Source organism: Juglans microcarpa x Juglans regia, chromosome 4D (genome assembly GCF_004785595.1).
Source record: "Juglans microcarpa x Juglans regia isolate MS1-56 chromosome 4D, Jm3101_v1.0, whole genome shotgun sequence".
Classification (NCBI taxonomy): Eukaryota; Viridiplantae; Streptophyta; class Magnoliopsida; order Fagales; family Juglandaceae; genus Juglans; species Juglans microcarpa x Juglans regia.
In genome coordinates, this window is record NC_054600.1 from 18958033 (window position 1) to 19030121 (window position 72089).

Consider the following 72089-nt stretch of genomic DNA (forward strand, 5'->3'; position numbering starts at 1 on the left):
CTAATTAAGGTGCCACGTCCAGGCTGATAAAAAAAAAAAAAAAAAACGTTTGAAATCATCTTTGCAATTGCTTGACTAAATTAGTGATTGGTTGATTTAATGCAGAAAAATAAATGAAGTATTAAATATTTATGTGGGGGTGAATATTATCTAAAAATCAAACATGGCCGATAACATTAAATGCAAAGCCAAGATAATATGCTTATTTCTTTTTAAAAGAAAAATTATATTCTGAAGCCGGTATATAGAGCACACTTAGTAAAATGTTTATATGATATAATTTGATTTGACAGATAAATTTTAAATTTTAAATTTTACAAATCAAATCTTATTATTTAAGTGATATGAATGGTGTGCTTTACTCACAGAATTGAAAATAGATTAACTCTTTCTAAAATTAATTTTTTTAATTTCGTCAGGCAATAAGATCAGATCATGATCTTTACTCGAAAACCAATATCAGAATATCATGGCTTGGTTCTAGAGGTATCCCATTTACAGTTGTATTAATTAAGTACTTTATGCTTTAGGTTTAGACAAAGTATTGATGGAATATTGGTTTTTGGAAAATATCACTTTACAATTAGCTTACAATTATTTTATAACTTAGCATAAAATGAAGGTAGTTTTGTAGTATTAAAATCTATTTTTAATGGAATGGTATGATTTCATTGGTGTTTGAAAGTAAGTTGTATAATAGTTGTAAAAAAGTTATAGGTGTATCATTACTCGTCTTTAAATAGGGAGGACTTCCTTCCATGCTACAATGCATGATCTTTTATTGAAGAGTAATGCTAGATATAGTCTTAGGATGTGCAAATCTCATGCACTTCATTTTTAAAAAAAGTAGGGTCCACAATTAAAAAATAATTTTTTCATGTGAGTTCCATATTTATCCAAGTTTTTTAAAGGGAGTGCGCGAGACTTTCACACCATAGGACTATAAATATAATCTCTCATTGAGAAATTCTATATGAAAGCTTTACACCACATACTTCCACCTAATCGACATGTGATTTATTATTTTTGTTCTTCTATTTAAACATTAAGATAGAATGACAAAAATAACAATATGTACATATTGATTAGATAGAAATGTGTAGTATAATGCTTCTTTGTAGTATTTTTCTTTCTCATTATTTATATCCCTATATATGGAGCTCGGTCAATATCATTGCAAGTCAATATCAATGTATGTCATTATATGTAATTTTGAGCTCCTTGTAAACAGTAAATTGTGGGTTTCATTGCATGCAACTTCCATTGTTTGGTTGTTGAGTGATCTCAATCCATCTCAAGCCAATCATTAATGGAACTCATTACTTTTTCAACTTTCTATAAAAAAAAGTTAAACTCATCTCAACCTACTTTATATATTTGCACACATATCTCAATTATATACATTCAAACACATCTCAATGAGACCCACAAACACTACTATTGACAAATCATCTAGGATCATTTCAGTATCAAAATGCAACTAAATCAATTATCTTATTTCTAAATCAATGTTAGTCTTAAAGCAAACCTACGCATGATATTTTATTTTATTTTTTGAAAAAAGAGCGGAGAATCACATGTCTAATAGTGACTCCCTCCCATATTTATTATTAAAACTACCCTCACTTATGGCTGAGGAATACCGTAGAACAAAACAAGGTTTATAGGTGATCCCGAAAGATCACAACCTGAAAAAAGAAAAACCAACTATAAAAGCCTATAGTTCAATCAAGGAAAAGAAAACCACCACAATAAATCAGACCTAACATCTCAAAGATGGAAGTCCCAAAGAATCCAAACGAAACAAGCCTTTAAGAACCCAAGGCAAATCATAATTATTAAAAAAGACCCATTCAGAATCTGAAGCCCCTTCCTTAGCTAACCAATCCGCCACCATATTACCTTCACAACCTACACATGATACTTAATTTAAGTTGCTTACTATTAAATGTGTGCGTGTGCGTGTGCGTGTGCGCGTGTGTGTGTATATATATATATATATATATATATAATAATAATGCTACATAAAGTCATAAAATGCGCAAACGCCATGCAGTCGTTTTGAAAAAAAGTGAGATCTAATATTATGTGGATTTCATATTTATTCGCTTTTTTCAAAGTGATTGTACGACACTTACACATTCACGAGTGCAAATATAATTTCTCATTATATATATATAGATATTGATTAACAAAGTTATCAATGAATTCGTATGAGATAATATCCATAATACATAGAATTTCTAAATTTGCAAACTATAAATGGCAATGAAGTAGGAATAGCTACCTGAAATAACCAAGAAAATTGATGAATATATACTTTATTTCTATAAACTAACCTATTCTTAAATTAACAAATTTCAATTTAATGGTAAATTCAAATCTTGTGTGGGAGAATATATATTTATATATATATATATGTTGCAACGTACAATATGCAAGAACATAGCAAATAATCTAAATAAGAGTACTAGTAGTAAATCTGAGAGTTAAATTTTTGTCTTAGGCCTCAATTCACATTGAGATGCCCTTGGATCTACACAATCTGCACATGCATCATCTAAGACAACTACTACGACGAAACCGTATGTACGTATGTATACTTTTAAGCATTCAACATTAATAGTGAGCCGGAAAAGAATCTTTTAAAGCAACTAATAAATATCATTTATTGGAGTTTTAAGCTTCAAAAATTAGTGAGATGGAAGATCAGGATGCATAAATGCAACTAATTAAGAAGACGAATAAATATGTAAAGTTTTTAAACTTTCTAAATTTATGAGTACTTTAGATGGAAGATAATGATGTGCATGCCCTGTTTGGATCCAAGAAATGTTTCATTTCATCTCTTTATTACAATTTTGTTAAATTCTCACACAAAATATAATAAACAATTCAACTTTTTTAAATTTCAAAACAATAATAATATTAAAAAATAATATTTTAACAATATTTTATTCAATTTTCAACTTTCATCTCAACTCATCTCATCTCGACTCAACTCAAACTCACTATCCCAAAGACACCTAATTTATTCATGCTTACAAAATTACGTGTTTTGAGTGTAATTTTAAAGGAAAGTCCTGTTGTAACGGTTCTACATATGGAAGAGGATGTCAAGACTATATATATATATATATATATATATATGATACACACACACGCACACATGCATGCCACACAGTTAGAGGCTTTCTTTTGATCCAACTGTTCACAAATAACACTCAATGAGTTAATAGGCACATAAAAGTTTCTTCCTAGGCCTCCATATATTCACCATTCTGATCATGAGCGTGCGGGTCATGTAATTAGCTCACACTGCCGCCCAGAAATCTGTTGCCACTACACAGTACATAGACAGACATTCAGCACACAACCAGTGATCTCAGAACGCTAGAACAAGTTCAATCCAAAGCTCTCACTTTCAATTCCAAGTTTTCACTCCAAGGTCTCTCGTTTTCATTTCAGAAATGGATTGATTCAGATCTCTCGGTAGTTCTTGCCCAATTTGGCATGTCATTAACTGCCCAAAATATCGACAAAAACAGGACTAATATATGGTACAAGACTCAGTACTTCTAATAAAAGCAATATTATAATTCTTTTTTTTTTTTTTTTTTTTAAATTTTCGCCCCCTCTTTTGAATAAGGTTACCAGGCTATTTTCTCGTGAAGAATCTGAATCTACGATATCTGCAGCAAAAAGTCTAATATGTTATTCATACAACTGCAGGCAAATATGCTGCGTTGTTGTATGAGAGGCAGGGCAGTGCATTGTAGAAAGAATCATAATGTACAAAGAGAACACTTTCAAGTTACCACTTCTGACTCTGAGGCCACAGCTAATGATAGTGACTGAGGAGAACCAAATTGCCACGACTCGAAAAGATCTACACTGTAGAAAGGTAACATCATGAAAATCACCACAGGCTGTTTTCCTCTCTGTCTCTCTTTGAAAGACAGAGAGCAACCTAACAGCATAGAAAGATTTAAACCGACAAACATAACTACAAACACCCACTTGTATTCAGAAGCAACATTTAGTTGTGATTCTTGAAGCTTCCAGCTACATCTTTTCCAGTTTCAACAGTCTCCGAACCATCTACGCTGAATATTTAAGGCCAAAAATACATTACAGGAGGCAGATATAACAAATGAAATGGATGATGCATTAGACTGAGACATTGAACGTTTGATTCTTAGGGGTTGTGAAAAAACAAAAACCTTTATACAAACATTATAGGAGAACTAGCAGACTCTGTCCAAGCACTGCCTGCAACCTAATTGAGACACAAAATCATAAGTTTTAGGAATGTACATCAGGGAATTTTTTTTTTTTTTTTTTTAATGAAATACAAGGTTAGAAACACCAATTATTTCAATGGAACAACTGCTTAATTTTGTTCTTCTTCTCCTGTCCTGCCAATAGCAATAAATCCGATCAATATTATGGCATGTTGACATGTGCAAAGACCAAAACTACACAAAATGAGAGGTTAACCAAGCTATCAAGAAAATGTTCATTGAGGCCGTGAATGGAAGAGGAAGGAGTTCCAATGCACAAGAAGTCCAGCTGTTCTACTTTGGGCTTGAGCCTAAGTGACCTAAGCGATCAGTCAAGACATTAACATCTTCATCCTCATCTCCTTCATCACCCGCTATGCCTATTTCTTCCTCAAAAGCCTCGCTGAACAATTCTTCCCAAAATCCCTCGTCAAGTTCTCTATCCCCACCATCCAGTGGTTCTAGCTCCTCCTTCCCATCCTTTTGCTCCTTTCTCGCCTTACCCAGACCTTGCATTTCCAATGCAAGTGCTTCAAGCTCCGATACTTCAAACACATATTCCCCCAATTCAAGTGGCTCAAGTTTAATGGGTTTTGATCTTTCACGGTCACTCTGCCATAATTGCCTGCCACCATTACAAGTAGGTCCTTGATCGATTGGCCTCCTCCTTTTCTTGGTCATGGCTTCTTCTAGCTCCTTTCTCTTCTCCTTCTGTTGGACTAATTGCTGGATAAAGATTGGGTTTTGCATTGCTCTAGCTAAAAAGGACATCATTTGCTGTTGCTTCATTTCTGTCCCCTGTAACCTTTGTTCCATTACTTGAAGGCAAGCTCTAGTATTCTGTTGCTGCTGCCTAAGCTTCACTAGTTCCATCAGTAGTACGTGCTTGTCACGCTTCAGAAGGTCGATTTCTCCGTCCACTCCAAACCGGCCGACCTCAACACAGGGACCCAGAGCTTGCTGAAGAGGGAAAGGTTGAGAAGTTGCCTTTCGTCTCTTGATGTTCCTTAGAAGCTGTTTCTGGCCCCTCAGAAAACCTCCGTTGGCAAACTCCCATCTATCTGGATCAATCTTTCTAAAGCCCTGGAAATATTAAATCCCGTATTCAGTATTGCCAAAAACAGAAAAATATTAATAATAAATTTCCAATCATATTCAGAATTCCATTTTCTATTGGGACAGCCTTCCTATTTTCTGCTAGTGGTAGGTAAGATTAATTTTTTATGTGCCGCACATGGTAAAACAGTAGAGACAGACCAAAGTGGAATTGAAAAAATTTCACATCCGAATCCCCAAAAAAAAAAAAAAAAAAAAGAAGAGAGAGAAAGAAAGCCACCAAGATAAGAAAGTAAAGCATAAGTGGGAAGAAAATTGCGGCTTGTAATGCGAAGCTACTAAGCAAAACAGGACAACTGAACGAGGGTACCGATTGAACATTCTCGCGTGCGCACAGAGAGAGAGAGAGAGAGAGAGAGAGAGAGAGATCCTTGAAAAGAATACTCTTGAAGAGAATACCGTCGTTTACCTCAGCCGTTGAAGAGGATACTTACATAAGTATTGAGCTGCCTGACAAAGCTTGAGAAATTGTTGTGCTTGAAGTATCTTGGGAGGAGATGTGTAGAGAATGAATGAGGATCCCACACAACAAAGCTGCTGCCTCCCCTGCTCCAGGAAACTATGTGATTATTGGTTAGGTCATCCACCATGTCAAAGGTCTTCGTGAGAAATGGCGGAGGTCCTATGTCATAAAGCCCCTCCTTCGGCTGTGGTGGAGGCGTCCCTGGCGGGTCTCCACCGGGCTGTGATGAACTCGATCCCGGAGTAACTTCCTTCAATGGGTAAAACGAATTCATTGCTAAAACTATTTCACTGCCCTCTTCTTCTTTCTGGGTCAGTAATATTAACTTGCTTCCGATTGAGTTATCACGAAAAAAATTTGAAACTAGCAGCGACTAAGCTAGAAAAGAAGTCAAAAGAAAGATAGTAGAAATGGGTTAGTGTTGAAAAGCAAGAAGAGTAAAGAGCTAAAACAGTAATGCCCAGTTGCCGAAACAGAGTAGACCTGAAAAAAAGTTAACAAGTTAAAAAGAAACTGAAGAAACAGGAATTTGGAGCAGAACCCAACCGAGAATCATTCGCAGACATGAATACAAGATAGGGGGATCACGAAGAGAGCGTTGAAATTTCTCTTTTTTTTTTTTATCAGAGCCGAGCCAGATACTCTGTTATTCTTCTTGAGAAGAAAGTTGTCCAGAAAGATAGTTACATGATGAAAGGAGGAAGCTTTGTGACACATGCGATGCGCAAAAAAGGATCTAAATTAAAAGTGTTTTATGGGTATAAATAGAGGAAAATGCAATAAGAAACTTCTAGACCTATTGGGCAACTTGCAATTTGTTTTATATGATTTAGGTAGGCCTGTCTTGGTTTGGCAAAGCCTTGCTAAGAAAGTTCTAGACCTCTTGGCCAAGCAACTTGCCATTTGTTTTCATATTATAATCATTTTTTTATAATTTATTTCAGGTAGGCCTATCTTTCTCTTTTTGGGACGGAGAAGGTGGTCCTTGGGAAGGTTCTGGAAGTTATGCAAGGGTATGGGATAGTGATGGTAACAGTATTAGAGACGTCATGGGTTACCATACAACCCTTACAAAAAAAAAAAAAAAAATAGATTTTTATAATTATTTTACTATTTATTTTCAATCAATCAATTCAATCATATTATTTTATTTAGAATAAATTTTTAAGTAATTCTAAATTAAATTTACAGTGTAAAAGTTGGTATAATCTTTTTAAATTTTAAATAACTTTTTAAAAAGTTATAAAAATTATAAAGGTGCAAAAAATGCTAAGATAAACCACGTGGACAAGTTTGTTTTCCCACATTCCTAAATCAAATCAAAATAAGGCACAGGGAGTCATCAATTTTAGCAAAATATCTCAAGTGGGCACATGTGGCAACCAATCCACATGACATGTGTGCCAAAGGTGATCTTCCCACTTTTCAAGTCCACTTTCTCTCGATTAAGGTGGCGCTCAACTAAATTGACACGTGTATATATAAAAAAATAAACTGAATAGCTCTTACCCCAAAAAATTAGAGCACAAAAAAAATAAATTTAGAATATATATACTTTCATACGAGGCATACATACATGTATAAATAAATGTGTGACACGTCAGCTTTCTCGTTGTACGATAAAAGTGGATAACCTTTTTTATATTGCCTGTTGCGACTGGAATTATACCAGTAAAATAATGAATGATGATAGAGTTATTATTATTATTTTATTTATTTGTTTATTTTTTTAAAATTTTAAATTTATTTAATAATTAAAGAATTAATTACTAATAAAATTATATATATATTTTTAATTTTTTTTAATGATTAAAGATGTTAAAAAATACTTGAAATGAAATGTTAAAAAAATAAAAAACTTCAAATATACTATAAATAATAAATGGATAATAAGAAAATAGTAACCCTACCACTACTCAAGAAATAATATATATAAGCTACAATTCTTTTATAAAAAAAATTGAATTCTATTAAAAAATACCACATCAATTAATTTTTTTTCATGTTTCGAAAAAGATGGGTCAACTATTAAAAAATAATTTTTTTCATGTAAATCTTGTATTTATTCATTTTTTTTAAAAGGATTGAACAGAGTTTGTGCACTGCACCACTGCAAATATCATTTCTCTTAATTTATATGTCATCTTAACCGGAAGAGGAACTGAATAATTTCCTTTAATGAAAATATCTTAAAAATTAAATTTTTATAATTTTTGAAAATCTTGAGGCTTAAGTAGTTTTGTTCATAATATTAATAAGAGAAGTGCTACAACTATAAATAAATTGTATAAAAATAAATCTACAAATTGACATAACTTTATATGATATGTTAAATCTACTTAATAAGTATAACGTACCACATCAATCCATGTCAATTCGTAAGTTTGTTAAGATTTCTTTATGATTAAAATATTTTTCTATTAACAAAGGACTATTAATATTGTATCTGAAAAAGAAAATTATTAAGATTATTAAGATTTTCATTCATTTTAATGGTCCGATATTTACTAAAATGAAAATTATTCATTGTTTAATTTGTAAACTGAAACTATTACTTATTCAGCATGTAGATTACGTATAGATTAGAGTTACAAAGTGTATTTAAAAAAAAAAAAAAAAAAAAAAGTTGAATCTGAAAAATCTGACAATTAAAGTGAGGCTATTTCACTTTCCTACGGGATTCTCACCCTGTAATCCATACTTACATAACCGCGCCAATTCTCAGAGAAAGTGATTTTCGCGATGGAAATTTGTTTTAAAATATGAGAAAATAGTTTATTAGGAGTATAACTGATCTAGTTCGATTTTGGATAAAATTTAAGATTAAGTAGACTTGCATCGATTTTGTATTTTTCAAAACGGATTACTCTCCTAAATTGGTACTTCCAATTTTATCCATTTCCAGTCCGGTCCGGTCCGGTCTCATTTTTTAAAAATGTAAAAAACATATAATAAAATATTATTTCTTATGATAAAATATTATTAATAATTTAATATATATATATTATGTTTAAAACATATAATCAATTAAATTTTCATCTTTAAGATTAAAATTTTATTTTATAAATTATAATAAAATTATCTTATATATAATTATATTAATAACATATGATCAAATAAATTACAAATGCTCATATTTAAGATTAACATTTTATGTTATAATTTATAAATTATAATATGAAATTATTTCATATATAATATATAATTATATATTATATATAAAAATTTAATATATAATTAAAACTTATATATATATAAATATTTTGTATAATATATAAAATTAATTTATATATATATTTTTCCAACCGGTTTGGACTGTTTTCCAGTTTCTAAGTTTAAATTTACACTCCTATTAGTTATAAATGAATTATACAAAATTAATATCATAAATTGATGTAGTTTGATGTAGGGCTGTACAAGAAACTGAGAAACTGACCTAGATCGACTCAGACCGGCCGTCGGAGCTCAGAACCGGCCGAAATCTGTGGAGAACCGGTCGACGTGCGGCAAAAAATAGTGTAAACCGATATCGGCCGGTTCGGCGTCGGTTCGAACCTACTTCAAATCGATAAATTGGCCGATTAAAAAAATGTTATTTTTTTTATATATTTTGTACTTAAAACGACGCAATTCCGTTAAGTAGAACGACATCGTTTTAAGTCTGTAGTTGTGTTTTTAACACAACTGAAACGGCGTCGTTTTATTCATAACGTATTAAAAAAAAATTAAGTAGAACGACGCCGTTTGGTTTAGACCAAACATCGTTGTTTTGAAATTAGGTCGTCTTCTTCCCAATGACGCGATCTCATTTCTCATCCACTCTCTCTCTCTCCTCTGCGACACTCTCTCTCTACTCTCTCAGACGAAACTCGCTGATGAACCGACCGTGAACCGCCAGAGAACTACCAGTGTCGAGACGGCCGGTGTTTCTTCTTCCCATCGATCAGTTTCGGCCGGTTTCCTCTCTCAAAAATGAAGTATTGGTTGGCGTCGATTTTACCCCAAAATTGCGTCTATGGAGTCGGTTTTCACCCCTAGTTTGATGTGATACGCCAAATTATAAAGTTACTTTTATTATAAAATAGATCTAACAAATCACATGATACATCGTCAATTTATAAAATTATTTTTATATAATTTTTTTATAACTAGAATATTTCTCACATTTAAAAATATAAATAGAGGAGATATCTCTCGAGTCTTTCCACTTAAAATATTAGTTCTCTACTACTACAAAACTTTTGCCAATTTTGGACCTTTGTAGGATAAGTCTTTTTCGCAAGAGGAATTACATTTTGTCATTGCAATCAAAAGATTTAACTAATTTAAAATAAATAAATAAAATGTCAGTATTGGACGAGCCATTACTCGAACATTTTGATTATTAGTTATAGTAACTCAACAATACGTCTTCAACTGTAGTTTTAGGCATCATTTTTTAAATCTTATTTCCTCTCTCTCTATCTTCAAGATTTTTTATTAAAATTATGAAAAAAAAATGATATATTAATAGTATAGATAAAATAATGACCCAACCAATGTGGGGTGTATTTCATATAGATTAAGCAAAGTAATAAAAGTGAGTATTTTATCTAGATTTGACTATAACTCTGCTCAAATCCAATACCAATGTCCGAATACTAGTATTGGTTTAACTAAATTTTAGTTCAAGAGGCAACTTTAGCTATTTTATCTGATCAATTTTGGGTATGTTTAGTAGGGGTGCTACCCATACCATATGGTGTGGGGCCACCCCCTCCTTGCATGGGCTGGGGGTGGGGTTGACGGGGGTGGAGTTTTAGCCCATGGCACCTGCCCCCATGGTGGGGGTGCGGGGTACCCCTATCCGTCTGCCCCCCACCCCCAAATGGGCCATGAGTCTAGAAGCTGTTTCTAGGCCATTTTGGGCCCATCAATAAATAAATAAAAAATGTATAATAATTAAATAATAATAAACAATGCATTAAATTTACAATTAAAAATAATAAAAATTAAGAGAAAATGAAATACTAATAATACTCCTAAGTCCTAACTCCTAAGCTATTACAATTTACAATAATATAATTTATAATAAAAATATAATAACTAAACTATTACAATAATACAAATTAAGAGAAAACAATTACAAAATTACAAATATAAAAAGGACATTGTATCAATATTACAAAGAACTGAATATGTAAAATCTAAATACAATTGAACATAAATCATAAAAGTGAGCTATTTGAACTTTGACTTTGATATTTGGGGTGGGTGGCCAAGGGTGAAAATAGAATTTAGTACTGCCTACTGTGAATCGTGCGATCATAAAGTCTGAAATATTAACAATTGAATAGGAAGATAAATTAGAATTATGAACAATAAACAAAAGTTAAAATTATAAAGAACCATTGGAATAAAAAAATTACAAATTAAAATTTGACTAACAAAGATAAGATGGGATCAAGATACGACATTGAGAATATATCATTTGGATTTCAACTTGGAATTAGGATTAAGGTTTGAGGTGCACATATGACAATAAGGTTATAAAAATAATTAGATACCAAAAATTATATAAATAAAAAAAATTAAGGGACAATACAAACTCTACAAGCCTATGGCAAATGGCAATGGTGAGTTGGGATTCAATATGGTGAAGTCATACTACAATGGAGGTAGACGTCGTATCATGCATGGCTACAACAATTAAATTTAAAATTAATATTGATGAAATGAATATAAATAATGAATCAACGATTACCATATCCAGGCTGATCACCACCCTCCTTCTCGTTGGCCTTATTAAAGTCAAGAATATTCGAAACATGAATTTGAGTCATTTTGTTCCAATTCTGCGTGCAAATCAATGCCTCTATAGTGGTAGGAGACAAAGAACTCCGGAATGGATCCAATATGCGCCATTCGGTATTAAATGTCGACTTTGAGGCTGCGGTGCTAATAGGAATGACCAAAATACTGCAGACTATCTCTCCAAGAACGTGATACTTCACGTCATTGGTCTTCTATCAAGCTAATATATCAAACTCTTCCGTATATAAGAGAAGATCCCTTGCCAAATATCGGTCTACTTTTGACTTCGCCTTTGTAGATTGACATACTAGTTGGGGGTTCTATGAAAGACTTTGTGCCCACACCAACCTAAACTTTTTCCCCGCCCTAGCTTCTGGAGGAAGCAATGGGGTAGGTGCAAGTGTAGGTGCGCTACCACCCCTGATCACGATAAACTTATCAAACAATCTACCAAGGTTGTCTCTAACTATTTCCCTAATAAGCTCAGCCCATGCAGCCTCGTGCACAAGTTTCAAACCATATATCATGCCATTAATCTTTAGCTGGGGTCAAGAACAACAACCAAATAACGCAAAAGATTTTGCCTACTCAAATCTCTCCAATATTTGTCATATTTGATCCTCATCATCAATGTCATCTCCCGCATCCTAGTATGGTCACTCATACACATCTCATCCAATTATTCTTTCACCCTAAATATTTTGTTGAGTGAACTTATTAGATGCATGGTACAAAGAATTAGATATTTTCAATGTCACATCGTAGAAAAGCCTTAAAAAATCTACAAGGATAACAATCAGCTCCCAATCATCATCAATAAGCTTTCCTAAGCCTCCGTGCTCATCAAAATATCTGACATATTGAATTTCTTGGTCACCCACTAATTCAAAAGCTGGCTTATATTCTTGGGCTACCTCCAACATCAAGAAGGTTGAGTTCTATCTTGTAGAAACATCAGTACAAAGGGACTTCTTGGATGTTATGCCCACATTCCTTACAACAACTTTGAATTTCTCCAATCTAGCAGGAGAATATCTCACAAATCTCACAGTCATTTTGACGTTTGCAACCAAGTCATCAACATCTTTCAAGCCCTTAGACACAATTAAATTCAAAATGTGTGCAGCACATTTAATATGCAAACAATCACCACCCAAGATTGTCTTATTTTCCTCTATAAGATAGGTCTTAAGATATCACAATGCAACATCGTTAGATAAGACATTATCAACTATAACTGTCAAAACCCGTGCCAACCCGTACTCATTTATTGCTGCTTCCAAGACCTTCCCAATCGTCTCACCCTTGTGATTAGAAATTTGATAAAACTTCACAATTTTTTTTATGTAATGTCCAATCACAATAAATGAAATGCACAGTCAAAGACATGTAATTAAACTTTTGGATGGATGTCCAAATATCGGTAGTGAGGCAAACAACTTGACCTGTCAATTGGTCCCTCAACAAATCCTTCTCCTTTTGGTAATGTTTTTAAATATCATTTGACACAATGTGGCGAGAAGAAATATTAAACCTAGGTTCTAAGCAACTGGAATATTCTTAGAACTATCTCCCTTCCACAAATTAAAAAAGTAGGTTGTCCATGATAACCGTATGAGCTAACTTTCTTCTATACTTATTGGGGTCATACTTAGTATATCCCTTCATCGTAAAACTCCACTACTCCCATCCGCTATTTTTTTTTAATCCAATCTCTAGTCTAAATTGACTATTCTCTTGTAAGGATCTCAATATTGGGATCACCACCCTCTAATTTGATAAATTGAGATCAAATTATGAAAACATGTTTTTTGCTTTGCGTGGGGCCAAGCTTGGGGCAGGGAAAGGTTCCGTGGAGTTAGGACTAGGGTCTGTAGGGTTAGTGCCAAGTGTAGGGTTTGGTGTTGGGGCAAGCCCAGTAGAGGTAGGACAACTATCACTAAAATCTGAGGGAGTAGAAGAATACATTCTCCAAAACAAGCAATAAATGTGAAATTAGAACAAAAACATGCCACTAACACCAACAATCAATATATATGGATCAACAATCAAAACATGCCAGTAACATCAACAATCTCGTGAATTAATTAGATTAATGGTCTAAAAACAAACTGCATTCTACTACTTATAGAAATCTTTTCTTGATTGGAATAGCTTTTTGATCTTCATTGTGTATATATATGCATTGTTTTTAGTACTATTGCAACTTTTTTTACAACTATTCTAAAGAGCCATTATCTTCAACTTGTTTATTTGTATATCATTATAAGTGTTGTGTATGTATTTGCACACAAAAATCAGAAATAATCAACAGACATAATTAGTATTCATAATTAAACATCACATATCATTTATATTATTCTCTTTAGGAGTGTGCATCCGGATCAATTTTTTTCCAGTCCGGTCCAGAACCTGGAAATCCGGGCAGTTATCCGCTGGATTACACCCGAGTTGGTGAGAAGAATCTGGATCCGGTTCTGTGACCCGATTATCCGTAACTGGGTCATTTAAAAAAAAAAATCCCCCCACACTACACTGCAAAATCCCTAACTTTCGAATCCCTTCTGCCTTTCCGAATCCCTTCTGCCTACTCTCTTCGACGTAGGCGTCTCTTCTCCTTTCCGAATCCATTTTGTCATCTGTCTTTGACGCAGACGTCTCTTCTGCTAAATCCATTTGTCTTTCGAAGTCCTTTACAGTTTGAGCATTTGGGAGAGAGACACAGAGGCTACCATCCAACATTTCTGAAGTCTAAGCTCGTAAGGTATATTTCTCAAGCCCTTCTCTACTCTGTTAGTTTTTGTATGACATGGTCATCTCTCTTTCTCTACTTTGTTGGTTTCTATAAATGATGGGTTTTGGGATTTTTTATTATGAGTGTTGGGGTTTTTTTTTGTAAACGATGGGTGTTTTGGAATTTTTGTGTTTTAGGATTTTATTGTATTTTTGGGTGTTTTAGGGTTTGGTTGTAAATGATGGGACAGTCCCATTGGGACCAAGTTATGAAGGAGAGAATAAGAGGGGCTTTTTTTTCTTATGTATGATATGAGTGGTTGTTTCAGATGGGGAGGGTTTGTTTATGGTTTTGGGGAATTAACCAAGGATTTTGTTTCATGTTCTCCCATTTTCAGACTTTCAGTAGACTTGTATCAATTAAAATGAATTTTTCAATGGGTATAACTCTATTTCTGCTATAGAACACTCTACTAGTTGTTTTATTAATTTATACATTATTATAAGGGGTATTGCTAGTGTACATGAGATTGATGTAATTATTAAATTACATCAATTATTTAGTCTTAATTTCGAAGTAGAAGAAGTGTCTTTCCCATATTGATACTCATTGTTGTAGATATTTGGTTGGTAATTAAAACATTTATATGGTCCATTAATAGTTCAGTGGCAAGCTTGACAGTTTAGATTATGATTGGTATTTTGCTCTTAAACATATTCTTGTAGATCTCTCGATTTGGTATCCTTCTTGTATTAAATTCTTGTTTAGATTATGATTGGTTTTTTTTTCCTTTTTCTCTTCTGCGTTTTCTTCTTTGCTTTCCTCTTTCTTTTCCCACTCATTGTTTTCCTTTAGCATAAAGTAAATGGAATAACTAATGTCTTTACATCGAGTACTTTGGTCCTAGCTTACATGACTACATTGGTTCTGGTTTTTGTACAATTTTAGATCACAAAAAGTATAAAATGTGAAGAAAATTATAGTACAAAAGATTTGTTTAATTGGCCAAGCTTGTTTGATATTTGCTGTCATTGTTGGTTCTTATTATATTTGTTGAAGCATGTGCCTTATTTTTTATGTTTAAAACAGATGGAAGATAGTTTTAGTGGTAGCGTTGGTGGATCAGAGCCTATTTCATTGGACATGGAGAAAAATACTAGTCCTTTAGTACCTTCCTATATGAATACCCAAAACCCTACACCATCTCTCCCTCCAAAGTCAAAAGAGCCAAGAAGGCTACGAATCAATCTCATGTATGAGATCATTTTACAAGGGTTGAACCTGTTGATCCCATTGCACCTAAAGCTCAATGCAATTATTGCTTTAAGATTTATGGATGTCATTATAAAAATGATACTTTATCAATGTTACACCACTTAAGATATGCTTGTCCGAACTCTCCGATTAGAGAGAATAAAAATCTTGGGAAGGATAAATCACCATCACACACTGGAATTAGAATGGATGGTAAATGATCTAGTCCTTAAGTGTTAAGACAATATGATCGTGAAAAATTAAAAGCAATGATTTCCAATTTGTTTATCCAGTGTGAATTGCCATTCAAGTTTATAGAGCATTCGACATTTGTTAAACTTTTGGGTTATTTAGAGTCTAGACACACCTTGCCATCCCGAACCACCTTCCAAAAAGAGTGTATTAGTTTATATAAGGAGGAGAAGCAAAGGTTGAAGGCATTGTTGAGTAGTCAAAGAGTTTGTTTGACCACCGATATATGGACATCGGTGCAAAACAAGAATTATATTTGTGTTACATGCCATTATATTGATCAAAGTTGAGTATTACACAAGAAAATTATAATATTTTTCAAGATTCCTAATCGTAGGGATGAGACCATTGCTTAGATGTTAGAGTCTTGCTTGGTAGATTGGGAGATTAACCGCCTTTGTACGATCACCATGGATAATGCCTCATCTAATGATGTTGCTATTGATCATGTGAGGAAGAACATAAGAGATAATGAGTTCACAATTTTGGGAGGCGAGTTCATATATGTGCGATGTGCTGTACATATTTTAAACCTCATTGTATGTGATGGTTTAAAAATTATTCATGATGCTGTAAATAAGATTAGAGAAGCAATAAGATTTGTGAGGTCCTTACAGGCAAGGCTTGATATGTTTAACACATGTGCAAATGAGCTGAATATTGTGTGTGAAAAAATAGTGTGTCTAGATATTCCTACTAGATGAAACTCAACATATCTAATGCTTAGTATTGCTAAAAAATACGAAAGAGCTTTTGTGCTAATAAGAGTGAAGGAGTCACAGCTTTTGGCACCTCCGTTTGAAAATTGGCAAATAGCTCGTATTTTTATTAAGTTTCTAAAAGTTTTTTATGATGCCCCTTTGAAAATCTCTAGCTCATTGTATGTGACCTCTAATATGTTATTTCAACAAATTTGTATAATTGAGAACACTTTGAACAACATGGGTCAGAGTGAGGATGATATATTGATGAGGATGACTTCTACTATGAAACTTAAGTTTGATAAATGTTGGGAGAATACGGATAGGATAAACATGATTTTTTATTAGCTTTTGTCCTTGATCCTTGATATAAGATTACAACCTTATCATATTGGTTAAAAAGATGCAAAGGGGATGAATGTGGAGATAGAAATGAGGCCAAAGTAAGATTGCTCATGAATCGTTTGATTGGGCAATACCACAAGTTTTATGGGCTAGGTAGTGGAAGATCAAATATGACCCATAGAAGTTCCTCAAGTATTATTGGTGATGACTTGGATTGTAAAGATTTTGATACAGTTATAGAGCAATATCTTGAGAAGCAAAACAATTCAGTACTTAGCTCGGATATGGATAGGTATTTGTTGGATGTGATTGAACCAAAAATACCCGAGTTTAATAAATTGGATTGGTGGAAGAAGAACTCATTTAGATATTCCATCCTTGAGGAGATCGCACGTGATGTATTGGGCATCCCTATTTCCACCGTCGCATCCGAGTCTGCATTTAGCACCGATGGACGTGTAATAGACCCATACCCAAGCTCATTAGTTCCAGAGACTGTCCAAGCCCTAATTTTTACGCAAAATTGGTTGACTTGTGAACCACTTAATTCTTGGGAGGTCGATGAGCATGTAGAACGCGTTGACATTGACGGTAAACACTTTTATTTGTTAAGTTTGATTTGTTTATTATTAATTTATCCATTTGATTTAACCTCTACATTTTTTTCTCTTAAGGTAACTCTCTTCCTTCAACTTCAGCAACTTAAGCAACTTCAATTTCAACTTCAACTTAACCCTCTTCTTAAGGTTCTCTTTATTTTGGTAATAATTCATTGGAATTGATATTGTGCTTAAGAATTTTCATTCTTGTTTTGTTACTTAAATTGTTGGTTTTACTGGTTCCTAATTGTTTGTACTTCCAGGCTGCTCTAATTGCTTTGTCTGCCCATGCTGTTGACCCTAGTGAAGCAAAGAGGCTTAAGTTCTTGTCATCCCCTCAGGGGAATTTTCACATACATGCCCCACCTTTTTTAGTAACTGAAGGGCTTGAAATCCAAGTTAGAAGGATCTTGCATCCTTTTTTATCCCCATCTTCTCAAATATAATTCAATGATTAGTTTATCAAAATTCCCTTATCTTGCAGATTCTCTAGGATGAGCAAGAAGAAGCAGCAATTAATGCAGAGAGTAATGCTGGTTTGTTCAGATTTATGCTATATTTGCCATATAATGATGAGTTTATCGTGTTTCTATTATTTGTGCACTTTTCTAGTGGTCACATGATGTACATCACATGGCTCTACCAAACTCTATCCATGGTGGGTTAGAACAACTTTTCTTGGAGCTGATTGAATTTATCTTTTCATATCTGTTGTTCTCAGCTTGCAGAATCAATGTACGAGTACAAGGTATGATGTTCCTGATCTTAGAGGGTTCCCTTCAATGCAGGCCTTGGGAATGAGGCTGTTGAAGAAGGTTGATAGACCTGAATACAAGTTATGTTTTCTCACATGATTTCACACAAAAATCATAGTAGATGCACACTAATCATCTTTAAGCCACAAAAAGGACTCATAGAATTCATTTTAATATTTGTTGTATGTATGTGACAGTACACATAGTCATGTTGGGGTATGCAGAAGAACATGAGACAACTGTTCTGAAGCTGACTTACAAATATGGTGTGACTGAATATACCAAGGGAAATGCATATGCTCAGGTCAATTTATTAGAGAACTGTTTTCCATATTGGACTATTTTTTTTTCATTATGGAAACTTTGGCCACCCATTTTTTCTTCTAAATTCTTGTGGTTTCCATTCCAGATTGCTATCAGCACTGATGGAATAGGTTGACCCTATTTCATATTCAAGATGTGAAGACTAATGCATTTTGATTTTTGTAAATTTATGTTTTAGTTTAATTAATTGTGATGTATTATTATTATTATTTTGTTCTTTGTAAATTTATGTTTTAGTTAATTAGTTGTGATGTATTATTATTTATTTTATTTTTTGTAAATTTATGTTTTGCATTGTGATGTAACAGCAATATTATTTATTTTTCATTTTTATTTATTTTGTTTGTTAATTTCTTTTATAAAAATCTTCTATTAAAAGTGTTTAAATTATTTTTAAAAAAAAATCTGGGCAATTTAAGCATATCAGATTTTTTTTTAAAGAAAACAAGTGCTATAAAAACATTTTTTTAAGTTTAAAGTCCTTTTTTAAAAAAATAAAACATTAAAACCGGATTTAATCTGGGTTCTATCCGGTTATAACCCAGAATTTAATCTGGGTTACAACCCGGATCCGGATTAAATCCGGATATCCGGTTACAATCCAAATTGAAGCTGGTTATCTGCCTGTCCAGATTTTAGCATCCGGATCCAGATCCGGTTGAACATCCCTAATTCTCTTATCTCTCTTAATCAACAGAGATCCCAGCAAGCTTAATCTTCAAACAAAGTTTGATAACAAAAGTCAAAGTTTTAGCTTTTAGCATTACCATACCTGCAGGTATTCGGATGCATGACAATAAAAAGATTCAAATATTGAGACTCTTGGACCTAAAATTCTTCCTTAGTTGTGGCTAATGTTTGGTAATTCATAGATAAGACTTGTAGTTTTTCTTCTTTTTCTTTATCTTTGGCTGCTTTGCAAATTGGTTTGGCAGTTGGTGTGTTAGGTTTTAACTTTTGAATTTGCAAATTCCAAGGTCAATCAAGCCCATGGCTTATTTGGGTTTTGCCAAGTGTGGTTGGATCTATACTCCTAATTTAATGCTAATTATTTTGCTGTAAAGAATTGGAGGGATACTTATAAAAAAAAAAAAAAAAAAAACTAAAAGAAAAAAGAAACAATTTTAAAATAAATAAATAAATAAAGATGTTGAAATAAGGTAAAGTTAATAAATTTATCCGTAAAAGAAAATAATTGAGATCATAAGTATCTTCTTAATATTTTATTTTAACCTTGGATGGATTTAGGTTATTTCTCTAAAGTTTTATGCTTAAAATTTAGAAAAAAAAACACATAAAATAAATCATACAATATTTTTCTGAGCTGAATCCTATAGATTTATTAAACTGTGTTTTCATAGTTCATCTTAGTAAGAGATGTTTCTCTTTAGTAGGACCAGAGCAGAACAATAGTAAACCAACTGTCTTAAATTTGTCTTCAACTTAAAATTGGGGTCAAAGACATGTTAGGTGCTCCGCAAACTGTAAGCAGTGATTTATGGTTATATTTATTGTGAAGTGACCAAACATTTATTTAAAAAAAAATGTATGCTACATTCAAGAATGTGCTCAATACTCTAATAAATAAGGGACAGGTAACATTTAAAAGTTAAAAAATCAAACATTATTTTTATTATATTTAGATGAATGAGGTTAGTAAATATATATATAAATATAGCATGGATTTTCACTTCATGTCTGTGGACTGAGTAAATGTTGTTCAGAATAATGATTAGGCCAAAATTGTCCTACCTAGTTATCAAATTGGATGATTTAATTTTAGAGAAAGAGACATTATGTGAATTTTATAATATTTAATGTTGTCCTTATAATATTTCTATTGAAATCTTTAAATTAATTTAGTTTAGTGTTTCAATCCGAAACTTTAAAGGATTGGAACTCTAAATTAATTTAGGGTTCGGATTAAAATTAAAATACACAAAAAAATTTAAAATCACAACATCAAACACATGCACAATCAAATCTCGATTTTCCATAGCACACATTTCACAAATCACATCCTCAATTTTTATTTAATCTCAACCTTCCTCTAATCTCCATAACTAAAAAAAAAAAAAAAAAAAAAAAAAAAACATAAAATGCTAAAGGGCTTTCGGATTTAGGGCTTACCTTTGGCGACGATGATGCAAACAACTACAATGACGATTGCAACAGACATAGAAAGTGACGGAGATGGGTGACACCTGATACAGTGAGAGAGAGCGACGGAGAGAGAACTGAGAGAGAGAATGATTTGAGAAAGGGAGGGGGGAGGGGAGTCGGGAAAGGGGGGACTTACCATGCTAAACCAAACGTTATTGTTTTGTCTACAATGACAAAACGACGTTGTTTGTCTATGGGTTTTTTTTTTATATAATTATATATATATACATGGGGGCGGGTGGCCCTGCTCGCATCTGCAGCGCGGATCCCCGTCCCGCCTGGGCGGGGGCGAGGCCCTACTGCCCACCCCTAATGTTTGAGAATACAATTGTTCTCAAACTATTTTACTATTATTTACAAACAGTTCATTACTATTCACAAATGTTCTGAGATACTTTTAGCATCCAAATGCCTTCAAATGACCTCAATTAGCCATTCCTTTATGTTAACTATTAAAATATTAATTTTTAATATTTCTTTATCATTTCTTAATTTATTTATTCAACGATCTTATTTTTTTAATTTAACGGTCACATTTGTTTTTTTATTTAGCAGATTATAATTCTTATGGATTATATTTCTATTTGAAAAATTAAAAAATGAAATAAAAGCTACATATATTTTTTTTCACATATAACATATCAACAAATTCAAATTGTTAAGATGATAAAAAAAATAGACTACGTAAAACAAGTTTAATTGTTAAATCTTAGCTAGCTGGTGGTGCATCTTATAAGATTTTGATAGTTTGAAATAGAGATAAAAGAGCGCAACTGAACCCTTGGTTAAGAATATAAATAATTAATCTTCAACTTTTGAAATAAATGATGATTTCACATAGTATTAAAGCAGAGGTCTTGAGATCGAATACAGAATCTACACATAATTTTAACTAAATATTTTTAAGTGTTGATCTCACTTATTGAGATTTGGAGGGTAGTTGACCCTTACATGAGTGGAGTGCTAAGGACATAAATAAGTAAATATATCTACTGCCACCAGTTTAATCTTTTAGGATGTAGTTTCACCCCATACCTAATTAATTGCCCAACTTTGTCCAAAAACAAATTCTCGTTGAAATCGGCAACTTTCATCTTGCGAAGGGAAAGAAAACTCTCCTTCTGTGCCTCTTTAAGCCAAAATCCAACAAATTCCCCCCTTTTTATGTTTGAGAGAGTGGAGTCGTCTACCTTCCTCCCAGTCCTACCACTCCCACCAAGATATCCATATGCTTTTTCTCTCATGTTATTTGTCTCCTAGCTCAGTTAAGGTCTAATCTACTACCCTCCAATTAAGGTTATAATCGGTCCAATCTTGTTGATCCAAAGGAAAATTTTTGGACCGGATCGAAACTTTCGGTCCATCCATTTTTCACCTTGAGACCGGACCAATGATACTTATAGACTAGATCGGATCGCTTCCTATCGGTCCATTTCGATCATGGCCTGTGCAAAATGGGTCACTTTTTGTTAAAGGCCCAACTTATATTTTCTTGTTTATTTCAGCCTAACATTGAAAAAAAAACCCAAAATAACTATGGTTTTGAATATTATCCAAACTCTAAATAGAAGAAAAGAAAAAAAAATATACATAAAAATTACCCATATCCATTCATGAAGGTTAGCAATCATCATAATAAAATTAAAAATAAAAAATAGAGAAAAATAAATGAAAAAAGTACAATATCACCCAAACTCCAAATAAAAAGATAAACATAAGATGAAAGGAAAAAACATACATAACCTATACAACTATTATATAAAATAATGTATAACAAATATTTTAAAAACACTATATATACTATTCAGTTGATCCGGTCCGGGACAAAAAAACCATATCCCGGGACCGGATTGAGAACCAAAGCTCCCAAAATATAGGGACTGAAACTAACCATACCTTATCAGTTTGGTTTGGACCAACCAGAACCATTCAGTCCAGTCGAGTTTTTCGGTCTGGAGCGATATACTTACAGCCCTACCTCCGATGACCAAATAGCCAAACGCACCCTGCCATACCGTTCCCTAGTTTTCGATCTACCGGTACCCAATGTACATGCCACCGGGATAGCCTAGTGCATGAGTCACATGGGTAGCCTAGCTCGCACGTGAGGCCTACAAGCCATTGCACTATTTCTTTGAATCATGTGTGCTGCATCGGGGGATTTGAGATTTCGACTTCCACAAATCGTTTATATTTGACCTAAGTCCACTTCAATGCCCTCGACGCAAGCCCCTGATTAGGTATCTTCATCCTTTAGATTGAAGAAATGTGTGTATAGATTTAAGAAAAAAAAAGGGCACAAAAATTGCAAAACCAATCCGAATTCATCTACTTAAGCTGCAACAGTGGCAAACTAATCCTTCCCAAGCGAAACCTGACTTCCACCCATAAAGCATAACATAAAACCAAAGTTCAGCAAGTGCATGGATCTTGGATCCACCAGCCCCTCCATTTTGCATCGAGTAGATGAAGCTTCAGGCCCTTTTCAAGTTTTCCTCAACATTCCACTCTTTGCTGGCTTTGTATCCCCATTGCTCTACTACAATCTCTCCATAAGTTGGGCTTTAAGTTCATTTTTTCTTAAAAACTTCTACCCTTTATATTTATGTCTGTTTGGTTACTGAGAAATTGCCTAGGAGAGGAAGACTCTGAATTCTAAATGTCATAATTTGTGGCCGAAATCAATCTTAAACTCTCTTCTTGGTTGGATTGATTAATCCATTTTAAGTTTGAGTATCCTTGTGAATGGAGAATTTTTACTTGTATTTGCTGGTATGTTTTTAGGTAATTCAAGTGCGGAATGTCTCATCTAGAGCATGGAATGAGAGGAGAAAGCGAAGGAGAGGGGGAGAGAAATGTTAAGAGAGGGAGAGAAAATGAGGCAGTTGTACTCCTGCTTGGCGGTGTCATTGTCAGTTAAGATGGTGCCGTGGTTGGTTGTGGCAAAAGAGGGAGAGAGCTGGGTGAGTAGAGAAGAAGAGAAGAAATAGGTTTAGCTACGCAAGGAACAAAAAGTGAAAGGAGAGAGATGCAACTAAGAGAGAAAAAATAATGTCATTATAATGTTTAGCTATGCCATTGTGTCCAATATATATTTCCCGACACAGTGTAGCTCAAAACCATTTTAGCTAAGATGTAGCTAATCCGATGCAGGTGAAAATAGTATAAATTCTTTTTTCATGAGTATAGAATTGTTCTTTGTGGATATTTATGTATGTACATATGCATTTGGAACTACACTCCCCAGAAAAAAACTACTCATAAAAATTTCCAAAAGGTAAGTTTTCTCAACATTCCCGTGTAGTGTCTTCAAGAATTATGATCAATCACAGATCATGGAAGCAAAGGTAATTGAAGTTCAGATCTGTCATGTTCCATTTGATAAAATGGAGGAAACGTGCACCTGATACTACAAAACTAGTATAAAATAATGACTGTACATAGGTATGACTACAATTTTACTAAAGCCAACTATTGAATTCTCATATCTTTCTCCTTAAAGGTTCATAGAAAATCAAAATAGTGGAACTACAATAACTGACAAGTTATCCATGCTACCTTTCTCGAATGCTGTCTCGACTATGCATTCGGCCAATGAGGATGAAGCCAAGCAAGAACCTGAATCATGTATAAGATCACATAGTTCTTCCGGTGTCAAGCTTTCAAAAGTTCCGTCAGATGATACCACCAAATATCTATTATTGACATTTAGAGGTTGCCAGCCAGTCACCTCAGGCACAGCTGTAACACCATATCTGACCACCCAAACAAAAAAAAAAAAAGACAAAAAGAGAGAGAGAATGAAGCTCTCTCATAAATAATTGGACGACAATGGCTAAACGTAACATGTAAAATATATTCCATAAGTCACAGTGAGCTCTAAACAAGGTAAAAGTTTGGACTTCTTCTATTTTGGTCATACAAATTCATGCTGGAATGCAAAATGGATCAACGAACAAAAGATTGACTAGAGAGAGAGCAGGGGAAAATTCAGCTGTCATTTGAGATTTCAAAACTCACCTCTTTAGATACACATCACCAATGGATCGGGACACAGCGAGTATACCATTGACTCGAGGAACACCCAACCCAATAATCGAACCACCAGCTGCCTGAATTCGAGCTCGTTCATCATCTCTATCTGGATGATTATCTTCTGTCAGTTCAATAGCTGAAAGATTGGCTGTCAAATTACCTGTCATTTTCATTTAAACAATCAGACAATCAGCTACTAGGTAAAGCACAGTAAAGTTAGTGGTGAAATTTGTATATTAATATGTTTAACATACAAACGACTGCTTAATGAAGTCATACTTCATGTAGAAGCATCGAACAACAAGCATTCTTTATTATTTTAGCACATATCTAATGGATACAACTAAACCCAAGTCATCTAAAACTTAATCCGCACTAACTGGGTCATTTATCTTTAGAATGCCCCTAATAAAAGGATTCATATTATTAAAAAAAAATATATCAGGAGCTAGTTCGCTGACCAGACTCAATATTCGCTGTGCATAGAAGGGCCTTTGAGTCACCAACATTGGCAATTAAAATCTTCCCATCAACAAGAAGAGCTACAGTAGCTGTGGATCCTGAGAAAAGCTTCTTTTCAAAAGCATCCTGAATGTATACAATGGAAAATAGATTAATAGATGAAGAAAAATAGTTTAAAGAACACAGAACTAAAAGTAGTTAACTTTTACTTGCCTGAGAAAATTTAAAGTCGACTTCATGGATTGTGTTTAATAATGCTTCTCTTAGTATTTCCAACTGCATAACATCATCCTCAGTTACAGGTAGAACTCCCCTGTACCGTGTCATTAGCTTGTATGAGTTGAACACAGCATGCATGTAAAAGTAATCCAAAAGAAGTTTAGAAGCCATGTCACTAGCTTCATTACCGCCATGACCATCAAATACTGCCACAAGACCAATTGTAAATTCCTCAAGCCCAGTTTTTCCTGCAACCAAGTCAAGCTTCAACTGTATATTGCGTGTAACTATCACAATTTGTTTTTGATAGTTTGAAAATTGGTGCACCTACAACAGAGTTTCTTGAAGAAATGAAATCTTACTTAGATAAACAAAGGAACAGTAAATGAAAATTAATGAAAATTTAGGGAACCTACTATTGCATTTATTATACAAATTTTCACTCTCTCGCTATTGTTTTGTTTTTCCCCATCTTTCTTTTTTTTTTCCCCAAACTTCAGTAGACAATACAATTTCATGTCACACATTTAAGATTTGTAAGTAAAATCCACAATACCAGTCCTAAAATATGGAAACTTGAGAGAGAGAGAGAGAGAGAGAGAGAGAGAGAGTTCTTCCTCTATTACAGTACTTGCTGTATCAGTAAAATCCATAATACCAGTCCTAAAACACCAGTCCTTGACTGGCACTCCCCTCCCGAGATTCTTTTTTGCCACACTATTTTCCTGGGCTTCTGTCATTGTTTGTAATGAGGACAGCTTCCATAATTTGCTTGTATCCATCTCTAGTGGTTAGTGGTTATTAGGTGTATTCTGTGTACACTTCCTACATACTTGGGCTATGCCTATTACTATCAATAAAGCCTTACATTTACTTATAGAGAGAGAGAGAGAGTACCGAGAAGCGGTATTTTCATATGAAGATCACATAATAAACGATCCTCTTGGTATTCTCTACTTCCCTGAAATGTGGCAGCCTGGCAGTTCACAGTCTGATTTCGAGGGTAACCAGAAGAGAGAACCCACCTAGAACATTCGGGAGACTGTAACACGGCAGAAACACCACCTTCATCATACACCATCATACATGACACAGATACTCCATATGAAAGTGCAATAGTGACAACAAAAGCTCCTAAAAAGAGTACTGCAATTTTCAACACCTCCATCATGAGGTGGATGTCATAAATTTACTCCTGAGAAAAAAGAAGTAAAAAAGTCACAAAGAAGTGACTCTGGAAAAATCAAGTACAGTACGAAATAATTCACAGATATGGCAGTTCGTTTGGCTACACAATGGGTAGAAAATGCATAGAAATAAAACAAATCGTTCTATAACAAACTAATAGAAAAGTCTTATTAAACAGGTGTCATAAAAGTTCATTTCTGGAAACACGTAATCATGAGAACTTGGCATCATATCTTCTCAGTTTATCATTAACAGATTACATCATGCAAGTAGTGAATCAGACTTCAGATTTCTCAAGATTCATATGATTTGTCAAGTTCGAATTTTTAATATATGAATAAAGTTTTGGCAAGCAGAGCTACTAAACATAGTGTACAGAGAAGTCGTGAACAATTATAAGAAACCTACTCGATAGTTACTTCCCCTCTGATTGCTGTTTTTTCAAGGTATTTGCAACAATAGACAAACTAAAGTATGCAATCCATCTTCTCAGCAGCTCTCACACCACATATACACAAATGAGCTAACCACAACCATTATCAGCATATAATAGGAGCTTTCAATTCAGGCATTTTATTGTAATTATGGAATTTTTTATGTTTATTTACAAGATTTTGGTTTGGCATGTAAGTAGAGGGTGAAAATGTTATCATGGATAGTTCCTGAACGAAACCCCTTATTAAGCACAATAGCACAATGGACCATTACAAAAAGCAATAACCCACCGTACCTGAGCAAAAAGTCTAGGTTTTTTTCTCAGATTTTTTTTTTTTTTTTTAATCTTTACTCATCAAAACAGTATAAAGCATAGAATTAAACCATTATTCTCTTTTTCATTTCCTTTCCATCAGGTTTCTCAGCCTCCAAACAGAGGTTAAAAGAATTAATTCAGAAGTCCCAGAAAATATGCGCAATTAATTGCACAGAAATTGGCAGCAGCAAAAGACAAAGCTAAACCCATTACAAATATCCCAACCAAAATTCCTGCAAAGACCGAAAAAGCATTTACGTTCGTAAATTTTCCTTCGCTTTCCTAGCAACCCATTGCATAAGCTAGAAAGAAGGTCAAAGGAGAGGGATCGAAACCTTATTAATGAGCGTCGTAGGAAAAGCAGAGTTGGAGACGAACGATTTCATTGAGACGGTGACACAGCGAGTGAAAAGACTTTTCAAAATTGCTAATTAGGCCTTGATACAAAATTCTTCCGTTTTATCTTATCTAATTATTATTATTTTTTCAAATTTTCGTATATATAATAAATAATTTAATTTTTTAAAATTATAAAATAATAATAATATTAAAAAATAATATTTTAATAGTATTTTATTTAATTTTAACTCTCATCTCATTTCATCTCAATTGTTTATTCTCTACGATTTTTTATTAAGGCAAATTTGTATTATGAGAAGCGTTATAGCTACAAAAAATTACACAAAAATAATCCTACAAATTGACATGATTTTATATGATTTTTTAAATTTATTTTATAATAAAAATAATTTTAGAATTTGATAAATTACATTAAATTACATAAATTTATGAGATTATTTTTATATAATCTATTTGTGATTTGAGAATTTTTCTTACATTATTATAAAGGTCGAGGGTGGGGAGTCTCTATGGTAATTTCATTACAATACCGTACGCAATGAAAAAAAAAGTGATTGGCCAAAGTAATGGTCCGGTCTTGATACATGGATGATAAAGTACCAAGAAAATAATATCTTAGTTTTTTTTTTTTCTTTTTAAAAGGAAACTTTATTATCTCTTCCTCTATAACAAGGATGAAATACATGGAGATACTCTTCCATGGTTACAAGTACATCAGAGATAGCTAAAGAGTCTTTTGCCAATACATGGGCTATTAGATTGGAATTCCTTTTAACATGATGAACCTCTCACTTGGTAAAATTCCTCAAGTTTTCTTTAGCATCTGTCACAAACATCCATGTACTGGTCCGTGCATTTTCTTCATTCTTCAAAACCTTAATAATATGTAGAGTCACCTTCAATAATAACCTTTCTAAGTCTCAGCTCTAAACCAAAGATTGTGGCTTGAAGTGCCCATATGATTCAACCAATAGAGGATTTAGGAAGAGGCTCTTGTTCATTCTCAATGTAGCAATGACCTTCCCTTCATAGTCTCAAGCAATAACACCTATTCCAATCTTAAAGTAAGCCCTATCTACTGCGGCATCCCAATTTAGTTTATAAGTATTTAATAGTGGAGGTTTCCATTTATCTGCTGTACTACTTCCTGGACTAGTGGTCATAGATTGCTGTTCTTGCATCTCAAATAATTACTGTAGAGTTTGTTGTGCATCCCTCACCACTCTATTGGGATGTTTAAATTCCGTGTTGAAGATGAGTTCATTCATTCTCAGCCAAATTTTCCTAGCCACCATTGCAAATTCCTGCATCAATTCAATTTTCGATATGGTTCTATCAGCTCCAAAAAATTCCTGTTGGAGAAGTGACTCTTCTGGATCCTCTTTGAGCACTGACCCCATACATCCTTTACTAATTCACACTCCCAAATTGCATGAACAATTGTCTCATCTGCATTGGAGCAAATAGGACACTTTAGATGCTCCACTATCTTCTTTTTAAAAAGATTAGCTTGAGTAGGTAAAGCATCAAGGCAAGCTCTGCAAATGAATACCTTATCACTTGGGGGTACCTGCAATTTCCATATAAGTTTCCACACTGAAAATTATAGCTGCTTGAGGCCAGACCCTTTGTTGTCAATTGAATTTTCTTGTGCATGTGATAGACACTTTTAGCAGTGAAATAACCATTTGAAGTGCCCTTCCAAATTAGTTTATCTGAGCTATTGGAAGAACTAATAGGAATATGTGCTATTACCTCAACTTCTTCCTTTAGAAAATTTTCTCCACAAGAACAGCTCTCCAAGTCTTTGCACCTACATCAATCAGCTCCTAGACTTTGGCCTTACTATCCAATATTTTAATAGAACTTTTGAGTCTTAGTTGGTGCTAGCTTGAGGATCCATTTGTCTTCCCATATATTAACCTGATCACCATTGCCTATCCTCTAATATGAGCCTGATTCAATTAATGGTCTAGTAGCAAGTATGCTCCCCCATATATAAGAATGCTTATTACCCAATTTAGCTCACAAGAAAGAAGACCCGTGATAGTACTTTACTTTTAATACTTGAGAGGCTAGAGATCAAGGGTTTTGAGGCAATCTCTACCCTTGTTTGGCAAGCATAGCAAGATTGAAACTCTCCAAGCCTCTAAACCCCATACCTCCTTCTGATTAAGCCTTCCCTAGGGTGCTCCATGATACCCAATGAATCTTCTTCTCATTCTCTAGTTGGCCCCATCAAAAATTTTGCCTCACATTATTTATGCTTCTGAGCAATCTACTTGGCAGCTTAAAAACACTCATGTTATATGTTGGAGAGCCTGCACCACTGCTTTAATGAATATCTCCTTTCCAACTTGGGATAGTGTTTTCACCCTATGACTGCTAAACCTCATTCGCTCTAATATACTTCTAAAGGATTGTTCTCAAGCTCTTCCTACCACAGTTGGCAACCCAAGGTATTTCTCATAAGGTATTGTAGATCATACCCCAACTATGCTTAAGATATATTCTTAAGTTTCGTGGGCTGTGTTTTTGCTGAATTGGATTGAGGTCTTCTCTAAATTCAATTTTTGTCCTGAGGCTTCTTCATAAATTCTAAGGAGACTGAACATTATGCTCCATTCAATTGGATTTGCTTTGCAAAATAAGAGGCTATCATCTGCAAAAAATAGGTGAGTGTTAAGGTGGTTGATTTAAGTATTTAGAATGTTATGATAATCTGTTGTTTTGTCTACTATAAAGAAGATTGTAGTAAAAAGAGGTGCACTATTGTAGATTGTAGTTTGGAAAACGTTGGAGATCTTCGTTGCCTTATTTTTGGTAGGAGTACAAGGACTTCGATTTTTAGAATAGTAACATAGTATGCAGATCAAAAGGACTAAGTGTCTGTTTGAGATTGTGTTAAGATTCTTAAAAAGAATTTAAATAATTTTAAAAATATTTAATGAAAAAAATTAAATTATTTGGGTGTTATATATTAAAGTATATTTCAATCTCAAATAAGAACTTCGATTTTGATGCTTTTCCTCAAACGTGTTTTTCCAGATAATGTGAAACGTAATTCGAATTTTAAAAAAACTGTCAATGGGCGAAAATACTTATACAACTTTCACATAATTACAACTTTCAAACTTTCAAAGATATGATGATAATCTTTGAAAAAAAATCAAATAATTTTCATTTCTACTTCAGAAAACACTTTTATTTGTTTCCAAACAAATATAACATGTTTGAAATTGCTTTAAACATATAGTTTTTTTTCTAATCAATTTAAACATATAGTTACCTAACAGTAAATACATTTTTAATAGTATAACTTATTACTTAAACTATAAGGTATAAGAGCATTGACAATGATCATTGCCAAGTCCAAATTTTAGCTAGAATTTTAAGTTTTGGCTATAACATTAATCTTTGCCTAGGTGAATCCACATTGGACTAGTCATTAGATTAGTCAAAATAATAATATAATATAATTTTTTAATAATAATTTTTTTAATTAATTTTTTTTTTCATATTTGGCAATTACACTAACTATATATTAATTAATAATTTAATTTGATACTTAAATTATTGTTTCCCAACTAATATTTTTCCTAAACCTATTATTTTTCATCTACAAAAAATATAGAAGTTCCAAAGTACAATATAGAAGAAGAACCTAAAAACTAAGGACAGAAATGTGAAGTAAAAAAAAAAAAACAACCAACAAGGTTGTCATGGCAGACCAGATATGAGGAACTCTCTGCTACCACCACTTCAGTCCATTAATCCTAAGTTATCCATGCTTAGAACCAACCCAAAGCAACCACACACTAATGAAATGGAGAAAATAAGGATCCCAAACATGTGCTAAATGCTCCATTTATTTGTTTTCTGCTATGCATCTCCATAGTACTGCATCAATGGAGTATGTGTGTCCTTCTATGCTAAAACATAGCCATACACAAACCATATACAAACCAGAGTCCAAACTTAGTGTAAATACAAAACATTTTGGAACTTAAATCCAACCCACCATAGTTTCTCCTCTCTTCTACACACGCCACCAATTTACTAGGAGCAACCTCAGACATATCATCAAGTAGAAGATACTACTTCTACACATGACACCACCATAGTTGCCTACCTTCTACACACGGCACCACCATAGTTTCCTACATCCTTCCAAGTAGAAGATACTAAAACAGCTATACCATCTGATATATCATCAATGTGGGGTTAACATCCTCTCCTTACCACCAAAAAGCATTCCATGAAGGGTAGATAACTTGATGCTCTTTAATTGAAGTCATAGGCAATACCATTAAAGAATACAAATGAAATTTGTGCTTGCAACTAGTCACCTTTTTAAAGGACAAACATTAGTATTCTCAACATCAGTATCTTCAATACAGTCCATAGTCCAACATATATAAAATGAATTAGTTGTATTGAGCAACACAGTCCATAAATAAATACCAACATAGTCCAGAGTCTAACATTAGCATCCTCAACACAGTCCACATGCTTTGTTTAGTTGCATAATATACATAAAAAGTAATCTAAACACACAAATCACAATGGAACACAAAAATAGTACAAGATCCACCAACTTAATTAGCAAGACACAACAACACCATAGGAATACAAGATTCCAAATTCAAGTCCAGCAACAAAGTTCACTATTCAAGTCCAGCAATACAAGGCACCAACAGTCCATATAAATATCTCTTTACATACCAAAAGAGTCAGAAAAGTTACCAAAACAATCCACAAATTACTAACAGAGTTCAGTTTTCAGTACAAAGATAATATCCATAGTTCACACATTTAGTTGCTACCCAGCCACATATTTATCCAGCCCACATGTGGCTGGACAGTCACTAAATTCTCAAAAAATTTAGTTCTATCAATAGTAAAAGTTAGACATCTACATAATAAGGTGTCGAATGAGAGCTAGATCTACCTCCGGAATGAGATTTCGATTCCTAAAAAATTGCTAGTTGAATATTACGGAAATATTCTTGTTGCATGTCATTCATGCCACGTAAATCTAGCATCATCATCTTGCCTTCAAATTTCTTATTCTCTAGTTCAAACTTCTTCTTCTTTTGGTTCAAATACTTTCTCGCTTTTTTGGTTTGCCTTCAATGCAGCATTTCTTCGCTCTTCCATGGTCGTGACTCTATCCTCGATCATTTTAGCTAAGGAAATGCTGATCTCAAACTCTTTGCCTTCCATCGACTTCCGTCTCCTCTCCTTTTCTTTCTCAGCTTTTTTGCCTAGAGGTCTCTCAGCAAAAACCTCCATGTTCTCCTCCACCGTGTCAATAGCAACTTCACTTTATGGTTTTTCTTGTGGCCTTCTCCTCGTCCCAAGGGTGGAGATGTGTTGCTGCCATTTTGGTAAGACACCAACAGTGCTCCATTGTGAAGTTACTCTTCTCCATCTCTTTATACAAAATTTTTGCCTTCTCAATCTACAAATCGATAGGAATATTGATAGTTCATAAATTAGTCATACATAATTGTGATAATTAAAAGAAAATGTTATATACCTTGTCTTCCTCTGTTGCACCACTTGGATACAATGACTCTCATTGTGCTAAAAATGCACAAAACGTATTTGTGCATTTCTGAATTGAGGACCACCGATTCATCAAAGAAACTACAGAATGGTTCACATTGTTCGATTTTTTATATTCATGATAAAATTCTGAAATTATGTCCCACATTTGAGTGGACTTTTGATCAGTACCCTTTATTGCATCGATACTAATGTTGAGCCAAGCTGAGACGAGTATGTTATCCTTTTCTATAGTGAAAGATGCACTCCTTTGAACTTTTTTTGGAGGATACATCTTTTCACCGTCATTGAATGTTGCTTGGAACACAATATTAGAATGTTGCGTTGGGGTGCTATTACAACCCTATCCTCCACTTTGTAATAGAGTGGTGAAGAATGGGTCATTATCAATTTGTGTGTCCATCCTTGAAAAATATTACATTTTCAAGGAGTTAGAAAAGTTTAAAAATTTTCAAATCCCACAAAACAGCAAATAATGTTACCGCAAATTAAACAAACGACATGCAAACAGTCCACAAATATGCAGAAAATCAGAGTTAGAAATAACAGTCATTTGTTGATCTGGTATACAAAGAAATATGTAGAAAAACACAAAGAAAAACAGCAAAGAAATATGCAGAAAAACAGTAAAGAAAAACAACAAAGAAATAAACTTCTTGTTCTGTTTTGCAAAGAAGAACAAAAAAGACATTTTATTCCTGATCTGGTATGCAAAGATAAATTGGGGTTATGCTGTGCCAGTACATGAAGATGTTAAGATTTTATGTGAAATCTTTGTTTTTGGTTGGATGTGTTGATGCTGTGCCAGTCTATAGAGAAGTTAAGATTTTTGGTATTCCTTTAGCTTCAAAGTATTACTGCAAAAAGAGTAATGCAAGTATTGGTATTCCTTTATTTTTGGCTTTTCTCTCCATTTTGGGATTGGCACTAATAACTTCACAGAGTTGTTGGCTCAACAACTATTTCTCATAATGTAAATGTCTATTCTATGAGATTTTTGAAAGGGATGGGAGGGATGTAAGCTTTTTGCTTTTTGATATTATCATTTTAGGCCCAACAAAGATTAATTTTGTTCCTAGATTGTCCAACAGATTTTGTTCCTAGAATGAGTAATCAAAACCTAAAAAGTGACATATTAATTAAAATTTGTCTAAAAGTTTATCTTAATCAATGTCGATGTTAATGTTCTAATCAATCTAAATCAATATCATCTAAACAATAATAGGCATGCCCACAAACCCTTTATCGTAGTAAATCATGTTATAAATCTCAAATAATAGGATTTAGCTTCTGCACATAAAGAAATGCATACATACCCACATACATATACTTTTTTTTTATAAGTGTCTTAACAATGGTAACAAATAATATATGTGTTGTTTCCGGGATCAAATGGCATTGAAAGAAACCATCGATCAGGATAGCCACAAATTATATGTAGCATCCAAGCCATTACCCACATACATATACTACTACATACACACATAAATACATCCTAAAGCATGCTTACATGAAAGGAGAGCTTAAATTAGGAAAAATCTGAGACATTAAGAAAAGGAAAAGAAATTAAGAGGCTCTACATGAAAGCATATAAACTAGTAAACAAGAAAATACTAACATTATCTTTTCATGTTGAGTATAAGCTCAAATCAAAACCCTGAATTAATACAAAAACAACAATAACAACAACAGCAACAATACAAACCCATGTAACCAATAGCAAACACAAGACCAATCGATAATCAAAATAACTAGTAAAACAACAGAGTGAGACAAGAGAAAAATGTTCATGCACGAAAAGCAAACAAACCCAAAAAAAAAAATGAAACAACGGATTGTAGTTACCGAAAAAAAAAAAGGGGGCTCAACTCTAAGACTCTGAGAAGAGGTTTGGCTGGACGCGATAATAAACAACTTCAGAAAAATCAGCAACATTAACTTTAGAAAAATCAGCAACGATAATAACCAGCTTACCCAAACAAATTCATACCCATTTCACAAATTCATAAATTCATACTCAAAATACTCAATACAAAGCTTACCCAAATAAAGTTTCGGTAGTTTTACCAACCCAAACCGAGAGAGAGTGTTGTGTTCTTAAGCCAAGCCGAGAGAGAGAGAGAGAGGAAATTGCACAACTGTGGAAGATCGACCCAAGAACAGAGAGACAATCGATTGAGGAAGAGAGAAGATGGAGAAGAGTTTCTGAAAAAAAAAAAAGGCAAATGGAGAGAAGAGGGAGAGACGAGCGAGGGTAGCGTTTCTGAATTAGGGAAAACATGAGGGAAATATAAGGGAAAGAGAGAGGAGCAGTTGGACGGAAACAATAAAATATACCTTTGATCCTTCTACAGGAACTCGCCAACTATGATTAGAGAGGGAGATTTACTGTAGCTCAAATTAGGAAAATATAGTTTTGGCTATTCCAATGTAGGAATTTTATCTCAGAAAAGGTTAAAGTTTAGACTTGGACTTGGCAATGGCTAGTCCATTGCCAGTGCTTTAGAGCATTAGCATTGGATTATGCAAATGCAAATGCAAAATTTGCATAATATAACATGATTTTGCATTTGGCTATTCTACTTAAAACTTATTCCCATATTGGATTATCCATATATTAGTCAAAATAATAATAAAATATTATAAATTTAATAATATTTTTTTCTCAATTTTTTTTGTTCTATTATTTTTTAAAAAAAAATTAAGAGCTATATGAAAATATTAATATTATACAATATGAGATTTGGATAAAGATGTGGATGTGTCCTGGAGTGCAGTAAATACATTCTAAATACTTCATACAATACTATTAAAAAAAATACGTCTATTACATTTTCATATAAAAAAAACACCTGGGACGAGCACAAGCATAAAAAAAAAAAAAAAAAAAAGCGCAATTGTAGCACAAGGTAGAACCGTAGAGCTACACTTTTTTTTTTTTTTGGTGGTTGGTAAAACTAGTACTTGCCAGCAAATGACTGGGACGAGAACGTGCATGGGACTTGGACCATTTTCTTGATCAAAATGCGATTCAATAATGGGAAGAGAGAGAGCGTTCAGACAGAAGAAATAATTGTTTAATAGATTTGGTTGAACTACAGTGAAGGTCAAATATAATCACAAGAGATGAATTACTGTAGCTGAAAGTCATTTTGGTTTACATTTGCATAATTCAATGCATGCCATTTTTATCTTCTATTAACTAAATTATCCATTTTATTTGCATTTGTATAATTCAATGCCAATGCTCTAAGCCATAAAGCTATAAGCTATATTTTCCACTGTAATCCCAAACATGCACTAAAGGGACACTTGGAGAATGAGATGATATGAATAATCTGTGAATAGTAATGAAATGGTTTGTGAATAGTACTAAAATAGTTTCAGTTATGATGTTTTATGAGATTTTGAGAAATGAGAGAAAAAAAAATGAATAAAAATATTATAAAGTTAAATATTGTTAGAATATAATTTTTTAATATTACTTTTATTTTGAGATTTGAAAAAGTTGAATTGTTTTTTATAATTTGGAAAAGTTGTAATGATTAAATGAAAAAGTTAAAAATTTGAAATTAAAAAGTGTATGTTTGAGTTGTGTTTGGATGTTGAGATATAATAAGATGAGATGAGATGAGATGAAATCATCTCAACATCCAAAGTAGGGGTGAGCACTAGCTGAGTCGAAGTCGGATTTAGCGAAATCCGACTCTAACTCCGACTCCGACTCCAACTTTGTCGGAGTTCAAATCCGAACTTTGACTTATGTAGGCTCCGATCAGACTAGTCAAAGCGGAGTCGGATTTGGGCTTTTAGTTTTGGGCTTCTTTTTTTTAACTTCATATTTAGTTCATTTATAAAAGAATTTTTTGTGGGCTTTCAAATATCAATTTTTCAAAAAAGTTAAAAACGAAAATTAAATCATTCATTGTTAATTTACTTCTGTACTAATATCTAATTTATTTTTATACAAGGCTTATACTATAGTGTCTAATTACATTTATCAAACTATAGTATTACATATTATTTTGTGTCTAATTACATGTTATTATACTATAGTATTACATGTTATTATATTATATTACTGTCTTAACTTAATTCTACACTAAAATTATTTCTAGTGTCTAATTATATGTTATTTATACTTTAGTAAATTGATATTATGTGTTATGAATTTATTATACTAGGCTTATTAGTTATTTATACTAATGTTTAATTTATTTATATACACGACTTATACTATAGTTTTTAATTATATGTTATTATATATTAGAATTACATGTTATTACACTAATGTCTAATTTATTTCTAACTTAATTATATACTAGACTTTCCAGTGTCTAATTAATTACATGTTATTAAACTTTAGTACATTAGTATATGTGTTATTAACTTATTATACTAGACTTATTTAAATACTAGTGTCTTACTTATTTCTATACTTGATTATGTATGGTAGTAATAGTATGATGTTTACATAGACTTTTTTTTTTAGAAAATAACCGATTTTATTGATTCTCATTAATCAAAGAATGTATACAAGAAGGAATATCCTCCAATTGGATTCTCTCATCAGAGAGTTCAAGTGCATTCTTTGCTAAAACATGAGCCACATTATTAATGCTCCTAGGGACATGCCTAACAGACCAATGAGCCAACTTTCCCATCAAATTTTTGACATCTCTAATGATCATCCCCACTAAATTCCATTTCTCCTCTGAGCTTTTGATCGCATTAACCACTGTCAATGCATCTCCTTCAAGTATCAATTGCTGCAAGCCTAACACATTACAAAGAATATAGGCTTTAAGAGTTGCAATGGATTCACCCAATTGAGCATTTGGATATATCTCCCTTGATGATCTCAGTGTAGCCAAGACTTTACCTTCCCAATTTCGCACTATGACACCTATGCCCACCTTGGACTGTACTTTATCAATTGTTGCATCCCAATTAATCTTGTAAGTATTGGGAGGAGGTGCACGCCAATGTTTCTACTATGGAGATTGTTCCTGCACTAGAAGTGATATTCTTCAATGATTTCTTGTAGTTCTCGATAACCTGGTGTAAAAGGTGCACTAGTTTGTTAGGAGGCATAAATCTCTCTTAAAAAACATAGCTATTTCTTCTTTTCTAGACCTGATAAGCTATAACTGCAATCTCTTCTAGCTCCTCTTTGTCCAAATATGAGCAGAAGTATATAAGTAGTTCCTTGAAAGGTTTGTCCTCAACAATGCATTTTTGTAGTCTTCTTGAACATATGCCCCAAACATCATGTGCTAATCTACAACTCCACGAAGCATGTGCCATAGTTTTAGACTCTTCCATACAAATGGGACATTTAGGCGAATCCAACACCTTCCTTTTAAACAAATTAAGTTTTGTAGGTAGAGCCTCATGGCTTGCTCTCGAAAGAAACACTTTGATAGCATTTGAAACCTGTAAGTCCATGATTCCCCCTTGGAGATGGTAAGCACTTTTGACTGAGAGTTTACCATCTGCAGTACACCTCCAAGTCAACCTATATGAACTATTACAATGGCTAATGGCAATCCTACTTATTATCTCTGCATCAGAATAAAAAAAAACATTTCTTTTATCAGAGGCAAGTTAAAATGCTTGGTATCATTGTCTATTAATTCTTTAACCAATACATTTTCATCCAAAATCCTTGCTGGTGATTGAATTTTGAAAGAAAATGGTTTAGGGATCCATTTGTCTTGCCATATCTTCACTAATTCTCTATTTTCTATTTTCCATATCAGTCCTTCTTTCAAGAGCTATTTTGCTGCTAAAAGACTTTTCCGTATAAGAGATGCATTGCTTCCCATTTTTTGCATTCAAAAAATCTGTTTGAAAGAAGTATTTAGCTTTTAAGACCATTGCAGCCAATGATTTTGGATTCTGAATTAGCCTCCAACCCTACTTAGCTAGCAAAGTAATGTTAAAATTTTCAAATTCACGAAAACCAAGCCCACCTGCACTTTTGGCCTTGCCTAGTTGCTGCCAATTCAACCAATGGATCTTTGATCTATCTTCCCTTTGTCCCCACCAGAACTTCTACATAATTCTGTAAATATCCTTCAAAATAGCCTTTGGAATCTTGGAAATGCCCATGCTATATGTGGGAATGGCTTGAATAACATATTTCAGAAGAATTTCCTTGCTTGCTTGTGATAAGAATTTCGCCTTTTAGTTGTTTATCCTGCTTGTGATCTTGTCCAATATTGAGTTGAAAGCTTTTGATTTGTGTCTACCCACATATGAAGGCAATCCCAAGTATTTCTCATTAGACTTTGTAGCTCTAATCCATGCTGTAGCCAAGATAATATTCTTAACTTCTTGACTAATATTGTTGTTAAAGAAGACTGATGTTTTTTCTAGATTCAATTTTTGGCCTGATGAATGTTCATATGTTTCAAGAAGTTTAAAAAGCCTACTCCATTCCAAGGAATTAGCTTTACAGAAAAGAAGACTGTTATATACAAAAAATAAGTGGTTAATTTGCAAAGAACCTCGAGCAAAAGGTATTCTTGAGATATAACCTTTATTCTCAGCCACAACAATGCTCCATGCCACAACCTTTCAATCCGCTTATTTGACAACAACAACCTGATTAAGTCCTGTCTAGATGTTGAGTTGAATTCTTTATAAATAATAGTAAGTTGAGATGGTAGAGTGAGTTTTCTAGGGTCCACTTAAGATGAGTTTAAATGTGTTTGGATGTTAAGATGAATTTAGATATGTTTATAGAAAATTGAAAAATGTTGTGGGTTCCGCGTGTAAAAATGTGTTGAGTTGAAAAAGATCGTGAGTTCTACGTATAAAAAAGTTTTGAATTGAGATGAATTTAATGATTTGAGAGTTGATTGCCTACTCCATCTTACCGCTGGCATGCCTTGACGTGGCATGTTAGGTGGTATCTACGTCACATATATTAAAAGAAGTAATGCTAAGTATAAGTTTTAATAGACAAGTCTCTTATAAGTTTTTTGTAAAATAGTAGATTTCATTAATAAATAATAATTTTTTTTTATACTTTTTTAGGGTAGAGTTTAATTTTTTACAACACTTACATTGAATTTGTATTTATCTATTTGAGAGTTGTAAAAATCATTTCTCATTAAAAAAAAAACGAGCGGTAAACAATAAAACAGGAAACCGAGTTTGTGAAGACTAGCAGAACTTGTTGAGAAGACAGAACCCTAGCAGAACCTTGTTGTGAAGAGAGAACTGACCAGACTAGCATTTGCCACTGCAGGGGTTATCTCCATTTTCCAGCTTTTTTAACTGGATTTTGACGCTGATAATTTCTATTGCATTTTCCAGTTTTTATCTCCTCGAACCTCAAAGTTGCTCAGCCCAAAAAGTCTCCTGGTCGTCACAGGAGTAAAGGACCCTAGCAACCATCGGCAATTCCACTTCGTCGTCTGGTAGATTTGTAAGTGAACTCACTGCCATTTGCAAATTATTATTATTATTTTTTTTTTTGTGATTTTTATGGCAACGAGGATGATAAAGATTTCTGCTTGTATATGTTGAGAGCTTGTGGTGGCTTTGGGGGATGGCGGTTGGTGGGTGTTTGATGGTAATTTTTTTTGGTTTCATAGTGATTGTAGTTGGGCCTTCCTGGGAAGGATGAGAGGAGGGATCCCAGTACCGGTGTTGAAGAGCTTCTAAGCAGTATTTTTAACACTTTTTTATGATTCCTTAGACTCTGTTTTTGCATTGTTGTCATTTGGGTGAAGGCTCTGTATTTGCAAGAACACATGGCAAAAATTTTTTCTTCTGCTCTGTTTTTGCTGGGATTTTGGGTGGATGGTGCTCAGGTCATACCAAAAGCAATTAATTTTATTAACTTTAGAATAGGCAGTTCATTCATTTTATTAATTTTATTAACTCATGATGCAGTTAATTTTATTAACTTATGATGCTCGGTGAAGTGAGATTTTAAGTGGAGATGCCTATGGCATCTTGGAATGCCGTCCCAATTAGTTTCTGCCTTTACTAAAGCAGTACATGTAAAATGAAGAAAATATTATTTGTGAAGTATTTGTTGTTATCTCCACTGCTACTCCAAAAATGTGTTTCCTTAACACTATATGTTCTTATTAATATTTTTGGGCTTATGTTTGTAGTATTTTAATTTCTTATCCATTTGCTTGGAGAAAATTATATGCTAATTGAGTTATCCATACGCATTCTACGCTTTGTTCTGAACAATTTTGTTTCCTTCCTGGAATATGGTTTTGATTGCTCTAGTTTTTCTGCAAATTTTGGCAATTTTAATTTGGACATCAGAAGCTGGGCTGGAAATGATCTTCACTACCATGTTGCAGTGCATAGGGGCGGTGTATTGAAGCAATGAGTGTTAACAATGAAATGATGAATAGAATCGATGAGTAGAACTAAGTTTGTTTGTATATGGAAACTTGGAAAGTCTATATGTATATGGAAGCTCTTTGTATTTGTTGAGACATTGAATATTCTCATGTATAAATTTCCAAGATGCTTTTTTTAAGTGTTTGTTTTTTCTATCAAGGATGGATGGACTTGAATATTCGGGAAAATTTGCAGAATTTTTATTTTGAAGATGTATTGCAGAACAACAAATGCCAAAGAACATAATATAACTTAATTAAATGAGACAAAAGAACATGTTAACGTCAGCCTCATTAGAGCACATAGATGCCACCGACAAACTTTACCAAGAAACTATGAAAGAAATTCAATAAAATATTTTATCAAAAGTGAGCATAATTACAACCTGGTGCGGGAGCTTGGCGTGGAGTGACTCGTGAGGGAGGGAATGAAGGAGGGCAGGTGAGAGATGGAGGCTGCTCGGAGTGGAGTGACTCGTGAGGGAAGTGATTAGCTGTTGGACCAGACTTTCGCCGGAGATGGCGCTGGAAATGGTGGTCGGCAACGTCAGGGAGGGAGGGAGGGAGGGCATGTGTGAGATGGTGGCTAGGGTTCACAGCTTACTCTCGTCGAATGTTTCCTCAAAATGCAAACTTTTATTTTATTTTTTTCTCTCTTAAAGTGACTAGGACTGAGCTTCGAATGTTATTTCTGACCTTTGACTCTGATGGGGTTAGAGGCCAAAATGTGTTCTGACTCCGACTCCGATTGGAGCATGGAGCTCGGAGCCCAACTCGGAGCAGTGCACAGGATTCAATCACTAATTTGAAACAAAGGAAAAATCTTTACTTCCATAAAAAATAAAACAAAAACATGCAAAAAAAAAAAAAAAATCTTAGGCAGAAATAGAAAATGTATTGCATGTTTTAAAAGGAAAAAAGAAAAAAGAAAAAAGAAAATGTATGGATTAAAGGGGAGAGAGAGAGAGAGAGAGAGGATCGACGATGTGGCGCATGCCACGTTGAGCAGTAATTTGGAGCGGGCACAAACAGGCGGCAGGCTGGTATTATTCATAAATCTATGTACAAGCCGAGGCATATAAGGCATACAAACGGGGAACAACTACACCACGAAAGGGAGAAAATATCTTTAAAACACTGTTTCGGTTCAAATGGAAACACTTAGGTCATAGAAATGCCTTTCGTTCTTTTGGTCACCACTTCAGTGATCTTTTGATCCTATTATCTCTGATATCGTTCTCTCTTGTGATGGTTTTTGGTCTTGCATGCCAGAGACAAATGGCAGGTTAAATTTCATAATTATAAGATTGACACTCTTTTCCAAATGGATAACAAAGCATTAAGTCTATGAGTTTACTATATTGAGTATAAGAAGGGTTGGGAGATTAGAGTAGTAGATGCGATGTCTAGGAAGCCTGAAGGCATTGGAGATGCTTCTTTTCCTGTTATTTTAATTCTGATCTTAGATGGTCAAATCAATTAAAGGACTCTTATTCTGGTGACATTAAGATTAGTGATATTCGCCAAAACCTCCAGCAAGGTCAATTGGCTGAGAAAAGGTTTCGGCTTGTGAATTGCTTGCTGCTATGAATATTGATCAGTTCATACTGAACAATAGTTCTTTTGGGGATCACTCACGTTATCAGAAATCTCCCCAAAAGAATGCCAAAAAGGAACTAAACGTACACCCAGCTTCACTGCATACACTCACTTTATTAGCAATGTGTAACTTTAAACTACATGGAATGCCCTCAACCATTGTCAATGATGCTACATTCACTGGTTTCTTTTCGAGGCTTTTCTGTGTACATGGGCACTCAACTGGTCTATGATTTAGCTCATCCTCCGTAATCAGACGGACAACTGAGATCGTGAATAAATTTGTACAACTATATTTGAGGAGGTGTTTTACTTGTAACAGGCCAAGGAAATAGCTAGGGTGTCATGGTTATTTTGGGCCTAGTGGCGGTGTAAAAGCAACTGCTGCTACTCCACTAATCCGACCCCTTTTGAAACCCTATATTGCCTCATCCTAATGCAATTTTATCACGGGCACAACTCAAAATGCTGCAATTGATGAGAGATTATAGTCTTGAGATCAACAGATTAAGGTCTTGAAATCTATGAAACATTTGTATGATAAACATCATTCCATATGTAAATTCAAGGTGGGTGATTTGATTCACTTTAGGTTGCAAAAATATGATGATAAAGCTTGGCACCGAACAAAAGATTCAAACTTTAGGCTCTATTTGGATGTTGAGATGGTCTTAATCCATCTCATCTCGTCCTAACACTATCAAAACATAAACACTTTTTAATTTCAAATTTTCAAATTTTTAATTACCCATTACCTAATCATTATAATTTTCTCAAACTTCTAAACAAAACTCATAAAAATAATTCAATTTTTTTAAATTTCAAAATAAAAATAATATTATAATAATATTTTAACTCTACAATTTTTTTTATTTAACTTTTTTCTATCTCCTTTTCTAAAACTACATAAAATATTTGTAATTCAAATCATTTCACTACTACTAACATATTATTTTATTACTATTTCATCTCATCTCAATTCAAATGAGCCCTTAAGGCCCCTTTTGTATTCTGCAGCGAATCAGTTATAGGTAGTTCTTAAACTCCGACTTACTCTTTGGATGCTCTATTCACCGTCTCCAATGTGTCACCTCAATTCTTTGGTCTTGTCGTCCTCTCATTTACCTCCTCTTGATCACCATGCATATGGTGCCGTATTGTACTGATCCAGAACGTATTTTGCAACATCGTATGACTTCCAAGGTCTTTTGAAGGACGGGCAGATGTGATGATCTGGGTTCTGGAGTTTAGTGACAAGCAGAAGGGAGAGTAGTTTGAGAAGGTTGGAGTGCTGGAGCCTGGTTAAGCTGATTGGGGAAGTATACGTGGCAGGATCACATGTTGATTGCAAGAGCATGTGGGCCGACAACTTCTTTGGGCCATCGGGATAAAGTGCACGTGAGCTTTGTTACGTGGAACGTGTTGCATTCTGGGCTTTTTTAATTGTCCAACATGCTTAATTCTAATTGGCCCATTTGAATAGTTTTTATTACAAGTTTCAACATGCAAATCTTACACAAGTTTTGTTTTTATTTATTTATTTTTGAAGTAAAATTCATTATAAAAAGATTTATTTACTTTTATAAAGATTTCACCTTTTTTTTTTTTTTTTTTCAAATGGAGATCAAGATCTCAGGTCTACACAAATCATTTTCATCTGTAACAAAAAGAGACTATTTTCATTGTAATATTCATTCAGATAATAAAAATTGCAGCTTAGTGGGAGTGCCGATTTCCTCTAAAAATCAGATCGAGTCAGTATAAAATTTTCCTTTCCTTCCTTCTCCTTTCCAATTTCTTTCTTTCCAAACAGAATTCTACAATCACCAGTGCAGAAAAGCAAGCTTGTGGCATAACCTATGAGCACTAGGAACTCAAAAGGAAAGCAAGTACACATTACCAAGAATATCAGAAGATAAATTACAAAATTTGAATTCTAAATTTTGCCTCTTTTTTCATTTTACAATTTTCCCTTTTTTTTCTCCCCTAAATTCACGGTTCGTGGCTGTTTACACGGCTGTGAAGCTCCAACATTTCTTGATGGTTGGGGTCTACAGAAAGAGCGGCTCGACAATCCCGGAGTGCGCCCAAGACATCACCGACATGCTCATGGAATACTGCCCGCAGGTGTAGAAGGTGAAGGTCTGCTTTGAATGCTATGGCTCTTGATAATTCAGCTATGGCTTCTTTTTCCTTGTGGCTGTCCATTAATACTGTGTTCCAACCAAAACAACAATATGAACTCCCATAGCATCTTAAAGAAAAAGATGATAATAAAAAAAAAAAAAAATAGCAGCACCAACAACACAGCACCCAAATTTAAAGGCTATAATTAGTACCGAATGGGACTTGACAGTAAATTTGAACCCAAAAGATATGCCGGCACAACTTGATAGGACTAAAAGGTGAAAAAAAGAAGTAATTTTGACCACCTTGAATTCCACTATGAAACTAAAGGCCGTCCCATTCCCCACTTTTATTTTATTTGAAAAGAATTTCGCAAATTTGAATTTGAAAAAAAAAGTTCCTTTTTACTTTCAAAAGCCCGGGTGATAGTGTACCATGATCTTAAATCACCTGAAGGATGACACTACAATGGAAATGCAATTTTTTAGCCGGGTCAATTTCTGGGCACGAGTGAATGCAATTCCTTCCAATCAACTATACACTAGTAACATTTTTTTTTTATCAGTACACTATACACTAGTAACATTTAATTTGTGTGGTTGTCGTTTTCATCATCACCATTTACTAGAGATAAACCTTACAGAAATTTTTCACATTATTGAATTCATGGAGGTATGAGCGATTAAGAAGGGAGGGAAATCTAACCTGCAGCTCGATATCTGTAAGGGTATACCCGAAGCGGATCTAATTGGGTGACCATCTCCAGATCTGCCTTTGTGAATTCACGATCGCAGTACTCAGACCTCTTCTCATAGGCAGATGCACTGTTCCGGGCCTTCTCAATCAGTTTTGTCATTTCCTCATATGCAGCAGCCTTATCATTTCTGAGAAAATGAACCCAAGCAAGGCCCTGGTGGGCCCGAGTGTGCCGGATTTTAAGGGCATTAATGTAACAATCAGCTGCCAAGTCTAACTTCCCACAGTCAACATAAACACTTCCTAGATTGTTCAATGCCTGCAAATGGAAATTTTAGGATTCACATAAATATCAGAAGATGCCATAAGATCCAAAGTGTTTACGATGTAACATCATGCCAGAAATATGCAAGATGGAATGAATCATAAAAGTTTGTTAGAATAAAATTCCAGTGTATCCTACTTACTGAACACATGACCTCAAAAGTGTTTCATGCCATCAACCCATAGAGAAGATCTTTTCTTTACACCAAAAAATTTGGACCCCATTGAGTTTTTGTCAACTTCATGGATCCAGTGTGAGGATGCCCAGAAACTTGTAGTAGTTTCAAATGATAACTCATAAATATTAGTATGAACTCTCATGTACTTCTAAAATCGTACCAAACAAGTTGGAGGTCTATACATATAGTGCGATATCCCATATGATAAGGATAAGATAAGGTGGTGTATGAGATCCCACATTGGTTAGGAATGAGAAATTCTTACTCTTTATAATGTTTAAATGACGCTCCAATTGTATCATTGACTAGTCCTTTTGGAGTATAGGCCAAGTAGTCTAGGCCTTCTATTGGGGTGTTACAAATGGTATCGGAGCCTATCCCAACCAGAAATGTGGGACTTGAATAGAGCATAAAAAAAAAAAAAAAAAAAAAAAAAAAAAAAAAAAAAAAAAAAAAATCAAAAGTATTTTCGGTCAATTAAAGGAATTTAAAATGCCAATTGCATAGGATAAATATATTTTGTAGAAACCCAAGACTAAAAAAGCTAATAGTACAGCTTTTGTATTAAAACTTCTTCAAACTTATTCAATGCAATTAATAGGCTCAAATAAATGCATTGAGAACATAGAGAATATCGCTACAATGATTTTCAAAATGATAGTGTTAGAAATGAATCACAATACCAAACAAACATTTGTTGCCAAACCTATAGCAAATTTGTAATAAAAATGCGGGGGTAATAGACAACCATACCTGGCCTTTCCGCAGCCTGTCTGATGGACACTTCAAGGCATCTTCAAGAAGTGAAACAACAATTGATGAGCAAGACGGATCCTGGCTGGAGTCGGCCAATGCATAGGCTTTCAGGAAGAAGGCCTCAAAAGATCTCTTGATTTTGATTGACTCCTCTGCTTTTTGAAGCCCTTCCTCACAATGACCAGTATCATATAAGATCCATCCCTCATAAACCAGTCGCTCATGTTCACTGGAAGCATCTTGGCGAGCTAATTGTAGACTTCGCATCGCTGCCTCAGGACAGTTCAACCTGATCAAGCAAATGTGTGAAGAATCTATAACTCCTACGTAAAAAGGAGTCATTCTACAACCTTAGGCAGAGGAGAACAGAGCCAAATTCTGGATTTACAGAACTGGAAATGACTGGAAATGATTCAGACAAGAAGACAATATATTAAGATTCCATATAGAACACTACATGAAATAATTACTCATCTTTCTTTTTATTTTTATTTTTCTCTGTTTCTTTCTTTTTAAAGCATGTATAAATCACAAATGACCAAATCACACAAGCAAAAAAAATGGGTTACAGACAGTTGATGAAAACATAAGTGTGACACAAATCCTTTGAAACTTCAGGGATAATTTTACTACAGTGCCTTAAAAGATCCAAAGGAGCACACACCTCAGGAGAAGCAAAGACTGTCTGAAGTACAGAACCCCTTTTGCTGCATCAGATTCAAGCATCTGATAAATAACAGACAGAGACCCTATATCATCAACTGTAGACCACCGATCATACAATTGCAGCCAATAGTCTGCTGCTGTCCAATAATCTACATGCCCACGCACAAGAGTACGGAGCTGAGATGCTGCCACCCGTCCTTCAAACATCCTATAATCAGGGGAGAGTGTGAGAATTGCCTGAACATCACAAAGGGCTGACTGGTAATCCTCAAGTGCTAGATAAAAACAAAACCGAAGTTCCAAGCATTCTAGTGCAAGTTTAAACCCAAGAATGCGATTGATCTCTGCAAGTGCAGCTTGAACATTCTGACTTCTCATTAAGGAGGCAGCCCGATACATGTAGGGGTAAGTAAGAGTAGGGTCCAACTCAGTGGCTTTCTCAAGATCCTCCCAACACTTATCGCCTTCACAGTACAATGACCTCTCCTGGTGCATCCATCCAAGTCATCCAAGTGGGGTAACAGTGGAAATTATGGAGCTGAGCTTCTCATAAGCCCAAAGTTTATGGCCCTTGAAGTAACCAATTCTAGCCAAAGCTGAAACAGAATATATATGGCCAGCATTCAAAGATGCCTCAAAAAGATGTTTGGCTTCTTCATATTCTTTCCTAAAGAGCCTCACACATCCCAACTGATGAAATGCCATCAGTCTCTGCCGGTCTGTTTCAGCAAACTCAATCAATCGTTCCAGGAAACAAGCTGTTTTAGAAGACCGGGGATCAAGGTTTATTGCAACTTCACTTAATAAACAGTACAGGGAAAATGAAGCTGGCCCAACCATGATTGATATTTGTTGTCTACTAGCTTGGATAAATATTTCCACTACTCGATCGTCATTCAAACAATCAGGAAGATCGCGCAAAACAACTTGCAAACATGAGGCAGCTAAAATTGGCGTGTTCTCTTCAAGTGCATATTCTATGAGTTCCACTGCATCTTCTCTAGCAGAAACCAGAGACGCAAGTTTCCTATCACAAGCATGTTTGAGCTTTTCACAACAAAACTTGTTTGCAAAAACTAGTATTTCCAGCAGGAGATTTGTAGGAACCTCACCTAAACTACCTTTAATGCTAAACTCCTTCACTGCCCTCATACCTGACGGAGAGATATTGTTTTCAGAGAGATCAATTTCCTCACAAAGTGATTCTGTGAAACACCCGTTTAGCATAGCATTAAATGGAGCTGAAAGGCCAGAAATCTTCTTCCTATCACAAAATATTTTCTCATCTCCAATTCTAAAACTAACGTTTCTTAAAACTTGGTTCCCATCCATCAAAACACTCACACGGGAATTAACATTTACATCAAGTGGAAGCTGAGTTGCTACATCTATAGGTCCAAACTCCTGGGCAGATTTACCACAGGTTCCAAGCAAGTCAGATATAAGCTCTTCCCCTTGTTTCTCATACTTCAACCATGCACCAAACACGAGCTTCTCATGAAGGGTGCTAGCCTTCTGCCATGCTGCACGGAGGCTTCTCCGCATCAATTTGAGCTCCCCAAGGCCCCTAAACACCTGAAATTGTAATAAATAGAGGCTCGACCTCTCTTGCGAAGGACATGACTCAAGTTCTTCATGAATTTGAGCTAAAACTTCTACGTAATCAACAGGTTTAAAGAATGGTAGTATCGGAGGCTCAGGGACCTTGATTAGAGATTCTCTAAACAATTTTCAATCCCCAAGAAACAAAAAACACAAAAACAAAAATCTTTTAATTCAATGAATTAGTAGAAACATATTAAGAAGCTGAAAATGAAAAAACTGAGAAGAAAGCTTACATGGATGAAGAAGAAGAAGACTGCGATGAAAGTTTGGAAAGTTTTCCTCTTTCAACTTGGAGCCAAGACTGTGGATTGAAAGCATTGAGCTGTGTTTCTTTAAAGGACTCGGAGGGGGAAAATGTCCTCATGGGGCATAAGAGACGAAACAACTCCCAGATCTCCACAACAGGCAGATGGGTCTCTCTCTCCACTCAACTCAAACACAATAAAAGTTGGAAACGATAAAAAGAAACAAAAAAAAGTTCCTTCTAATCACAATACACTACAGTTAGCAGAGACAAATTCCAATCCCACAAAGGAAACTAAAAAAAAAAAAAAAGATTAAAGATAAAACAGTCACAATCCCTGTATTGATTCCGTCCAATTTATCGGAAACCGCTCGGAATTCAAACAAAAATACTTTTGGATCCTTTCACTCACCAAAAGAACAAAAATAAAGCTTTGTTTTTTACTTTCCAATCACAATCATACGAAATTATGTGGATTCTACTGTACAAAAATGATAAATCAGAACCTCGTTTTTTTTTTTTTTGGCCTCTAGTTTACAACATAATAAAATATCCCTAGTCTCTTGAGAATAGAAAAACAATAAAACCAGAAAAGACCAAATACCCGGAAATGTTTACGTAAGATCTCTACCAGAAAAATGACCAAACCCACATTTTAGCCCACCCGACTCCTCCATAAAACGCCAAACAACAAATACCAAGCAAAACAAAGCAGAGAGAGAAGGGAAAGAAACCCACTTCACTTTGTGGCTAGAATTAGCAGACCCCCGATCAGAGAATAGGAGACGAGCGCTTCGGAGGCTATAGATCAGACAGATTGAGTGGAACCCGAACGAAAAATTCAAACTTTAACTTTGTTTCCCACTTTTTTGTTGGTAAAACAGAAAGTTTCTTTATTTTCCCTTTTTTTCACTTTCCTTCCGTTGGAGACTAGAAAAGAATTTGCAGCCACTCTTTTCGGGGGAAGCAGTGCAGAACTTCAACTGAAAATGTTGGCAAAAACTAGGAATCTTTTTGGCTTAGCTTTAACTATATCGCTGAAAACGAATCAGTCGAGTCTAATTTGAATAACAGTACTCATGCTTACTCGAATATAATTCGAATTGAAAAGTTCGAATGTCTTTCTTCATGAAATTTGGATTGTTATTATTCGAATTCGGGCTCGAACTCCACTAAAAATAATGAACGATTAACTTGAACTTGAACTCAATTTTTTTTTTTTAAATTCTGATTACTATCTTTTAATTAATATAAAAAAAAATTTAACTTTTATATAAAAAAAATCTAATCTTTTAACTATTCAACCAAATATAGATTTTAGGAATGTGTAAATATTTAAAAATATCGACTTGAATTTTGAGTTATGATAAAACGGAGTCGGAATATGAGTTTCTTTATTTAATTTTAATTTTTTGCATTTAAAGTCAAAGTCGGATTTGCTATCTGTCCAACTCCAACATTACCACTGACTTTAAATTTAACTTTGACCTCTGACTTCAACTCCGACTTTGACCTCCGACTTCGACTTTAATAAAAATAGATATTATTTATATATTGATCATATACATTCATATAAAAAGTCTACAACTTATTGTGACGCCCCTAATCTCGGCTTGGGATGGAACGGGGACTTAGAGTGTTGGGACATGTAACACAAGGTTACATAACCCCGTACATGACAGTTAATATGCAACGCATCCTACAAGTGTAACTAGCAGAATGCAATATTCGCAGTGAATTAAGGGTGAAAATATAACTTCTGCTAGAATAACAAAAAACATACAAATGCATTAATGACCATCATAAGTTCAAAACAAATTGTAGTATAGACTTAGTAACATAAAAGTTTCCAAGGCTAAATCAACCGCTTTATGTGTTCTAGAGCATGAAGGACTAGGACTATAAACGTCAGGAAAAAGGTCTAGTCTTTTCTCGAGGTTTGGCTCCTCCTCAATTAGTTGAATCCACCGCTCCATCCAGTCCGTCCTCTTCAAGTCTTGACACAACTTCTATCATTCTGAGTGGAATGATAGTAGGTCCATAAGGGGTGAGATTTACTTGAAATTTCAGTAAGTTAAACTATCAATTTGCACAAAGATAAATTATGTATGAAGAATGATAAATATGAAATGCAGAAAAATCAATGTGTGTCTCCCATATTCCTTAACATTTTTTTTAAAAAAAACTGAGACACACATTTTCTTTTAGAGAACATTTTTCACTTTACTGACAAGATAATCATAACGTTTCATCATTATTAACAATTCATATTTAATCGTAACATCATGATGTGTGGTATCGTCATAGTTCCCCATGTACATTGTGAGTATCGTCATAGTACAATTCACATTGAAACTACGTTGTTTACAGACTAATTGTCAATGCATTGGTAATATAACATTATAACATGTACACCCACCAGTATTAGGTGTCATAACATTTGATTTCACTCCGACATTTTTTAAAAATAACCCATTCGAAACCCGTTAACTGTTCTTCGTCAACCTAGGAGTTACCACTCCATTTTTAAATACTCCAGAATGGACATAGGAGTTCCACTAGGATAATTCTCCATCCTAGCCTTTGGGGTCATGACAAAATTTCTTTTTCATACTAATTTAAAAGAAGTATTTCATGACATGTGCATATGTAGCAAACTTTCATGTGAAAATGATATTTATAGATGTAATATGTAAAAATGGATAACAATATCACATGTCATGTAAGTATATACTCAATGTATCATATAACATGATATTTTATGCTCAAAATGACAATTGAAACATAAATGAAGTATTTATTAATAAATCATAAATAACTTATCAATGTGTAAATTAGAGGCTAACTTACAAACTTTTTAAGTTTGAAAAGTCGTAGCGTCTGAAATTAAATTCATGCTAAGTTAGCATTTATACCACTATGGATGAAGTTCATAAACATAGGCTTCAAAAATGGTATTTACAAAAATACCCTTAAACTTTCAAAAATTGTCAATAAGGCCCTAAATTTTTACTATTTGCAAGCAAACCTCAAATTCAACCAAACTTCATAGACATCATATTTTTTATATTCTAAAACCATCTATACTCTTAGAATTGTAAAACTCAAAGTGGAACTAAAACATTCCCAACCCGTGGCATGCACTCTAATTGCTGTCTAAGTGTGATTGCAATTATTGATCCCTTATGAATGCATGCATATGAAAGTCTTTTTGGTCACAAAAAATCAATATAGTCCTTAATGATATGATAAAGGCCAATTTTTTGGTGAACAAGTTCATCTGAACACTTAATCAAGGACCTTAATCTTTATTAATCCTTCATTAATCAAGTTTGATGTTCCTAGTGTAAATTACAAAGGCATGCTTTCAAAACTCACCCAAAACATTTATTTTTATTCTTATCCCAATCAGAAGGTTTCTAAATGCTTAATCATCAAGCCTAGGTGGAATAATGAAACTTCATTCCTTAATCACAAATTTACTTAAAATCTATGCATGTTTTGATAATCAATACAAGATAGAATTTAAAACCTACCATGTCATGCTTCTAATAAAAAATTAAACCTTCCATGATCATTCTAAGACATTAATAAATCATATCAAAATATGCTAAGACATACCATAGCTAACATTTCCACTTAAAACATTTAAACCATTCTTAATGAACCCGATTTCGAGTCAAACATGATAACCTTTTCTAAATCCATCCAAAAAATCATTCCAACACTTAAAATCTGAACTTGACATGTAAACTAATATCTAGGGTAAGAATACTTAAATTTTGTAGCTCACTCGAGCTCCTAGCATTGGAACTCAAAAGAAGAACTCTCAAACTCACTCATCTTTCAGATTCTCTCAAAACTAAGGGAGAAGATGGCTCTCAATGCTTAAGGGAGAGCTGGAGATGAGGTGTGAAAGAAATGAGGGGGTGTAGGAGCCTTTTATAGGTGGCCAAGGGGGTAGAGACCTTGGCCTAAGTCCATGGGATGGGATGAGATGGGTGGTGGTGTAAGAGGTTGAATTTTCAGATTGCATTTCATCACCTTGTGCAAAGCAAAATAGTGCCCTAAATCACCATGATTTCATCACTATAGGTGCTACAATGAACCTAAGGGTGCTTTTCAAGTCATGTTGCAGAAGAAATAGAAGAAAAGCCAACAAAACCAACCATGGGGCTGACATGTTGAAAGTGGTTTTCTTTGGACAGATTTGATCATAGCCTTGACTCATCTCCTTGACTCTTCTTCAAGGCTGATTTGTGCAAGTGTAAGGTCAATTCTTGAAAGCTTTTTCAGGTGGTAGAAGGTGGAGGGTTGGCTGCCATCTGATCATGAAGATGCAGCTCAAAAAAGATGATGTAATGGAGGGTGATTGCTGAAATGGAGTTGTGTCAAAAACCATTCGGTTTTGGGTGCCTTTTTTGGTTGGAAAAACTGGTCAAAGCTCATCATTATCATTAGGGCCTCTTTGTGATTGGGTGGTGCTGGAGGTGGTGTGGGGTGGTGGCTCAGCCATGGGCAGAAAGGTGGTTGAAACTCAACCAATTCGATTCCTACTCCACTAGTCTTTTGGGTGCAACCGGGTTATGGTCATTTGGTTTGGTTTTTGAAACCAAATTTCATCCAAATCATGGTCTAGGTTTAAAATGATCTTATAAGGTGTTTAAATACCATAGTACCCTAGAGAAAAAGATACAAAAAGATTTGACTTAAGGGCAAAACAGTGCATTGCACACAAAGGACACACATGTGGCCCGATTGGGGTAGTTTGGGGTTTGATATGTCATTTGTTGTAATGACAGGTGTGTAGGTTTATCTAGGGTCCTAATATGATCTATGAATGATGTAATTGAATAATGAAACAAGAAAATTTCAGATCGAAAAGGTTAAAAAGATTAGAAAAGAAAATTAAGCTCCAAAACATGGTTTAAAGATCACTAATCATGGATACGTTGATTAATGGTCTTAACCCAATTTCAAGACTTAATTTGAGTACTTAGGGTATGACATGGGCTTGAGCAAATCCATGGTATGGTGTATTGGACTTTCAAATTGAAGAGTGAAATAGAAGCAAAACAAGACTTTGGGCCTTGTGGGCTTAAAAGAGCCATGAGTGTGGGTTAATAGTCCAAGGGCTTTTGGTTTTGAGTGAATGGGGGCCTTATTTCCAGATTTTGAAGGATTAAAAGAGACCTCAAGATTCATAAAGATGGGGTTTGAAAGGCTTACCTTGACATAATTGGGTCATGGGTCAAATCTATACCATACTTGGCCCAAATGGCTTTATGCTTACTAAGTTGGGCCTAATACCTTGGGTCTAAATAGTTAGGTCCATAGTCTTGTGTCCAATAAGTGAGAACTAAATTTTTATGTCTTCCAAGTTGGGGCTAAGGCCTTTACTTTTACCTAGTTAGGCCTAATGGCCTTATGTCCTTTTCATTGGGCCTATTTTCTAGTGTCCTCCAAGAAAGGTTTAAAACTTAATATCTCCCAAATTGGGCCTAAGACTTTTTAATATCTTAATCTTAGCCCATCACATCCTTAGTGCCTTAGGGCCTTAAAGTCTTATTGCCTCTCTTAAGCCTTTATTTAAAAAAAAAAAAAAACTTGGGGCCCATAGTAAACCACTATTTGGACCTTATCCAATTCCATCAAATATTTAACTCAAATTGCTTAGCCCATTAATGTGGCAACCATCCAGTATGCCATCTGTCATTCCTTTATGGGCCTCTTGGCTTTTTTTCCCCAAAATTACTATCCATTATGCCATGTGTCATTCCCTTATGAGCATCTTGGCTTTTTATCCCCAAAATTAATAAAGCACTAAAAAATTTCTAAAATAATATTACTAACCAATTAAGCTTCAAAAATTTCATTTTTCCGCAAAAATCAATATTGCACTAGAATTTTCTAATAATTCTTTTAAACCCAAAGTATACGGTTCTCTTGCCAACTCAAATATTCAAACTCGTTCTTTTTCTCAAATAGCCTAACTCCTAATTAACTAGAATTAAGGCAAATAAGGTCAAGGTGTAAGGAGTTTTTCTGGCAGGGTGTTAAAAGAAGATTTCGTCGTATATGATACTGTGAAGAGGGATCTCCCCCCTTAAAAGGAGATTTTGTTCTCAAAATTGAGTTATGGATATGGATGGATAAAGTAAACACACATATACTATATACTTACCAAAGACTAGTTTCGAACTAGATAAGGAATCCTCAGCAACATCCTCATCATTCAACAACTCCTCCTGAGTATGATAGAAGAATCGATCCTCTTCTAAGTCTTAGCACACATTAACTCGTTCTTCCATTTCCCTCCATTGTTCAGTTGATGCATCTTTGATCTATGGAGATCCATCTTCATAGTATCGTATACGACAAAAAAAGAGGTCAGTGACTTTGAGGTATCCGTGGAAGAGATAACTGGATACAACAGTTCTTGGTTTTTGTTTCATCCTCTTTCTCCATGTGGCTTCTTCAACATTGTGAATTCGCCAAAGAACTTTCATTAAAGGAATTTTCGATTCACAAGTTCATTTGCTTTCCAATCCATAATCTAAACATAAACTTCCTCGTATGTCAGATTGTATTGTAACGAAATGTACCTTGGATCTTTAGGGCGAAGATTACGGCGGCTAAATCTAAGTCATGGGTGGAAGTAATCCTACTTGTGGCTCCTTGGTTTTCGAGAAGCGTAAGTGAAAATTCCTTCATCTTGCTTAAGAACGCATCCAAGTCTTGGTAATCTAGAGAAACTCTCTACGAGCCTTTGGTAATAACTGGTTAATCCTAAGAAACTTTGGACCTCACGTACATTGGTAGGATGCTGCCAATACTATCTCTTCGATCTTACTAGAATCAACCGCTACTCCATTAGTTGAAATCACATGCCCTAAAAACTTCACTTTCAAAAATCCACACTTGTTGAACTTGGCATACAACCTATGCTCCTTCAATCTTTCCAACACTAAGATGAGATGTTGCCTATGTTCCTCTATTTAAACCTTCAACTCCTTTAATTCTAATGGGGCATACGGTGTGGTGTTCTATTTGTAGCAAGTTCTAGATCTATAACAGACTCTGTTTTCCTATTGGGGATAATCCTGGTAAGTTTTCTGTGAAAACCTCAGGAAAATTCTCAACTACAGGTATCCCATGCATCTCCTTATCCCTACTAGAGCCTTCAATTATCTAATCTAGATAGGTTACAGCACCGTTAGCGATGCAGTGTCTAACTAAAGAGGGAATAGCCTTTACAGTTCCTCTTACCCTACCAACTTTAGGTGATTCAAACAAAATCTCTTTCCTCCGGCAGTCTAACTTGGCATAGCATTTGGATAACCTGTCCATTCATATCAAATCAAACCCCAATAGATTGAAGATAATCAGATCTGCCTCCATAATCCTCCCATCTAAACTTAGAGGGAAAATTCTAATGACTCGAGTACACGTGACTATACTTCCATCGGGAATCGTAACTACTATCGTCTAAGGAAATGATTCTACTAGCAGGTTACACATTCGTGCAATTGTCGCTAACACAAAAGACCTCGTTGCGCCAAAGTCCAGAAAGGCACATGTCTTATATCCGTATAGCATGATATTACCTAGAACATAATCATGAACTACCATATACCTAACAGCTAAATTAAAAGGGCTAGTTTCTATATAAGAGAGGGGTACTAAGGGAAAATACCAGTGATGACTCCCGTCTCTTCATCCTCAGGAATTTCCTCGTTTATCTCTCAGGGGTGATGCGTACACACGAGCTTGAACAGGTGGTCTTTGATTGGGCCGATTGTTAGGAGCATTCCTTTCACCTTGTGCATTCTGATGGCACTCCAGGATCATGTGTCCTGACTGGCCTCATCGAAAACATACTCCTAAACTGACTGGACATTCTCCACTGTGATTCTTTCTGCATTTCGTATAGGTAGCAGGTGGAGCTGTTATAATGCTTTTGCCCTTGTTGGCTCCCTGTATGTATAATCATTCTTTTGGCATTTTTTCCTCTTGTAGAGAAGGAAGAAGTCCTCTTTCACTCAAGGTTAATTTGGGCTGCCACACTTTGTTGTTCTGCTTCTGTTATTGCAGCCATGTTAACCAACTCTTGGAAATTGTTGATACGAAACCCAGCTACGTAACTGCGAATTCGGGCTTGCAGTCCTCCTTGGAACTTCTAAGCCTGTAGGCTACATCTTTTCAGTGGCGATCAAATGTGGAGCAAACCTTTCCAGCTCCATGAATTTGTAGCATATTGTTCAAGTGAGAGATTGCCTTGCACAAAAGTGGCAAACTCTTGAGTCTTTTGGGTCTTCATCAATTCAGAAAAAAATCGATTATCGAATTCCTCTTTGAACCTATCCCAGGTCAAGGCAGTGATATTGCCCAATTCTCTTATTAAAAGCTGCCTCTTGGTATCCCACTAGATACCGGCTTCTCCTTGTAAAAGATGCCATGTGTACTGTATTTTCTGCTGCTCTGTATAGCCATTGATTTCGAAGGTCCTGTCGAGATCTAGTAGCCACTTGTTGGCCTTCATGGGTTCTTCAGTTCCCATGAAATTAGAGTATCTATATATCAGAAACTTCTCATGCAAACACCCTCGGTTCTCCTACCTTTCAACCTGTGGGAGTTGTTGGTTTTACCTTAGGATTATCTCTTGTTGTTGTTTCATGGTTCCCTCATCTGACGAATTGCATTCGTCAAGTCACGTTCTCCATCCAAACAACGGTCTTGATCCTTCTGGGAATTGGATCCTTCAGGGTTTCTTTCTCGCCTTTCACTTGCTACGTTGCTTCAGTTCTCCAAATCTTGTGAGGTACATGTATTAGATCCAGTTCCTACTGTAAGATTTCAAGCCTAGCAAGTCTATAGATTAAATCCTATACTCTAACATATTATTTCTAAGGACATGTGGGTTTACCTAGAGATGTAATTGCTCTGATACCACCCTGTGAAGCCCTAACCTCTGCTTGGGATGGAACTAAGACTTAGATCATGTCTCATGTAACACAAGGTTACATACCCCGTACATGACATATAATTTGCAATGCATCCTACAAGTGCAACTAGCAGAATATAATATTCACATGGGATTAAGGGTGAAAATATAACTTATGCAAGAATAACTAAAAACATACCATTGCATTAATGATCATCATAAGTTCAAACCAAATTGTAGCATAGATTTAGTACATCTATACAAAAAAGTCTCCAAGGCTAAATCAACTGCTTCATGTGTTCTAGAGTATAAAGGACTAGGACTATAAATGTCAGGACACGGTCCAGTCTTTTCTCGAGGTTTGGCTCCTCTTCAATCAGTTGGATCCACCGCTCCATCCAGTCTGTCCTCCTCAAGTCCTGACACAACTTCTATCATTCTGAGTGGAATGATAGTGGGTCTAAAAGGAGTGAGATTTACTTGAAATCTCAGTAAGTTAAACAACCAACTTATATAAAGATAAATTATGCATGAAAAATAATAAATATGAAATGTTGAAAAATCAGTGTGTGTCTCCCATCCAGATTTCTTAACATTTTCAGAAACAAACTGAGACACATTTTATTTTAGAGAATATTTTTTACTTTACTGGCAAGATAATCATAATGTTTCATCATTATTAGCAATTCATATTTAGTCGTAATATCATAACGTGTGGTATCGTCACAGTTTTCCATGTGCATTGTGAACCTGCCGGTGACCGTAGTACAACTCACGTTAAAACTACGTTGTCTGCAGACTCATTCTTAATGCATTGGTAATATCATAACATCATAACATGTACACCCACTTGTCTTAGGTGTCATAACATTTGACTTTGTACCGACGTTCTTTAAAAAGAACCCATTCGAAACCTGTTGACTGTTCTTCGTCAACCCAGGGGTTACCACTCCATTCTTAAACACTCCAAAGTAGACAAAAGAGTTCTACTAGGATAATTCCCCATCCTAGTATTTGGGGTCGTGACAAAAATTATTTTTTATGGTAAGTTGAAAAAGTATTTCATGACATGTGCATATGTAACAATCTTTCATGTGAAAGTAAAATTTATAAATGCAATATGAAAAAATGGTGAACAATATAACATGTCATGTAAGTATTTACTCAATGTATCATGTAATACGATATTTTCATAGCTCAGTCAAGCTCCTAGCACAAGAACTCACAAGAACTTCCAAGAACACTCAAACTCACTCACCTTTCGGTTTCTCTCAAAACTAAGGGGGAAGATGGCTCTCAATGCTCAAGGGGGAGCTAGAGATGAGGTGTGGAGGAAATGAGGGAGTGTAGGAGTCTTTTATAGGTGGCCAAGGGGTTAGAGACGTTGGCCTAAGTCTATGGAGATTGGATGAGATGGGTGGTGGTCTAAGGGGCTAAATTTTCAAATTGCATTTCATCTCCTTGTGTCACTTGTGCAGAACTAAATAGTGCCCTAAATCACCATGATTTCATCACTACAGGTGCTACAATGAACCTAAGGGTGCTGGTCAAGTCATGGTGCATAAGAAGTTGAAGAAAATCTAACAAAACTAACCATGGGGCTGACAGGTTCAAATTAGTTTTCTTTGGACAGATTTGATCACAACCTTGACTCATCTTCTTGACTCTTCTTCAAGGCTGATTTGTGCAGGTATAAGTTTACTTCTTGAAGGCTTTTTCAGGTAGTAGAAGGTAGAGGGTTGGCTGTTATGTGATCATGAAAGTGTAGCTCAAAGAAGATGAGGCAATAGAGGGTGGTTGCTGAAATTGAGTTGTGCACAATTGCAATTTGGTTTTGGGTGTCTTCTTTGGGTGAAAAAACTGGTAAAAGCTCATGATTATCATGAGGGCCAGCCATGGGCAAAAGAGTGGTAAAATGTTTGAATAACTTTACATACCCCTTCGAATAACACACTAAACGTTCGAACGAATTTGAGTAGTAAAATGTTCGAACGTCAAAATCAAAGTTTGAACTATCAAACATATGTTTGAAAGTGAATATCTTTAGTTCGAGCATTCAACTATATATGTTTGAACACTGTATAAGGTTTGAACATAAATGGTGACGTTCAAACAGAGACTCGTTCGAACCAAGTTTATTCAATCGAACAAATAATCCAATCTGTTCAATCATTTTTAGATGTTTGAATGGAGAGATTTTACCGTTCGACTGCCTTTTTGGAACGAAATAAAATCATCCCAAAAAAATTTTCCGTTCGAACGCTATCGAGCAGTTTTCTCCTTTTTGGGACAATACTCAAATTTTTGTCCAAAAATTCCTCCCGGGACAAAGATATTGGGACGAATTTACGACACTTTTTTTTGTCCCAAAATCTCCTTTGGGACAAAATTACTATTTTTTGGGATGAAAAAGTTCGTCCCAAAATAGTCAAACTATTGTAGTGCCATGTTATCATCCATACATGTTACTTTACTGTCATGCATAAATATATATATTGTTGGTAGTTTAGTAGCCCACTTGTTGAGATTTGTAAGATTCTCATTGGGTAGTCATAATTACCATTCCCCTCGGAATGGTAGATGATTTGTCAAGACTTGAAGAATCCGAGCCCAATTAGTTGGATAAGGTCGAATAGACGACAGAGAGATGATGATGAGCTAATTGCGTCGATACTCCATTTCTAGGATGTGATTGTAGATACTATAGCCGAGTTGCGTGAGCGGCTCAGTGGTTTAATTCAGTAGTTTGTTATCCTGTTTTTATTTATGGAGTGTTGTCTCTTGTACTTATTTTGATACAAACTGGTCTAAACTATGTTTTGACTTATGGGTTATGTGAATTTATGAGGTATTATTATGTTTTGGAATATAATCTTCTGGCACTTGTATATTGCTAAAAAAAATTATCCATTGCAAATACTGCATACTTTTAGACACATACCATGAATGTGAGAGTATGTGACCTTTTGTTGCATGTCACGATGCTTCAAGCTTCGTCAAATCCCGAACGGAGCATGCGGGCATCATACAAGTTCCCTCGCTAGATTTTGGTTTGACAAAGGTAAGCATCCTTCTTTTACTTGGCCTCAAGATGTATTTGTTCCTTGCAGTACACAAAGTGTAGATGGCAACCCCCACCACACATTGCCACTTTCTGCCAAGCATCTACACCACGATCACGTTGATGCTGGTAAGTCCCACACAATTAATCTCCATCTATCTCTCTCTATTAGTATACCTCTCACTATTAATCTCTCTCCTTATTGCACAAAATCATAGTCGTCAAACCCACACCATCCCTCCTTTCACCACTAGTACACCTTTCTGTTTCTCCCTCTTCTTTGTGCACAAACCCCATGATAGTAAGTCTCTTTGTTGTAGTCTGTTTCCCTATTTGATTTATTTGCTTTCCACAGTCGCACTTTCTTTCTCTAAATTTATGCTGTGACCAATGGATACCACCAGAGTCTTCGAGCGTCTATTATTGCCACCAAGGTATGCTCCGGTCGATTGTATAACTTCTTTGATTTTTTTTCTCCCACCATTTTGAAAACTAATTTATGATGTGGTTGCTAAATGGTGATCATAGAGTGGTAATTTCTTCATTTGCAGGATTGTTTCACTCATGAAACCCGATTGCTCACCACTCCTGGACTAGGTAAGGTAACCACGAAGTTCACTCTCAACCCATCATACTACTAAGTACTAAACTTCATTTGCGCACTCTGATAAATTCACCAAAATGCCTAAGGTTAGGATCTCATAAATATATCATTGTTGTATCTAATCCATTTTAACACCTACCAAAGCAACCCTTACCAAGCTTCAATAATATAAAGACTACGTATGTATGTTTCTCATCAACCCAACCTTTCATATCCCAAGATATGGAACTTAGCATAGTCCATTGAAATAAAAGAATGGGTAGCCCCAAAATAGCCCCAAAATCAAACAAACAGTAGCTTCCTTGGAGAAAAGAGAAAGAATACAGGTTATTACATTCTTGTTGTCCCTAGCCTCGTCAGGTGTTAGGGTAAACACTCGAGTCGGTACAAGTAGTTGATTGTTGCCCTGTCCTATCATATTATTCCCTTGAGGATGTGACTTGACAATTTTACTCCTATACAATTGCAACAGGCAATCTTTGATGTAGTGGGACTTGACTTGCACATCGAAAAAATAGTCCAACTTCTTTTTTGCACTCTTTGAATGTACTCAGTTCACGTCTTTTAATGATAGTCGTGTTGGTTGCTCTGAATTTGTCTCTAGCTGGAGCTACTTCCTTCATTTCTCTTATTTCACAACCCTTGATCCATCCTAGATTAGGACCCCTATGGTGGAGTTCTCTTTCTCTGATCATGACCTTCTGCACTTCTTTTGAGGCTCTTCTCAAATATCATTGCCTTATCTAGTAACTTTAAGAAGATTTGAATCTGAAAGGCCACCACTATTTATAATTAGTTTGAAATGAGTTGAGGTGATCCTGTCATCCAAAATATCCGTTTCTTACCACCATAGCTTATCAACTCAACCTTTACTTTGCCTATTATATATTTCCCGAAACAACAATATCCTATCACGTGTTGGCCTGGGTGGCACCCGGCCGGGAGTCCCCACATGGTTGCCACAGCTGGTGGAGGTGCCAGGCGAGGAGCTATGTCAGCTTCCATTAGGTGGTCCCAACTTTAGCCCTTTTGCTTTATATTTTTAAATTTTATTTAAAAATTGTTTTATTAAAAAAATCTATTGTCTATTTCTTTTTAAGAATTTTGATTTTTAATTTTAAAGAAATCCTGATTGACAAATGACACCTTGTGATTGTGCTACGTGTTTTCCGTTAAGGTCAATGGATGGTAAAATAAATGGAGGGTTTGATTTCTAAATAACTCATATAACAAGATGTTATTCCTTACAACAATTGTATAAAAACCATATATATATATATATAGCACATAGGGTGTATGACCAAATTTACCTAAGTTGTACATATAAAAAGAAAAAAACTCGTTCTTCGTAGATAATAAAACCTGACCAACAATAATTGAAGACAGAAGAACAAAATGGAACAAAAAGGTTAGTGAATGATCTTGGAGCTTCGTTGTGGGACCTTCGAGAAGGTAGCACGCAAAAGATCAAAATATAGCGGAAATTGTGCCGCAGCAAAAAAAGTTACCGGCAAGCATGTCACTGCATAAACTGGAAATGCTGCAAATTTCAGTTCCTCCTTTAGCACAAAGAAGTGGCCCCCACAGAATGAAAGCAGCATTGCTGCTATGGACACGAACAAAGATGTTAACCCTAGCAAAAGTTTCCTCGGCAAGCACTTGCCAAAATCTGTTTCACACGCTACAACCTATCATCAATATGGCATACTCGCCATACAGTGCATCACTCTACCACATGGAGTACACTCCACGTATACTCCATTCATACACACTACGCCACATCACCACTATGGCATACCTGCCATATGGTGCGTCACTCCACCACATGGAGTACACTTCGTGTGTACTCCCTTCATACACTCTACGCTATATCACCACTATGGCATATCCGCCATATGGTGCATCACTCCACCACATGGAGTACACTTCACGCGTACTCCATTCACACACGTTACGCCACATCACCGTTATGGCATACCCGCCATATGGTGCATCACTCCTCCACATAGAGTACACTCCACATGTACTCTCTTCACATACGTTATGCCAGACAAAGTACACTCGACGTGTACTCTTCCCATTCCACAATACGCCAGGAGGGTATATTTTACATATACTCTCCTTATTCCACACTACGTCACATCACCATTATGGCATACCCGCCATATGGTGCATCACTTCACCACATGGAGTACACTTCACGTGTACTCCATTCACACACTACGCCACATCACCATTATGGCATACCCGCCATATGGTGCATCACTCCACCACATGGATTACACTTCACATATACTCCCTTCATACACACTAGGACCTATCACCATTATGACATACTTGCCATATGGTGCATCTCTCCACAACAGAGAGTACACTCCACGTGTATTCTCTTCACACACGTTACAGCACATCATCATTATGGCGTACCTACCATATGGTGCATCACTCCACCACATGGAGTACACTCCACGTGTACTCCATTCACACACCACGCCATACAGAGTCTCTACGTATACTCTTCCCATTCCACAATATGCCAAGAGAGTATATTTTACATATACTCTCCTTATCCCACACTACGCCACACCCAGAGTACACTTAGTGTGTACTGTTCCCATTCCACATAAGCGAGGAGTATATATTTTACATATACTCTCCTCTACTACACTACGCCACACACACACATACAGAGTACACTCAGCGTGTACTGTTCCCACTCCATATGCTACGTCACCAATACAACACATACTCCGCAACCACACTGCACCGCACAGTCCACAACACTGCACAACACAATTCCCAACTATGCTCCACACTTCACAGCGCACTACACAGATAAGCCCAACACTTCGCTACACAGGATGCCCAACACTTCACTACACAGAACGCCCAACACTTCACAGCAACTCCACTAATACTAACAGCACAGTCCACAACCTAGTCAACTAATCAATATCTAACATAAATAATGAGAGATAGATGGTTATACCATCGACGGGATAACCCGTGCGTTGCTCGCTGATCGTCACAACCAATGACGTCGGAAAGGTCGTACGTGGTGACTAACCCACGTACGTTGACTGTTTGGGCGTTTGGATAGCTAAGTGTGGTCTTGGAAGGGCTCGTGGTGGCCTTGTGATGGTGGAAAGTAGCGTAGCACGACGGATCTAGCCGTGTATAGTGGCGGTCAGCCACGCGCAGTGGCTGTTCATCACATGCAGTGGCTACCCACCACATAAAGTGGTGGTTTGGACCTGGGGTTCAGCTAAGGGAAGTGCGGTGGAACTAGTGGTGGTGTTGAGGTGGCGCCAGGTGACTCACGGCGATGGATCTGGCTGCACGATGGAGGAGAAGTCATGGGAGAGTGAGAGAGAGTGTGCGTGCATGGGTGACAGATCGGGGCCGTGGGTGGTTGGGTTGGCTTGGTGGTGTCCTGAGGAGGCTCAAGGTGGCGGTTACACGCCGTGGGTGGCGGCGCAAGGCGGTGGAGGGTGTGCAACCCTTGCGTTAGAGAGAGGGAGAAGCCGTGCGTGGAGGAGAGGCTATGGGCCTCGGGTCACGTGGAGGAGGAAGGGAAAGAGCTATGGTGGCCAGGGGAGACACTTGGTGGTCGTGGGCACCGCGAACGGCGGCGTTAGAGGTGGCGCACGGTGAAGCCGTGCGTGGGTCTCTTCATGCATGCAACAGGGAAGGTGGCTGCATGGATGGGGCCAAGCTCGCTGGAGAGTGATGGCATGGGACGTGGACGTGGTGGCGCCATTGGGCGGCGCATGGCGGCGCTACGTGCATCAAGCCCATTTGGGCTGTGCACTGTCGTGAGGGAGAGAGAGGGAGTGTGGGAGAGAGGGGTTGCCGTGGATGGACTTGCCAGAGGAAGATGAGATCAACAGTGCCGGCGGTGAGAGTGGGCGGCGCACGACGATGCCGGGCTGAGCTATGGAAGAATTGGGCGGAATAGAGGGACGGCTGCGTGTTGTGCAAGCCGAGAGGGAGGAGAGAGAAAGGGGAGGGCAAAGTGAGGAAGAAAGAGAGAGGGTTTGGGTTTATAATCCAGTCCCTTCGTCTTGGGGTCCTCAAAACGATCTAACGTTGAGATATTAAAATACTGATTTGAAAATGCATAAACGTTAACTTAATTAAAAGCACTTAGAGGAATTAAGGTAATTATTATTTTAAACTAACTTTAGTTTATAAAATAATATTTCTTCATTATTAATAAAATGATGAAGTCTTATTTAATATATTTGAAAGGATGAAAACATTTAATTTAATTACAACCTTCAACATAATTTAAATCCCATAATATTTTAAATAACTGAAATCATTTTAATAATTAATATTAAAATGATTTCCAACAATTATAATATTTTTGGAGCTCTTCAAGAATATTATAATTGTTGTATTTAAAATCAAGTTTAGTTCAATAACACTGAAAATACTCCTTATAAATATTTCCAGTACTTTTAAAACACTGGGCGTGCCTTAGAAGTCACATAATATCTTTTAAAACATGCCATCATGGTTCGGCACGCCTAACGAGTCTCGCAGTGACTAGATAGAAGAGGCAGACAATTCACATAATCTCTGCCATCGGGATTTGCTTACGTCATAAAGAGGGAACGTACATCAGAAAGAGAGAAGCGTACGTAAGAAGGAAGGAGCAGGTATTGCATATATGTTTCGACCTAAGCAAGTTCTTATGGTTTCATGAATGTGTTTGGATGTTTCATGTGTTGAATGTTATCATGCCATGAATTGAACATGTTATGCTTGGTTATTTCATGCAAGACGTTCCATATGTCATGTGTCAAGTATAAGTACATGTATGTCTTAAGTTCCATATCACATGCATTTGGGGAAAATGTTTTTAAAGAAAAGTATTTTTTCAAAGAAAAAAGTTTAAATGTTTTATCATGACCCCAAGTAACAACTCTGGGAAGAAGCACTAAAACAAATCTGCATGAAGTGTGGACAAGTGACAACTCTCCCATCAACTTCCTTGATGATTCTCTCTGAAATCGACCAATGCTTACCTTCACCCACTAGCCTGAAAGCTGAGCTTGAAAGCTGGAGTACACTTTCTACTCATTTGTACGTGCAATTTAGAATTTAGAGTAATTCCTCTATGTCCTAGACGCAATCGTCTACCATAGTCGGGTCGCCTCTTCCATCAAACATGGGTGGTTGCATCTGATTGAAGTTCACTACCATTGGAACTTGAGATATTAAGGAAAAATAAAGTGGAAGATAGAAAATTATAGCCAAATAGATAGGTAAATTTGGTTGTATAATAATAACCTAAAAATACTCTTAATTTAAAACAGAGTTATGTAAATGGTAGTGAAAATAATGTATGTGTATCATTTTCTGAGTTTGAGATAGTTCTGAATATCATATCCATTATACAAATTTCATATAAAATCTGAAGTTTTGGATGCTACATTAAGTATATAATGTTACATTTGAGACCTCACATATATTTTTTCTCGTTTAATGAATTCTAAAGGATAAAAGTTCTCAACTTTTGTTTCATACAAGACATCAACCTTAAATGATTCTTTTAGTGTTTATTTCAGTTTGAGTTTCATAATAAGAAGCTTAAAATTGTAAAATCCAGAACTTTGGTGTCTATATTAAAAAGTTTATTATTCTTATAAATTTAAATTTAGTTTTAAGCTTTTTTAGAATTTACTCATCAAATTGAAAGAATTGTCAGGTCAGTGAAATTAAAATTGAAGGGACCACATCATATTAAATAAATGATATATATATAATTAATTAAAATCTTGGGCCATGTTAGACAAAATTGAAGAGGGGGCTTTCTATGTACGTATATGATAAAAACATAGGAGAAAATTTTGAATTATAAAAATTCTTTTTTTGGGGGGGGGGGGGGGGGGGGGGGGGGGGGGGGGGGGGGGGTCGTCGCTTGCTATAAGGTGGTTCCGCCACATATAGCTGATTATTAACTCAACCTTCTCTTTATTTTTGTATTCTTTGCTTTTGGATGCTAATGTGACCCCAAATAATTTGAATTGATTTATAAAAAGTATTGTTTTGTAGGTTCCATTGAGATGTGTTTGAATGTATGAAATATGTTGAGACTGAATTTATGAAGTAAGTTGATATGGGTATAACTTTTTATATGAAGTTGAAAAAATTATGAATCCTATCAGTAATTAATTTGAAATGAGTTGAGGTGATCTTGACATCCAAACATATCCGTTCTCTTACCACCATAGAACCTTCACTCTGCCTATTATATATTCCCCGAAACAACAATATCCTATCACGTGTTGGCCTGGGTGGCACCTGGCGGGGAGTCTCCACATGGTTTCCAGTCATTAGGTGGCCCCAAATTTAAACCTTTTGCTTTATATTTTTAATTTTTATTTAAAAATTTTTTTATTAAAAAAATCTCTTGTCTATTTCTTGTTAAGAATTTTGATTTTTAATTTTAAAGAAATCCCGATTGACAAATGACACCTTGTGATTGTGCTACGTGTTTTCCGTTAAGGTCAATGGATGGTAAAATAAATGGAGGGTTTGATTTCTAAATAACTCATATTTTTTTTTTTTTTTTGTAAAAGGAACAATTTCATTCATCTCAATTACATAGGGGGTATTTCATTACAGTTGGGAATAACAACCATTTCAGAAGTTTCCACCGTGAGTTCTAAAGCTTTCTTTGCAAGACAGTGGGCTAATTCATTTCCATTTCTTTTAACAAAGTTAAATTGCCAATGTACTACTTGAGCTAATAACATTCTGGTATCATCAAGCACTAGTCCCACGTTGTCCCATCTCTCTTTGTGCAGATTTATTGCTTGAACAACCTGAAGAGAGTCTCCTTCAAAGATCACGGATTCCAAGTTCATTTCGGATGCCAATTTGACACCTTGATAGGCTCCTATTGCCTCAGCCAGTAATGGTATCACACAACCAGCCTTAGCCACCTTTTTAGAAGCTATAATTCTACCTTCATGATCTCTTGCTACCAAGCCTATTCCCAGTTTATCTTGATCTTCCCACAGTGCAGCATCCCAGTTTACCTTGATTATTCCCGTAGGAGGTGGACTCCATATCACAGCTTGAATAGGATTCCTTCTAGTTGTTGAGTTAGAGCCAAGCTGGGCAGCCTTATATTCTTCCAGCTGTTGAGCCGCATTCTGGGATATTAGGTTAGGATGCAAGAAGGACCCTTCAAATACACTTTTATTCCTCCTCTGCCAAATTCCCCTTGCAGTCATAGCAAAAAGTTCCATTGTTTCTGTTTCACATTGGGCATTTAGCTGTTCAAAAATCTCCTTGAAGCTCACTGCCCTCAACGTACTTTTTTGCAGCATAATGGGCCCTTGGCACCACACATCCAATGCTGATTCACAGTTCCACAGCACATGAGCAACTGTTCATCTTCTCTGTAGCATATTGGGCATAATGGAGAGTCCACTATCTTTTTTTTGAAAAGGTTATTTTTTGTCGGTAGAGCTTCTAAGCATGCTCTTCACACAAAAATCTTAACAGCATTTGGAATCTTGTACTTCCAGCAGCAAGTCCACTCTTTAAAGTTTTGGTATCCTCGAGAAGACTGATCCCTCTGTTCTGCTATTAGTTCCTTCTGAAGGTGATATGCACTTTTCACTGTAAAGCCTCCATCCTTTGTGCCTAACCACATTAGCTTGTCTTTTGCACCTGTAGAACTCACGGGAATTCTTTGGATTATGGCAGCATTTAAAGGACCTAGCATGCTAAATATCTTCTCTCTATCCCATTGCTTCGTGTTTTCATTAATGAGATCAGCAACTTTCGCTTCTTCATCTATAGTCTGCCCTTGACAATGAATCATGAAAGAGGAAGGTCTAGGAAGCCACCTATCCTTCCAGATTTTTGTCTCCTTACCATCTCCAATTTTCCAAATAGATCCTTTAATTATGAGGTTTTTAGCAGCCAAAAGACTTCTCCATATGAGAGATGGTCTTGCACCCATCTTGGCCTGGCAGAAATTAGAGCTACTAAAATATTTGGTCTTAAGAACTTGTGAAGTCAACGAGTCAGGGTATTGAATTACCCTCCAGCCTTGCTTAGCCAACAATGCTAAGTTGAAGCTCTTAAACTCTCTAAAACCCATTCCACCAGCTTCCTTAGCCTTTCTCCCATGAGATTCCAAGAAACCCAATGCAACTTTTTCTCCCTATCCTGTTGGCCCCACCAGAATTGGTGCATCACTTTATTAATTTCCTTTAACAAGGACTTTGGCAGCTTAAAAACACCCATGCAGTAGGTTGGAAGAGCTTGTATCACTGCTTTGAGGAGGATCTCCTTCCCTGCTTGAGAGAGGAATTTCGACTTCCAGTTACTCACCTTGCTTCTCATTCTATCAAGAATGCTTTTAAAGGCATCATGTTTTGATCTCCCCACTAAAGCAGGTAAGCCTAGATACTTATCATAGCATGAAGTAGCTCTTGTACCAGCAATGCTCAAGATGAAATCTCTAGCTTCATTTCGGGTATTAGCACTAAAATAAATAGCAGTTTTACCTTTGTTTAGCTGCTGACCCGAGGCCCTCTCATAAAGACTAAGCAGATCGTGGATGGTGGCCCACTCCTCTGCCTTTGCTCTACAGAATAGTAAACTGCCATATGCAAAAAACAAGTGATTAATGATGATCTGGCCTCTGCCTATAGGATAACCATGTATTCTCTTTACCCTTTCATCATGATTGAGGAGATTACTGAGTACCTCTGCCACCAAGATGAACAAATAGGGTGACAATGGGTCCCCTTGTCTAATTCCTCTAGAAGGTTTGAAGAAGTCTTGGGGAGATCCATTGATAAGAATTGAGTATGAAACTGATGACACACAACCCATCACCAGCCTGATCCATCTCTCATTAAAACCCATTTTCACCATCACAGCTCTCAAGAAATCCCATTCTACCCGGTCGTATGCCTTGCTCATGTCTAGCTTTATTGCCATATGACCTTGCTGCCTTCTACTTTTAATAGACATGGAATGCATGGCTTCAAACGCTACAATCACATTGTCAAGAATCAGCCTCCCAGGAACAAAGGTGCTTTGTGTTGGAGAGATTATCTGAGGAAGAATCTTTTTAAGTCTGTTGGCTAGGACTTTTGACACCACTTTATATAACACATTGCATAGTGAAATTGGTCGGTAATCCCTAACTGTTTTGTGGCCTTTCAGTTTGGGAATAAGCGCTATATATGTGTCATTAATGCTGCTAATGCCCCCTCTGAGTTGAGCACTTCAAGTACCCCTCTAGTGACTTTATCCCCAATTATATCCCAATGCACTTGGTAGCACTCTGAATAACTCATATAACAAGATGTTATTCCTTACAACAATTGTATAAAAACCATATATATATATATATAGCACATAGGGTGTACGACCAAATTTACCTAAGTTGTACATATAAAAAGATAAAAACTCGTTCTTCGTAGATAATAAAACCTGGCCAACAATAATTGAAGACAGAAGAAAAAATAGAACAAAAAGGTCAGTGAACGATCTTGGA

At 35.5% G+C, this 72089-nt stretch overlaps 5 protein-coding genes, 1 long non-coding RNA gene and 1 other non-coding gene across 11 annotated transcripts in view; 1 reads left to right on the forward strand and 6 right to left on the reverse strand.

Moving 5' to 3' along the window:
- Nucleotides 1–4147: 4147 nt before the first annotated feature.
- LOC121260050 (heat stress transcription factor A-2e-like) lies at nucleotides 4148–6603 on the reverse strand. Its single transcript, XM_041161903.1, has 2 exons — nucleotides 5834–6603; nucleotides 4148–5366 (listed from the first exon to the last, which is right to left on the reverse strand). The coding sequence occupies exons 1-2, from the start codon at nucleotides 6134–6136 to the stop codon at nucleotides 4578–4580; spliced, it is 1092 nt and encodes a 363-aa protein (XP_041017837.1). The 5' UTR covers nucleotides 6137–6603; the 3' UTR covers nucleotides 4148–4577.
- Nucleotides 6604–17456: 10853 nt separating this feature from the next.
- On the forward strand, nucleotides 17457–18424 carry LOC121260901. Of its 2 annotated transcripts, XR_005939804.1 has the most exons (4): nucleotides 17457–17532; nucleotides 17804–17938; nucleotides 18025–18076; nucleotides 18262–18424. It is a non-coding gene; the product is annotated as an uncharacterized LOC121260901 (long non-coding RNA). The 2 variants fall into 2 exon arrangements; XR_005939803.1 differs by lacking the exon at nucleotides 17457–17532 and having other exon boundaries at nucleotides 17669–17938; nucleotides 18262–18423.
- Nucleotides 18425–24133: 5709 nt separating this feature from the next.
- Nucleotides 24134–27875, reverse strand: LOC121260816 (probable protein phosphatase 2C 51). 4 transcript variants are annotated; one of them, XM_041162849.1, is made up of 6 exons: nucleotides 27696–27875; nucleotides 26396–26693; nucleotides 25493–25746; nucleotides 25279–25405; nucleotides 24803–24977; nucleotides 24134–24537 (listed from the first exon to the last, which is right to left on the reverse strand). In XM_041162849.1, the coding sequence occupies exons 2-6, from the start codon at nucleotides 26667–26669 to the stop codon at nucleotides 24297–24299; spliced, it is 1071 nt and encodes a 356-aa protein (XP_041018783.1). In that variant the 5' UTR covers nucleotides 26670–26693; nucleotides 27696–27875; the 3' UTR covers nucleotides 24134–24296. The 4 variants fall into 4 exon arrangements, with proteins under 4 accessions (XP_041018783.1, XP_041018784.1, XP_041018782.1 ...); XM_041162850.1 differs by lacking the exon at nucleotides 27696–27875 and adding an exon at nucleotides 27095–27667 and having other exon boundaries at nucleotides 24134–24400; XM_041162848.1 differs by lacking the exon at nucleotides 27696–27875 and adding an exon at nucleotides 27095–27663.
- A 6858-nt stretch (nucleotides 27876–34733) lies between these two features.
- LOC121261731 lies at nucleotides 34734–34861 on the reverse strand. Its single transcript, XR_005939959.1, has one exon. It is a non-coding gene; the product is annotated as a small nucleolar RNA snoR80 (small nucleolar RNA).
- A 10468-nt stretch (nucleotides 34862–45329) lies between these two features.
- Nucleotides 45330–51014, reverse strand: LOC121259597 (ETO1-like protein 1). The gene is given in 5 exon segments (XM_041161233.1): nucleotides 45330–45558; nucleotides 46178–46487; nucleotides 47425–47716; nucleotides 48092–49813; nucleotides 49932–51014. Coding segments are annotated over 5 exon segments (2676 nt in total). The 5' UTR covers nucleotides 50063–51014; the 3' UTR covers nucleotides 45330–45337.
- Nucleotides 51015–69162: 18148 nt separating this feature from the next.
- Nucleotides 69163–69897, reverse strand: LOC121260189. The gene has a single exon (XM_041162032.1). The coding sequence runs from the start codon at nucleotides 69895–69897 to the stop codon at nucleotides 69163–69165; it is 735 nt and encodes a 244-aa protein (XP_041017966.1).
- A 2090-nt stretch (nucleotides 69898–71987) lies between these two features.
- Nucleotides 71988–72089, reverse strand: part of LOC121260190 (ankyrin repeat-containing protein ITN1-like) — a 1995-nt gene continuing 1893 nt past the window's right edge. Inside the window, exon 2 of the mRNA XM_041162033.1 lies at nucleotides 71988–72089. This exon is cut by the window's right edge and continues 591 nt beyond it. Within this exon, the coding sequence (XP_041017967.1) occupies nucleotides 72072–72089 (18 nt within the window). The 3' untranslated portion in view covers nucleotides 71988–72071.

Bases quoted from the DNA above. Each gene is read 5' to 3' on its own strand.
- LOC121260050 (XM_041161903.1), bottom strand. From the start codon at position 6,136: ATGAATTCGTTTTACCCATTGAAGGAAGTTACTCCGGGATCGAGTTCA. The intron at 5,367-5,833 runs GTAAGTATCCTC...TAATATTTCCAG, and splicing joins TCAGGCAGCTCAATACTTAT to GGCTTTAGAAAGATTGATCC.
- LOC121260816 (XM_041162849.1), bottom strand. From the start codon at position 26,669: ATGATGGAGGTGTTGAAAATTGCAGTACTCTTTTTAGGAGCTTTTGTT. The intron at 25,747-26,395 runs GTACTCTCTCTC...ACTTGGTTGCAG, and splicing joins TATGAAAATACCGCTTCTCG to GAAAAACTGGGCTTGAGGAA. The intron at 24,978-25,278 runs GTCAGCGAACTA...TGAAAATGACAG, and splicing joins CACAGCGAATATTGAGTCTG to GTAATTTGACAGCCAATCTT.
- LOC121260189 (XM_041162032.1), bottom strand. From the start codon at position 69,897: ATGCTGCAAAAAAGTACGTTGAGGGCAGTGAGCTTCAAGGAGATTTTT.